This window comes from Cryptomeria japonica, chromosome 4, assembly GCF_030272615.1.
Source record: "Cryptomeria japonica chromosome 4, Sugi_1.0, whole genome shotgun sequence".
Taxonomy (NCBI): domain Eukaryota; kingdom Viridiplantae; phylum Streptophyta; class Pinopsida; order Cupressales; family Cupressaceae; genus Cryptomeria; species Cryptomeria japonica.
In genome coordinates, this window is record NC_081408.1 from 122,294,659 (window position 1) to 122,366,747 (window position 72,089).

The following is a 72,089-nucleotide window of genomic DNA, read 5'->3' on the forward strand; positions in this document are numbered from 1 at the left end:
GGAAACAGAAGGAGATTGCTCCAAGGCTAGCTTCTAAGAGAAATCAAATCCATACACATTAGAAACAGTTGAAGAAGGACTATCAATAAGATTCACATCCACACCTTCAACTAAATTTGGCTGGGAAGAGGAAACATGACAACCATCATGGACAGGCCCCGAAGAGGCAGATGTAGAAGAAAAAGAAAATTCAGGAAATTCCTTTGCAACAATCTCATCAAATAGATCAGAAGAAACTAAAAATAAAATATCTGAAGCAATAAGCTGAATCTTCTCTTCAGAAATGGAAAGAGAAGAAGGAGACCTTGGAATGGGCAAAAAAGAATCACTATCAAAAATCAAACTATGGACAATTTTGGTATCATCCGCCAGACCCACAAAAGAAGAATGAGGAGAAGAATTAACAGAGCAATGATTTTGAAAAAAACTTGCAGAGTAGAACATAAAAGGTTCAGAATGAAATTCAGAAGACCAATAATCCTTGAAAGGACTAGGAAGAAACTTAACCAAGTTTGAAGAAACAAAATAAAACCGATGAATGGAAGACAGAACAAAGAAGAACACGGCCAGAGAGCAGAGAAAAGTAAAATCCATCAGAACCACATCACATACTATATATCCAAAAAAAGGAACGAGAGATGTAACAGAAAAAGGTAAAGGAGCAGAATCCTTAACATTATGATCCTTTAAAGACTGACAATTCTTTTAAAAAGGGAACATTGGCAAAAATCAGATGAAAAATTGAACAAACTTGTAAAGGTGCATCAAAATCACCACAACATTGAGAGGTGAAATGGCCAAGTAACGGGGCACAAGAATGAATAGCGATCGAATCTTGAATCACCACAGGCTGAATCCACGTACCATATTTGGAGCAAATAGTAATCTCAGAGGGAATGGGTTTAGACAGATTTAATAAAAAACAAACCCTAACCAGAAGATGAGGTCATTCAAAGGAACTAAATCATGCTTAATAAAAATGCCCAATTTGTTTGCCAGGATTTCAACCATATACATATCACGATACTCCAAAGGAAGACCCGGGAAAGTTACCCAGAAGGGCATAAACTGTGGCTTCGCCGATTGAATATCAAAATGAGGATACCAAGCATAGGTAAAAATTCCTATTCCAAAACAAAACCACCCTTTAAATATATGCACACAATCCCTATACTTTTCAGAATCGAAAATCACATTGAAATATAGAGAATCTTTATCAAACAAAAATAAATCCTTCATACCATCCCAATTAGACTTTGCCCGTGTTAAAAATTTACCAAAAGAAACCAGAGAAAGAAGCTTACCAATGAGGGCAGTAGAACGCAATAACTTCATAGAGTCCTGAATCATGTAATCGAGGAATATAACCTTATACTGCACAAAAGAATGCAGATTAACCCTCATCGAATTGGAAAATGCAGAGGGAGAGTTATGGGGAAGTGGATTTGGATTGAAGAGAGCTTGTTTAGCAACATGAATGTCATTCGGGGAAGAAAGGAAGTGAGGGTTCGAAACCAAAGTGTTATTTGGCTAGGTGACATAAGATGGGAGGGAAGGATTACAATCCTGGGAGGGAGATCTAGAAGAAGCTAATGGGGAAAAACCATCAAAACGCGGGGAGCCATCACAGATGTTGAATGGCGGTTGAGGCGAAACATATCTACTTCCTAGGTTTTTTAGAACCAAAAAAGGAATGAAAATGCTTAAAAGGAGTCTTTGGGTGATGAACAGGATGAGGACCCAGAATGCCTTGAAATATTAATGCCTTGGGAACATAAGATTTATAATAAGAACACGAAGGTTTTGGAACAGAATTACCTATAAATTTGCAAAAAATATGACGAAGCCGGCAAGAATTTGTCATAAGGCAAGTCACGCCAGCGACCATCCTTGACAACCCATTGAGGAGAATGATCAGAAGTTTGTAATTGAGCCAAATCATGATCGTCAAATGGCACATCTGCCCATCGCATCTGCTTGTTCGCCATTCCTAGGGGCTTCTTCGAATATCCCTGGATGCCATCACCATCTGCCATCCTCTGTGTGTCCTTGTGATTTGTATTGGCTGCCTAGTTTTCGTTGCTTAAACAATCCATGGCCATTCTAAAGCCATTTATTTGAGGTATTATGTCAAATAGTTTGTGTGTCTTGTCTATTCTTTCACATTTTTCATAACCCGATTCTAATGCTTCCACTTTGGCATAGGTTGGGAGACGCTGGCAAGGTGTCCTTTATCGGGCAAGTGAAGAAGAAAAAATAGGCCCTCGAGGCAAAGCAAAGATGGAGAAGGTCTCAGGATCAACCCCGACTGTTGTCACAAACCATGCCCCTTTTAACACGTCGCGGCCCTAAATTTTCCAAGATGAAATCTTTTTTCTCCGGCAAGAAAGTGATATATCATCCAATCTTTCATCTACAAAATCCGTTATCTGTTCCTGCTTAGCGCTTGTTAGCTCTCTGCTTTGTGCCCTGCAATACTTGCTAACGATGTAGTTGCACCTTCAATCTCTACTATGTGCTCCGCCTGGCAGCTGTCCTTAATACTGTCATAGAGTGCAAAAAAAAAAAAAAAGTCCATTAGCTACACAGTATCTTAGTTAAATAATGATCTTAAAATAAGGATTTTTGTGGAGCTAATTACTACTACAACAACTAAGGATTGTAGCTTCCAACCATGGTTGTGGCATGTTTGTAGCCTAGACCACAATGTGCATATATTTTATAGGTGTACTAACATATTCCTTGAAACCAAGATTAAATCTCACCAACAATAAGGAAGAATGCTAATAAAGTGGTAGAATATCTATTCTATAGCGAGATAGATAGAATCATAAAGGATGAAGATAATTAAACCACTTTTGATATTTCTCAACATGTTCTTTTTTATGCACATGTATGAAATTCCTAATAGGAATGCTCCTCTTTATTTTTTTAATATCTAGTGTCTCCTAGTTATATTAGTAATTATATAAAATAAATGTGATGATTAGTTTTAAAAGCGCACTAATTATATGAAAGTAATAGTGCATGTGTGTGTGTGTGTGTGTGTGTGTGTGTGTGTGTGAGAGAGAGAGAGAGAGAGAGAGAGAGAGAGAGAGAGAGAGAGAGAGAGAGAGAGAGAGAGAGAGAGAGAGAGAGAATAGAATTTAGTACATGCATGAAATATATTTTTGTCAAGATAATATAAGATGGAGTTTCATGTCATATGATTTATTTCATTATCCCAATATTGTAAGTGTTGTGATGTTTTGTTTTAGATAGAAGTTCATTAAAGGAAAAGAGAAGGGTGTAGTAAATCCAAGTAGCCCATCCAAATTGAGGTGAACTACAATCCAATTAGCATAGATTCTTGAATGTATATTTAAATATATTTATTATAGTTAATGGATCAATGTTATTAAATTGCATCGTCTACATCGAACCTATAGCATCTACCATGTAACTTCTAGTTTGCTAAAGAAATTATAGAATAGATTTCTTTCCTACCCACGTAATTTATTTTCTTCCACGAGGGCTTCACTTAATGAACCTGAGTTAGGGGAATACTAAAGAATCCCCCTCTTTTCAAAAAATATTTCCCTAAACTCCTTTTTTGTCACCCCCTCCCAATACACAACGTGAATTAAAAGCCCCCCATTTTTACCAAATATTGTATTTTTTTCATATCCCAAATTAAAAAACCCCCCTATTTTCAGTGATAGGCAATATTGTACCCTCATTTTTGGGATATTAAACCCCCCAATATGAATGCACATGATATAATATTGCATAGTTAGTGAAGCCCCCGTGTTTTCTTCTTTGCAAGGTTTGAATAATGTCCTATAATACACAACTCTAGGATTTCAATACCTCTGAATCTATTGTCATACATTCAATACTAACACCATGCTAGGGAGATACATCTTTGGGTTGAGATGTAAATGAAGTACATCATGACTTAGGAAGTCACTTGGTATTGGATAAATGTATCCATTGAGTTGCATATGTCCATTAGCTACACCATGTTTAGTGGGAATTGATGCAACTCATCAGTGACATGTGATGAATTATGGAACCAAATTCTCTTACATCACTATGATCCAATCAAAAAATGTCACATACCTCAAATTATTAGTGTCTTGATTGTATAAAATTTGATTCATTAGCTCTTTACATTAATCAACAATCAAGATTGATCTCAATTGAGATCAATAGATACAATTGATCTGGAAACCCCATAGATCCAATGTAGTGAGGAAGGTCAAGAAACATGACTTCATTGAAGGTACCCAATTCCATTATTCAACATATTCAATGTAATATTTCTTAGCTTTGTGTTTTTATTAATGGCCCAAATCTACCTATAACCAATATCAATGAATTGAGTAAGCTTAAGGTAGTGTGATCTACCAATCAATCATAATTCACTATATCATACCATGTTGACATATTATATACATTTGGCCTCACTTTCTTAACCCATTAAACATCCTCCACAAACCATGGAAGAGATTGATCTAGCCACAAAACTATGATGTTATAAAATCTATAGATGGATAAGATGCCAAATGATATAACCAGCAAATCATCAAAAGTTCATATCATTGTGCCATAGGATCTCACTGCAACCATTTAGTGTTGTTGCCTTGACTTTGAACTATGATTAAATCTTGATCACAACCAATTGGGTAGATCACCATGCTCCCAAAATTAATGGTTATAATGAATTGATTGGTGGCCCAAGTGTCTAATGATTTGATCTAGTGAAGTGCCTATTTTCACTAAATTCTATAGATGTTTAACATGCCAAATGGTATGGATCAACCAATCAACAAAAGTCAAATGGGGTACACACAACACATCATTGAAGGAGTTATCCCCAATGGCAATAGATCATTTCCCAATCACATCCATGTATGTATGATTGCCCATCAAAATCAACGGCATGTGGCAAGGCTCAATGTAGAAAACATAGACTGCGAAGATGCCATATGATGAGAAGCCCCTGAATCTAGAAGCCATCTCCTTGAATCATGACTTGTAATAGCACAAAGATCTTGTCCCTTTCCTTTATCCTTATCCTTAGAAGAAGAATCCAATGTAAACATTCTAGAAGGTAGGTTGATTTTGTTCTTCTCAAGAAGATTCTTCAACTCATCAATATCCTTCTTATAACAATAATGTTCATCATGTCCTGACTTCTTGCAATATCCACAAAAAATATTGTCCTTATATGATTTCCTCTTAGGTGAGAATGGTGAATCACCTTGTTGTGGAGAGGAAGATTGTGCTCCATCTTGTTGTGGTTTTGACTTAGGTTGCTTTTGATTCTTGCCTTTTTCTTGATTGCTTTGATTCCCTTTGTTAGCCACCAAAGCTTGTGACTTTGAAGATTTGAGAATCCCCATCTTGGTCAACTTAGACTGCTCAAGTATCAACATCTCCGTAAATGAATCAAATGAGGGAGAAGTGTATGAGGAACCTTGAGCTAACCTATGGGTGTGAAAGCTAGATACAACCACTGCATACTCTGAAGGAAGCTTTTCCAACAAGTTATAAATCAATTGAGCATCCTTTTTGTCAATTCCACAATCCTTTAGCTTTGTTCTTAGCTCAATTGCTTTTGTGACCTAATCCCGGATTGTATCAAAATCCTTGGGATCCAAAGTTGTGAGTTCACTATCAAGCTTGTAGCCCTTAATCTCATCAACTTGACCATACAATTTCTGAAAAATATCCCAAGCCTCTTTAATTGTTGTACACTTCTCAATGTGAAAAATGAGGTCATCTTATACGTACTTTTTAAGAGTTCCAAGTGCCATAGCATTCTTATCGAGTCATTCAAGTTGAGCATTAGGATCAGATTAGGATCAGGTGGTGCTGTAATAGTTCCATTTACATAATGAATGAGTCATTTTTCCATTAGTTTATTCCAAGACTTAATCATCCATGAAGCATAATTATGAGGAGTTAAAAGTGGAAATTTAGGAGAACCCATAGCACCAAAATGAAAAAACACAAGATAGAGAGAGAGGCACAATCACGCAAGACACCCCCCCAAAATACTCAATCAAGAAAACCCCCCCCCAAAAAAAATAAAAATAAAAAATGGTGATTTGACACTTTATACTTAGTGCGTATATAATGGACCACTTGCAAAACAAAACAAAGTGGACTTTTGATTTTAATTTACAACTTCTCAAAATGAGTTATAAGAGACTTCAACAAATACTGCTAGTGATCTAAACTGAGATCCAAGCGAAATACAAGTACCAAATATGCCAAGAATGGCCAAATACTGAAAGTACAATTTCTACTTAAAATCACTGCAAACAAATGACATATTATGAAAGTAGACAAAAAAATATGCACTTAAAAAAAAAAATGGTACCTGAAAAGGAGGTCGTATGACCCCAAACGAAGCCTCTGAAGTTGCAAAATCGGGGATTAGACATGTATAGTCATGAACATTTGAAAAATTCATCCATCAAAATCAAAAAATTCTTCCACCACTATGAAGAGCACGAAATTCGAGCCCATTTCAAAAAAAATTGCACAAAAAAAAGAGCAAAAATGAGCAAGATATGACCTTCCAAAGTTGAACTGCAAAACTGAAAAGCTCAATGAGAGGGGTTTAAAAAAACTCAAAATACTGCTGACGTGGCACTGATGTCAACAAATGACGGGCTTAAAATTGATGCCCGTCTGACCGTCAAATTTTTTTTTGCCTCCTTGCCCATTCGATGTCTGTACAGTATGGACTGGGTGATGTGGCAATCTGTGACTGGCCAAAAAGATGACATGGTAGAGGTTGATGTGGCAGGCGCAGTGTTGCTAACGTGGCTGTACGCAATGTTGCTGACATGACTGGTCCACATGGTGGAGGGGCCCGACATGTGGCGTGGTCGACGGTGGTGGGGCCAGGGCCCGAAGGCGGTGGGGTCGAGGTCCAAAGCGACAGAGGATCGACGGGGCCCTGGCCGGAGGGGTTGTCGTGGGGGCTAGGCCAAGGGGCCAACGGACAGCTGGCGGCTTGGAGCAGAGGCCGAGGTTGCTGCACGGCACGGTGGCAGGAAAGGCACAAAACCTGCACTACAGAGTACAATCAGCGGAACCTGCAGAAAGGGTACAGAGATCACCGGGGGGGGGGGGGGTCTACGGACCCCCCAAAAATTTGAATTTTTGTTTTTCAACAGAATATTTTCGAAAATTTTGCGATTTTTTTTTTTCAAATTTTTTTTTAAAATTGTTTTTTTTTGAAATCCGCACGATTATAGCCAAAATAGGCAAAAAATAAATTCTCACCAAATATAGTCGACTTTATAGTCAAAATTTATGAAAACGGCCTCCTAGACTTAATCGTGATGTCCAAATCGTTGTATGACGCCCCCAAAAAATGAAGATCCCCAAATCCGAAAATTGAAGCCTCCAAAATGTCTCCAAAATACTTTATAGGCTCTAATACCATGTGAGATTTTGTCAAGATCAAGGGCTCAATGAAAAGTACAATAGAGAGACAAAATAGATGATAAAAATAAACTATATTCTATCAAGAGAAAATATTGATCAATTGGACCATCAAAAGTTACATACAATGAATATGAGCCTGCTTATATACGCAAGGCTATATGGATATGTGAGCACATAAACATGACATGTGACTCAATAAGAAACAAGGGTAGGTAGGAGAAACAATAAAATATTCCACATGAGGTGGATCACCCACTGAAGGTGGAATGTAACAACTAGATAAGTCCACAAAATATGGAAATTCTCCTACACACACTATCCCAATGTGGCACAAACACCCAAGTGTCTCATACCCAAACTACTATGAAATGCATTTCCTAAGTAAACTTAAGTAAGGTGTAATATTATCCATGATGAATAATTATTTACACCAACATAGATCACCATGCTTCTGAAATCAATGGTTGCAATCAATTGATAGATGACCAAAGTGTCAAATGATTTGATCCAATAAAATGTCTGCTTTTTATAAGTTAAAATTTTTCTAACCTTCCTCTAGTGTTTGACGATTTCTCCAAAGTTAGACCATGTTGTAGTCTTTTACATTGTTTGGTTAGATGATTTCCAAGATGAGAAAATTGTTGAATAGGTTTCAAATCTTCACGTCATTCTCCTCAAACACAAGGGAAATGGTCAATCTCGACACAAAAATGTCATCCATACGAAAACAAAAATCTACAAAACACGATGAATTTGCACAATATTCACTATCCCAATCCTCATAATCCACCTCCACAATGCTATTAAAAACCAAAAAAATTGACAAAAAAAACCATCATGTTATACAGATTTGTGTTTGAATAGTCGAAGCTAAAGACAAGCACCAATTTTAAATTATTTAATATAAATTAAAAAAATATTGCATAGTTCCTTCACTCTTTTGCGCCACCCTCTCTCTCGAACGCTTTCCTCGTGGAAGGATTTATGTGACGGTTTGCAAATGCAGTTTTATTTGACTTCTTAACTGCTTTAGTTGGATTAAAATAATTTGAAATTTGCAATTTATATATTCTTGTCTACTAATAACCAAACAGCTTAATTATCGGTCGTGTGTAATTATCAATTTTAATTTATTTTTATTGTAATTAATGACGACGATGGCAAGTTCTTCTCTAATCGTTCCTATCATTAAGGTATATTTTAATTCCTCTTAGTTTTAATTTCAATTATTATAAATTTTATTGGTCATTTTACTTTCAACTTTAGTCAAAGTATATCTAATGGAACATTTTCAATATTCATAAGTCAATTAGTATGGTTAATAGATTTGATTTGGTCAACGTGATCTACTAATTATATTATTGTTGATCTAATAATGTTAATAATTCTATCATTATCTGTATTGATGTCAATTTCTTATTTAAGTGGTCTACTTTTATATTATTGTTGATCTAATAATATTAATAATTCTATCATTATCTATATTGATTTCAATTCCTTGTTTAAATAATTAAAATTTGTGACATATAATTTAAGAGTCCATATTATTAATTCATCATGATTTTCATATTTGTAAAGGGTGAAATATAACTTCTCCAATTCATATATAAAAATAATATTTAAAAATTTGAGGTTTTTTAAACATTTATTATGATTTTCACTTTTCAATCTTTTTCTTTGATAGAAATGCTTATATATTTTAGTAATTATTTTTCAACTCTTGATTATTATTAATATGGATCATATCAAACATGCTATTTTGTTAATAATGTCATATTAATTAGTTGATAATTATTTAAAATATTTTTAATATAAGTAAGTTATTATTTTGATGAATATTTTTCATGGTAATTATATATTTTTAATTTTTTATAATTAGTTATAAGACAAGAGGATATATAAAAATACAAGAATTATTATTATTTAATTTTATTATATAATATAAATATAATCATTTATGTTGAATTTTGTGACACAAGCTCCTGCAAGATCAAATGAGAAACAAAAACACCTTCCACACAAGAGAGCTGCACAAAAGAATGCTATATTACTCAAAAGCAAAGTATAGAGAATGAGTTATAATTGTACAATGAGGTGCTTATAAAGAAAGCACAGAGCTAAATTTAGGAGAACTAAAGTGCAAGCATGAGGAGCTAAATCAAGCTCAACTCTAGCTAATTTGGATACATAAAATCTAAACTAGGTGCACAACTAGCACAACTAAAATAAGCACTTCTAGGTGAACTTAAGCAAAAAAAGCATAACTAGTTGTAAAAAAGAAACTGACAACTAAATATGCTCTAACATCCCCCCTTAAGTGAAACTTAGGGTGAGTATAAAAACTATGAATGCAGAAATGGGTCTCAGCAACAAAAGGCTTGATTAGGTACCCATGTACAAACCAATGAAGTCTCTCTAAGTGGAGAAAAGGAGAAAAACCACGTGGGAAAAACCCCTCTCCAAAAGCAAGAGATGTAATGCATGAAAAATAAACATGAACTGCTAAAAAGGGAAGGAAGGCCTCAAACAGACCCCCCTGAGGATAACTTCCTTCACCCCAAGCATCGATCACAACTCAAGATAATGTGGGGACACCAAGGGTTTAGTGAAGATTTCTGCAATCTACTCCTCTGTAAGTATGTAATCCAAGCTAAGAAGACCATCCTGAATCAACTGTCGAATAAAGTGCATGTGGATCTCAATGTGCTTAGTCTACTAATGCTACACTAGGTTGCGTGAAATGTGAAAGACACTCTGATTGTCACACCAAAGAATAGTGGGACCATCAAGAGGAAAACCATACTCTGTCAATAATTGACAAAGCCATAAAACCTCCTGGCTAGCAAGAACCGTTGATTGGTACTTAGCCTCAATAGATGATAATGCTATAGTAGTTTGCTTCTTGCAAGACCATGCAATGGGATCGGAACTAAGACAAAAAAAAGCCAAAAGTAGACTTCCAATCATTAACATCACCAACCCAATCTGAGTCAGTGAAGCCAACAATCCCATAGTCTCTTGATGTATAATGAATGCCAAAGTGCAACATACCCTGTATGTACCTCAAGATATTTTTGGCCTAGCCTTGCAATGACTCTCATGTGGATCATGAGAGAAATGAGAGACTATACCAACCGTAAAGAAAATATCATGACGAATGTGTGTTAGGTACAAAAGATTGCCAACCAATTGCCTGTACAATGTAGCATCAAATGAAGGAGTAGAACAACTGGAAGACAACACAACCCTTGACTGAAATGGTGTGGGGGTAGGCTTGCAATCAAGCATGCCAAATCTCTAAAGCATATCAAGAGCATACTTCTGTTGACAAATGGAAACACCACCTGAAGACTAAGTAACCTGAAGACCAAGGAAGAAATGCAGAAGACCAAGATACGTCATGTCGAACTACTCCATCAATGCTCTTTGAATGGTCTAAATCAAATCATCCACATACTGTAAGACAATTTTCAATAGTTGAAAAAGTTGCTAAGTATTGCCAAAAAAGGCAATTTTTCAGATTTGCCAAAAAAATGCCCAAAATGGAAATAATTGGATTTTTCTAAAAATTGCCAAAAAAGGTAATTTTCAGATTTGTACATAAAAGGAAGTTTTCTTTCAATTTTGAAAAAGGGTGGATTGAGAAGGAAGCAAAATTAATGAAATTTCTTGGAGTTTTTTTTATGTGTTTTATTCTAGAAATACATATTATTTAGCTTTTTTTTTGTTGTGAATTGTGGCTACATCATTGGGTATCGAAGCAGGTGTTGGAAACATGGTTGTCGTTACACCAAAATATTGACCAATTAATGGTCGATACAACTACGTGACACATAGAATCTATGAGAGGCGGTTAAGCCATGTCACAAACCCGTCGCTTGCGCTGCACAACACAAGAAGACCAAGGGCACACACTTGCAACAATCCCCCCAGCATAAGCAGGGGGGGTGTTTGAACCCATGACCAAGCTCTGATACTAGTTGTTGGAAATACGGTTGTTGTTGCACAAAAAGATCAACCTATTAATGCCCAATACAATCGCGTGACACATAGAATCCACAAGAGGTGGTTAAGCCATGTCGTAAACCCGTCGCTTGCACTAAACAACACAAGGAGACCAAGGGCACACACCTTGCAACAACGGGAAGATGGCTGGGAGACGAAGAGGAAGATGAATTATTTCTCAAATGCATAAAGACATGCAAAATCTATAGAGACAAGTAGTAGAGCTTGCAAATATGATTGCAAATTAGGGAATAAGGGGAAATAAGTCTAATGAAGAAACATGACAAATAGGTGCAAATAAACATGCAAATTATGAAGAAGAACAATAGTTAGAGCGCCTAACCTTTGAAAAAAGGATACTTAGAGTATTAGAAGGGAAAAATGAAAATGATGAAATTAAAATTGAAGTTTATGATTATGCACGTAGTCTCAAACCAGAGGAGCTGGTAGATTGGTTAAACAGTATGGAGAGATTGTTTGAGTGGAAGTCTATTATAGAGGAAATGAAGGTAAAATTTGCATGCACGAAGTTAAAAGGGACATGCAATGATCTGGTGGGATCATTTATAGAAAGAATGAACAAAATAAGGAAAATCAAAAATCAAAACCTAGAAAAAGATGGAGAAAAGGCCGAGAGAGAAATTTCTACCCATGGATTATGTGCAAACCCTTTTTCGTAGATTTCATAACTTGAAACACAATCTATCTACTGTTGAAGATTATATAAATGAGTTTTACAAATTATCTATTCATGTGGAGCACCAAGAAACTGATGAACATATGGTTGCCAAGTATGTGAATGGTCTAAAATTCTCTATTCAAGATGAATTGAGCATGCATAAATTGAAGAAGCATACCAATTATCTTTAAAGGCAAAATAAAAGTGTAATAGACAACATTTACAAAGGAATAGAGGAGGGAAAAGAGGTCTAGAATATCCATTATAGGGTGATTTAAATTATAGTCAAGGAGAATCATCTTGGGGAATAGAAAAATTGGGAGATACCCAACATGATGTGTAAAATTAACAAAGAGGAAAAGGGTTTTAGATAGGTGGAGGTTATAATGATGGTAGAGGGTGGAAGAACCCACTAAAGCCTTTTGTTTTCTTTAATTGTGGTGAAGAGGGCCATAGGGAATTTGAATTCTTAAATAATAACATTAAAGAACAAAAAAAAGGAGAACACCATGGACTAACTTAGCTCAAGCCAAGAATTCAAAAGAAGGGATTGAATCTTTGGTTTCACCAAATATGGGAGAGAATCTAATGATGAGACAAGCAATGGTTATTATAGTGAAGGAGCAAAAATAGACAAGAGGTTGTGAAGATTCTTGGTTTTGAACAAATATTTTTCAAACTAGATGCACTTCAGGTGGTAAGGTATGTCAAGTTATTGTTGATAGTGGCAGTTGTGAGAATATGGTTTCCAAAGAGATGGTAGATAAATTAAACTTACATTGTGAAAATCATCCCCATCCTTATCATATTGCATGGTTTAGAAAAGGAAATTAAGTTGTTGTTGATAAGAGGTGCTTGATCAAGTTCTCTATGTAGGAAAAACTTATAAAGATGAAGTATGGCATGATGTCATTCCAATGGATGTGTGTCATATGTTATTGGGAGGACCATGGCAATATGATTGGAAGGTAATGCATGATGGTAGAAAGAATACATATAGTTTTTGGAAGGATAGTTCCAAAGTGATCTTATTGCCCCCTAAGGATGAAAATAAAGTTGAAAGTTTGATTTCTACAAAAGAAATAATCAAAGAAATGAAGGCAACAAAGTTTTGTTATGCAATGATGATGCTAAAAGAAGAAAGTGAAGAAATACCAGAAGCAGTTCTTTTGGAGGATGTTAAAGTTTTGAATTATAAAATGCAACTAGAAATGAAGATGAGGATGTTGTAGTGGTAGGTAGGACAAAAGAAAAGATTACACATATTTTGGACAAGAAGAAAATGTACACACAACAAGGTCATTACAGTACTTGTATTTGGTACAGTGGAAAGGACTTAACACATGGATTATAAAGTGAGAATTTAAGAATTTGGATCGTGATAAGTTGTACAAGTTTTAGAAGAGTAATTAATAGGAGCTGAGTTTTTTCAACCAAAGGAGAATGATACAAGGACTTTCAGAAGCCATACTTTTTCCTAGCAATTGGAGCAAGCTTGAGATTTTTCAAAATTGAATTTTTAAATTAATTTGAAACTCTTACATGTAATTAGATTAGCAAGTTGAAAAATACTATTTCTTTAGTTAGTTTTAAATAATTGGCAACTTCTATAAACCATGTAGATAAGCATGCAAAATTACCCAAAAAGGGGCAAGTTGAAAAAGTTGCTAGATATTGCCAAAAAAGACAATTTTCAGATTTGCCAAAGAAATTGAAAAAATGGTATTTTTGGATTTTGCTAAAAATTGCCAAAAAAGGTAATTTTCAGATTTGTACTTAAAAGGAAGTTTACTTTCAATTTTGAAGAAGGATGGATTGAGAAGGAAGCAAAATTAACGAAATTTCTTGGAGTTTTTTTTTTGTGTTTTATTCTGAAAATAAATATTAGTTTATTTTATTTGTTGTAAATTGTGGCTACATCAAGTCATAATAGAAGAAGTGAAGGTTAGAAGAGGAGATGCCAACATGGGTATCAATAGTTGTGTCCCTCTTTGGTTTTGAAGAGACACATTGTTGAGAATTTCTGTGCAACTAGCTAATAACATAACATTCGAATACAATATGTGAGCTAGGCTACATAGAACTTCCGCACCTTGTGAATCATTGAATTAACAACCTCCTATTCAATTTTCAATAAGAGTGATAACTTATCCTCAACCAAACTTGTGTCTTGTGCTTAAGAATTGTTGAAAAGTAGCTAATTCCTTGCTTAGCTTTTGAATTTGAGCCTCAAGAACCTAAAACACATAGTGGCCTATCTTAAGAGAATCATGAGGTGATTGTGACTCATAAAGCATTGGTAAAGAAGGAATGCTATTGAAAGAATATCATGTTCTGAAACTTCCTAGGGTGAACATGTGAACAAATTAAGGCTCAACACCAGTGCTATCCAAAGCATGTGAAGCCATAATTTGATAACTTCTTCTAACAAGAATTATAGATTCAAATCACTTCGTCATGAAACTCATAATCAAGTACAAGTCTCATAATACATGTATGCTCCTAGAAAGTGATAGGTAGAATAAAGTGATGGTCCAAGACATATATGTTGATGATATATTAGATGAAAGTGTTTTATAGTTTTATTTTTTAAACTAGACACAATGTTTTTAAATGTTAAATAAGATACTCAATGAAACCATGCAATTAATTAACTAGCTAATCAAATACAACAAGATATGTAAGAAAAATAGAATGATTGCAAATGTAAGATAAGTTGAGCTTACCAAATGATGCATGGAAAAAGGGATCCTAAACTAAAATATGCATTAACCTAGGTTAATTCTTTCCATTCAATATTAGGTAGATATGAATGGGATTGGCTATTGTCCTTAAGGAAGAGCCAAGCTATTATAGGATTCACACTCTTTATTTGTGTGTTGTATGTGATAGGGATTGTTAAGTGTGTGTAACAAATTGAGCCAGTGATAACTAAATTAAACTATTTTGACAAAATACATATGATCCATAGAAATCAAATATAGAAATGAGATGTAGAGAATAACTTGGTATTGAAAGCTAAAGTTGATTGAGCCTTGGGATTCCAACACTAAGTTCTAGTGTCTTCATGTTGTCCAAATGAGAATCAAGGTTGGGAATAGTCTAAGCAGAAGTCTAGACACCTATCATCAAAAATTGGGGCAAAATAGGATGACAATAATGATGGGCTCTAGCAAGGATAGAGTTTCTACAATTCAAAGTTCAATGATGTCTATTACAATCCACTTTGTCTATTTGTGTCACTATCACATTCTGAATCTCTCAAATTTGCATTTGTACACAAGAAAGAGGGGCAAAGGTTTTATTGTATAGCAGGTGTCTTGGTCAAAATCTATGCTGGTGTTCCCAATTCCACAACAACAACAACGATGATGATGATAAAGAGTGTGTACTCTAGGAGAGAAGACACAAAATAAATAACATAAATCATAAATATTACCTTAGGTATAAAACTTGTGCTTTCATCTCACACAAGTGATGTAGTGCTCTTTTGAAGTTTTACAAGTGTTAGTACATATCATGATATTAACAATAAATAAGAAATAATACTTGATTGTAGATTGTTGTATGCGTGATAATTGATCTCTTGATAATTGCGTTAGGCTTCTTAGCTTGATTGATCATTCCAATAGTTCATCAGGTAGGCTTTGCAAATAAGGAAGGGAGTCACATTTATATACAACTAACACCTTTTCAATATAAATATTTGGGTTTAGGTTGACAACAAGGTCATGCCCATCAAGAGCTTGAGGTTGACATTTGGACTTAGAAATTTGGCACAAATTGAGTGTGACACTAGCGTTGGGCGCTAGAGCCCTACCCTAATTGGTGGTTCAAGGGACCAAGCACTAGGAAATTTCACTTAGTCGACCAGTTTGAACCCGAATTAGGCACGCTTCATGCATAATCAAACACATCCACCAAAATAGGTGCTAAATCTAGTATGAAATTTTAAGTGACAACAATTTACAATGCTACAAAGCTTTCAAGATAAAATTTCAAGGTGATAGCTTCATTCAGGTAACAAAAATGCAAGTTGAAAATCACCCCACATTATTCAATCTACACAAGTTTCATGTAGGACGATCTTAAAAGTTTGCATGCATGCATTCTATCTATATACTCACCCTCTTCTCATCGACACTCACAATTATAGAAAATACCTTAGTTAAACCTTTTTTATGCTTTAAACAAAATTTAGAATAAAAGACACCTATTTTTTTTTTTGGGTGTACATTTTTCAATCTATGGGTTCAATTAGGTCTAATGCTAGTTTCACTTACCTTCTTTTTTATTTACTCGATTATGATTATAACCACATTGCAATCTCTTTTTAGTTGTGGGGTTTGTAATCTCTATTTGGTTGTGAGGTTTACATAATATCTCTTTACTTTGTAATAATGAGGGGTTTATTATGTCTATTTAGTTTCTAATGGCACCTCTTATCTTAATTTACAAATTAACATTACAAATGATTGACAATCTCTTTCTATTTGTGTGATTTGTAATGTCTCTTTAGTTTATGATAATGTTTGGGGTTACAATTATTTATTCTAAAGTCTCATGCGTACACCAAAGTGTCATGTTGACAATTTTGTTAGAATATATAGATGTCATAAACTCCCTTTCCAATTTAATAATACCACATATTATATACACACCCCCTTACTTTACTAATTCATATATTTTAGCCACATCAAAGTTTTCTATATTAAAGCTTTTATAGATATAAAACATGTTATTGACTATATTATAATGTATTAAACATTTTCATGGTATAATTTGTCTAGGTAATGACTTTTGAAAGGTACTGCACAAGTTTGAGTAAGACCTAATCGTTTTCATGCATACTTGATATCTATTTATTTAGCCTCTTCTTAATCAACACCCATAGTCATATCAAGTACCTAATTTGAACCTTTTTTAGAGTTTAGACAAACTTTATAGTAAATAAATCTTTTTTTAGTGTATGCTTTCCCACCTACATAAACTTTGTTTAGGTATGATAAATTAACTTCATTTACCTTCTTTATTGATTTACTAATAAATGTGGATAACACATGAAATATTTTACTAAAATAAATACAAATATATTATACTGAAATGAATAATAAATAAACCTGGGATGACCCTGTAGCATGACAGTAAGTCACAAGCCTTGTTGATAGGGTGGTCATGAGTTCAAAACTCGTGCCTTTCATCCCACAAGTGCCTTCGACAAGGCACACACTAGCAACATGGCAATACATACAATAATGTGGAGGGAATCGCTAGCAGAAACGGTGTGCGATGGACGAGAGTTATAAGGAGAGGGCATTACCATCATGGAGAGATGAGGAGATAATTGTGTGAGGTGGTGGAGAGATAAGGTGACACTCGCATGCGGTGACAGAGAGATAAGGTTTTGCTTACACAAGGCAAAGGAGATATAAGGTGAACTACCATGTGCATGCAACAGAGTGATAAGGTGGAGATACCATGCATGCACAATGACAAAAAACATCTTTGAGGATGAGGTCCCTAAAAATGTGACCTCACTGGTTCATAGCTCTAGTCAAAAGTGTTAACGACTTCGACCCCTTACCGATGAAAAATAAAATTAATAAACCTAAAAAAAAAAATTGTACACAAATTTCTAATCTTAAAATTAAAGATGAAAGCGACTAAAATCTTGAACTTATCTATATAATGTGTTGTAGTTCTCAACTTGCATTATGTCTCCCTAACTTTTTTGACTTGATTGTGTGTCCTTTAGATTATTTTTTTCTTGTATATTTTATTCTTTTAATATATATATATATATATATATATATATATATATATATATATATATATAATTAAAATAAACTTCTAAAACAAGACTAAAGAATGAACATATAAATTCATTAATATAAATTCATTGTCTTCTAGCCAGAAATGGTATTTGTGTTTTGTAGGATATAACTTACCCCCATATAGTGAAATGAATTTGCCTTTGGCTTTTTCCTTTCCCATAAGCATCTGCAAAATTCTCATACCCACAATATAAAAATCTAAATGCTGGCTGATTCCTTTCTCTCATAGAACTAATGAAATCTTTTTTTGGATTTACTAAAAAAAACTAATGAAATCTTTTTCTATTGGATTTACTAAAAAAAACTAATGAAATCTTTGTGAACATATAAAGCAATTTTTATTTTTTAACTTATCTAGGGAACACATCATATGTTCCAATTGAAAACTTTGTGAAAAAAACTTATCTAGGTAACACATCATATGTTCCAATTGAAAAAAACAATAAATATAATATAATGAACGGTTATGGGTGTATAATCTTATGCGCTTAAGAACTGGAGAATAGCCGTTTTAAAAATCTATATGATCCAGTTGTTAACTTTTAAAATTATTAATAAAAAACTCCCTCCGAATATAAATTATCATAAATCAGAAAAACATCGCCACGTGTCCCCTCCTCTGTAACGAACTTAATATTTTCCCGGCATTTTTTCCGCGTAAACTACGCGTTAACAGGCCAACCGCCGGCAAAAAATATCCGCCGGAAACGCCCGTCTTCACGGCCCAACGGCGAGAGATGCAACTAAGTTTTTGAAAACACAATTTTTCTGTCAACCGAAAACTTCGGGCAAAAGATTTGGATGTTGTGTTGTACAGCCAAGTGCATTTTTATTTGTTGGGAGTGTTGGGCCCGCGAAATGGGGAATTTGTTGAGAGCGATGGAAATGACATGGGCATTCAAATTCCCTCGTACATTTTGGGTTACACAGTTTGAAACAGTTCCGAAAAATAATAAACATTGAAAATATGAGCACTTTTGCATGGAATAATAATAGTACATAGCAATCGTTAGTGTTACACCTCGGGTGCTCGCTGCTGGGTTTCTTGTCCCACAAGTATTCCTGTGGAGTCAAGTTTCCGAGCATTGAAAACCAATGGAGTTTTCTGTAGAGCTGCAGGGATTTCATATTATCATTTGAGCATGCTCTCTGCACATTTGATATATGGTTTTTTGGTCAGATTTTTGTTTGTTTTGTTAACTCTTGATGTACTCCGTACTGGTTCGTTTCTGAGAGGCAGAGATATCGGATGATTTGATGTGGATTAGGCTCGGATTTGTCTTGTTTTGATTTGGGTTAGTTTTCATTTTATTAGATTTTAATACCCGGAAGTAGTAAGTGGAGGTTTTTGATGTTGGTTAGGATTGATTTTATCAGACTTCGACTCCCAAATGCAGTAAGCGGAGGTTTTTGATACGGGTTAGGATTTAGTTCATTAGATTTCAAGAACCAAATGGAGTGAGTAGTTCTGATGCGGAATAGGATTCATTTCATTAGATTTCAAGGCCTATAAACAATTAGCAGAGATGTGCCACATGCCCATTTGAGGATATTTGATTGGGAGATATTGCAATTGCTGTGCTGGTTCAAGGTAAATCAATCAGGTATGCCTGAACTTTTTTAGTTTTTTCCTTTTGAAGTTGCTTTGATTTGGCTTAGGGTTTGTTGCCATTGGTTTTTGTTCTTTAGCCGCTTTATGTTATTGTTCCATTTGAATTACGAAACGAAATGATTTAAATTATGCACACAAGGCCTTATGGTCTAAGGAACAATAAGCGTTACATCTGCATCAGACTGAAGTTTCAGATACTATCGCTTCCTTTTGAATGCCAATCTTCTTTAATCAATCAAGATGAAATTTTTCCCAAACTTTTACTTCATACCTCTTCACAAGATATCCATATATCTGAGTGAAATGTCATATGAGTTATGATGTTCTATGATCAAATGTTTCACTCGTTATACTGCTTCCATTATATAGAATATACAGATCATCAATCTTCATTTATCCACGACTGAAGCCCTTTTTACCTGTGTCACATCTGATTTCGTGTCAACTAGGGGAGTTACATTTTGTGCCTTGTTAAAGCATGCTGTGTTGTTCATACACATTGCACGTTCTTAGCCAATCTGTTAAATTAAATCAGTGACAATGTTTCGGGATTGTTAAAAGGAATATATATTTTTGCTTTTGAATCATCTAAAAATTGAGAAAAAGCTCACTTCATCAATGTGATTGAAGGGTGTCCTGTCTAATTTTGTCATTTTTGAGTGCTCAATTGGGGATGGTGTTCCATATTTATAAAGAGGATCTTTTGATTTTGGTGCATGATTTTAGTCATCATCTGCTCTATGTGCTTTCTATACTCTTACACGCCACTCTTGATCAATAGATTTGCTATGCTAAATAAAAAATTATTGCAGTGTTTATGCTATGCTGGGTTTGCTGGATGTAACAGATGTTTGAGTCAGTTTTCATTCTTGACCTTTTTATTTAAATTGATTTTCTGATGTATATCGTCATAGCTTTGGCCATAGTTATTTGTTTTTGAGTTCCTTTTCATTACAGGTTATTCAAAAGTTTGAGCTCTGCTTAATATGCTGCTATTTGCAGCCATGTGTTATCCTTTGATTTTCGTTTAATGAGACTTAGAGTTGGTGAATAACTGTTTCTGTATGTCCTTTTAGGTAAATTGGCTCTTCTTATTACTGTAAAGCTCGTTTAAAGGAATTGGGGAGTGTGTTGTGTGAAAATGGAGGCCGGATCGGGCATGTTGGCAGGTTCTCATAAAAGGAATGAGTTTGTTTTAATTCGACATCAAGACATTGAGGTATGCATTCACACAACATGTACATTTAATTTATTTTATAACTTCTTGAGAAAGATAGCTATATGATGACCGCCAGAACTCTTTGTCATGATTTGATTGATAATTACTTATTTAATGGATAATTCCAAACATCTGTTTTTGATTTGATTCTCTTTGCCATGAATTTGATTCATCATACAAATTGTCAGAGAAATGGATATGAAATGTAGCCAAAAGCCTTTCTAGGAATTCTTTTTCTAAATCATCATAATCTCCAGCTTACATATTCTATTCATATAGGAATAATTAGTATCACAAGGTTTGATTAGAACAGAGAGCACAAATATAAACAAAAAGGAGAAAAAAGATTAAACATATTATTTTTATTATGAGAAGAATTTAAGTTTACATGCATGTAGAACTGATCTATGTAAGCCCACCTAGATAGGCTTTACATTTTTTTAATAAAAAATGAAAAACAGTTACAAGAAAGAAAACCAAAAAATAGTTTATAACTTGCATATGGGATAATAATTTCACATATTTATGAAAATTATAGATTAGATATCATTTTTTTCCCATAGACTATTTTTTAGCCTTGTAGACGATAAAACTACTTCTTTTTCTTCTTAGACTTATCATTTCTTTCTCACTATACTGATTGGACCCAAGTCTTCTAAATTTTTTTTTGATGATGTAGAAGTTCGCTGACCAATTCAAGTACAGCGTTTGCATTGGCAAACCCATGAATCTGAATAAAAGTAAATTCAACTGACCATTAAGTACTAATTCCATGAACCATTCCTGTGATAGCTAAGCTGGGTTATAATTCGTGTATAAGTCATATTTGATTTGAATTATTTGGTTTCTCTATAATTTGTGGTATTCCTACGCACATCAAAGGTGATAATTTAGCAGCTTGATTTTACTTATCCATATATGAAATACCCATACAATTGGTGTTGTAGCATCATTCAACTCTGAATTAAAAATTTACAATTGCTGACTCAATTGTAATAGCTAGATGCTCTACGTGGATTTTGATCATTCCAATTGTGAATTTATTATTAATTTTGAGCCTAATTTTTTGATAAAAAATATGGATAAACTGAATAGCTAGTCAGGTAATGATCTCTGGCTTTAGTACATTGAAGACAAAGCAAGCCAAATTAACTCTTAAACTGAAATATGGACAAAAATTATTGCTCATCCTGGTTTCCTTCCAGCTGGTTTCTCTTACCAGAAGGACATTTTTTCTTAAGTTTCTCCTCAAGTTCTTCCCCACAGTTGGCATTGTTTGCCTTAGTCTGTACATACCTCTGGGGACATGACAATCCAACTTCCTATACTCCATCCCTTGCAGCATCAGGTCTATTCTAAAACTCATAGTTATGAAAGTTTCATCAAGGTCTGATATGGCTTTGGTCACCATCTTCAATCCATATTCCCCTGCAATTTACTTCCCTTTGTCTTTTTCACTTAGAAGGGCCCCTGTCCTCTTTCTGCATATTCTTTCAAACTGTTTCTCCCAGCAGCATGAAACCTTGGCATAAGACATCCTTGTGTTCCTTGTCGCATTGCTTCTTCCTTGAGATTGGCATTATGGATAGATCTACAAGGGGTTGTTTGGTCTCTCCATAAGGGTATCCTCCTTATCTTTTAGCTTTCTCTTGTTGCTTATAGCAATTATTATTGTCGTCAATTGGCTCAATTCATAATTATCTTGATCATCCTGGGCCTCCTGTTAATATACACTCTACTGTCTTGTTTTAGCACTGGAAGAGAAGTCTCCACATCAGTTTAGACATCACCATCATTGCACAGAAGTGAAGGAAAGACAGTTGTTTCTTTGAGTGGATTCTCTGCTTGGAAAGGCAGTTGTTTCTTTGAGTGGATTCTCTGCTTGCAAGTCCTTATTTGAAACATCTCAACGTGTTGCCCCCATATCGGCCTTATTCAAACTTTCTGCAAGAATTGATTCTTCTTCTATTATTGTGCTAGTTGTCATTTAATGCACACACAATCTCACTCCATGCCTCAGGGAAATTAGACGTCTCCATTAGAGACAAGTACAAGAACTCGAAAGGTCTGATTGGCAGTGGTAAAAGATAAACTGTACAGGAAGACATAGGCATATCACATAAAAAAGATTCACATGCAAGATCAAAGAGGTCCATATGAGAACCTTAAAAAAGATATAAAATTGGCAGACCTGCTTGTAAACAATAGAACTTGTTTTATGCCCGCTTAAGGAAGGATACAAATGAGGCTCCTAAAAATACAACAACAATTTTGTTTCCGAAGGCACAAGGTGGTCACAAAGGAATCATAGGAAACAAGGCCGAAAGGTCTCGAAAGAAAAGTGCATAAAATCTGCAATTAATAATGCAAAGGCAAAATGTCATCAAAGATGTTTGCAAAACATGTCAAGAAGCGAGAAAAAACTGGAAATTGATCAACTCATATAACCAACTGCCAAGAGAGAGAAAGCAGCCAAAAGGAGCTTGATGCGTCACAAGTTCAATAAAAAACCAGTAAGATGTTTAAAAATTAAAAAGAAACATTGCATATACATCTTCATAATCTTGAATCTTCTAAATAAGGCATCCATAGAAAGGATGAAGCCAGTTTGATAAGATGTTTTGTATGGAGAACATCTTTTTGGTGATGGAAGAGAAAAACCAAGTACTGCAAAAAGGATTGCAACTCCAACTCAAACTTATCCTGCACTCAAGGACCTAAAATTTGAAATGCTGATTATTAGATCAGGTCAGGCGCTCTTTCTCGTATGAAAAGGGATAGGTCATTTATGTGCTGATTGGATGACTGCGGGACAAAGAGATCTGATCAGGTTGTTTATGCACTCGATCGACCGGGGAGAAAGAATAAATCTAATTCACACGATGTCAGGGCTATAGATTGCGGGGGGGAGGGCCGCTATTTTAGTGCCGTTGGCGGGAGGATATAATCCACAACCCCTACTCCCCCTTGCCCTCTCTCTAGAACGCAGCAGGAGTAACCCCCCCCACCTTCTGTACTTGCCTGATCAACGAAAGCTTCCTTCCGAAGATTGGTCCAACGAGTGATCTACCCACGAGTGATGGCGATAACCCGGTGGAGAACACAAGGACCAAAGCACATGCTTGACTGCACACATGAGCCCCTCGGTGGGTAGTACAACCATCCCAGTCAAAGCTTAGCCACCCCACATCTACAATTCTTACACAAGATTGCCATATTGAATAAAAGTAACAAAAGCTTTTGAAGGTGTAGCCAATTAAAGCTTGTCATTAAAAGCTATGTTATTGGGTTTGCTCGTTTCTGGGGACATACCTGTCCCAAACTGGTCTGGGTATAGGTCCCAGGTCTGGTTCCTCTCGGGTACTCCTAGGATTCATACCTGAGACAAATCCACATGTTTGGGGATGAACCTTGGGCATATTTAAAACAAACTTGGGTGAATCCTGAACAAAAAACTTGTATTTGAAAAAAGCAGATTCTAGGACTTGATTTTTCTAATTGCAGTTAAGCTCTGTCAATTTTCTTCTTATTAATGTTTTTTTTATAAAGTGCAGTTAATCTCTGTAAATTTTCTTCTCTTAAATGTTGACAAGAGGGATTTGTCTAGGTACAAACTTGTTTTGAACATGTGGATTCTGAGCAACATCAATGACACACGTTCTGCCAAGAATTTGTATCCTGCATATTCTGCTTGAATTGATCTTTGACAGTTTGCATATAAGGCTTTAGATTCTACTGTTCACTCTGATGATGCCACTTTAAACTGTCAGAAGACTTAAAGATTTGGCAATATACTCAAACGGCAGCTATACTTAGGCCTCTATGTGGGAAATGTAGCAGCAAATAGAGCAGATACTGCTCTACATATGTCTCGTCTTTGGTTCTTTAGCTTTTCCTTGATACTATTTGTTATGGGCGGTTCACATTAAATATACTCAAACAGCAGGTGTACTTAGGCCTCTATGTGGGAAATGTAGCAGCAAATAGAGCACATAATGCTCTGCATATGTCTCATCTCTGGTTCTTTAGCTTTTCCTTGACACTATTTGTTATGGGTGGTTCACATAGTTATCTGGAGTTTTTTAATCCTTTGTAATCTCTGAATACTGAGTAGTCCTTGTGCATAAAATGTTCATATGTAGCCACTGATGGCTTATTGTAACCTCTGGATGCTGCATTTTTGTAAAAGTATTTCTGTTCTCTCCCTAAAATATGTTTCTTATTTTTATTTTGCTAGGTAAGCTGAGGGGATTATTGGGGCCTTCTCCCTTGACTAAAAAATCTTGAACCAATCTAAAAGGAAAAAATCTCAATATGATATGGCAATTCCTGCTTAATGAGGCTAGGAGAAACAAAGCAAAACAAAACTACAAATGGCTGCTTACCCAAGAGGCTAATAAAAATCAGAGAGTTGCAAATAGAACTTGCTCAGAATCCTCCATATTTCCTGCTAAGATTAGGAAAACAAACTAAGAGCAGGTTGTGATCGACTTCCTTCCCTTACATGAAAGGAGAGCTTTCATATTCCACTGGGAACCTATATTGGTAGACTCGTTGGCCTCCATTCAAAATCTTTTAGCTTTTAATTTCCTTCTCTTTTGTTTCTTATTAGAAGACAGAATGGAAATGATATCTTGGTATGCAAGAGAGGAGACATCGCCTTTTACAAGCACGAGTGGAGGAGCTTGATTCTGTTTTTTTTCTTTTCTGCCATCTCTACCTCAATCTTAACACCATCATCCCCAATCAAATCCTTAAAGCCCTCCTCAAAATGAAATCTGCAAAACAGAAGCCTATCTCCATTTGCAATCTCCTCCATTGCCTTTTCATTTCTAGACTTCTGCTCTTTCTTTCCTCTAGCCCACAATTCACTTTTGATTTCAGGCTCCCAGCTTGCAAAATATTGAGATCTTTGGTAGACATGAAAGCATCCTCAAATCCATTAGAGTCCAATTGCACAAGGTCCACAACTTTATCTTCACTTGATAAAACCATCTTGCCAATGAGCTCATTTACTGGAAAATCAATAATAATTTGATCCTTAATATCTATAACAATTGTCTTGTAGTGCTTCGAAAGAGGAGGAGAAGAAACCTATGATTTGTTTGTGTGGGCTGCCATGGGCGCCATTATTCCTTGAGACAAAGTTTGAATCAAGATTTCCAATCTTCAAAATACATTTTTGTTGTAGAACTACCTTAGGGTCAAAAGTATTGGGAGAGAGACATTCATTTCTCTTATGCTGTATTTGATCATACTGAAAACAATGAAAAGACATCACTGGTAATTGACATTGCCACTACTACCTAACCCTAATAAACTACTTTCTATGCCCTAATCTCATTTGTTTACTTAAAAGCTTAAATTATGTATGCAGTCTATGTCTTTTAAAGTAGTTCACACATTCCATACATCTGGATTTTTTATTTTGTCTCGCAGTGACCTACAACTCTCCCTTTGTACCCTCCCTACACCTTTTTTTTTTGGAAAACATCCCCATCCCATCTCCATCTCCTGCTGATCCTGCCTCATATGCTTGAACCAAATTCAGAAAAGGTGAAAGAATTCAGGTATCTGCCTGAGGCTGTTGCCATACATTCTATTTGGACTCCTCTCTATAAAGCTCGATTAACTGCATTAAATATCTAGCTTGACAGTATTATTCAAAGAGGATATAAATGGGGTTTTGGCTCTCAAAGTGAAACTCATGATTTTGTCTGGAAACATAGCTGCTTTTTTGGAAGAGCTGCTTGAAAGTTCAACTAACCAGCCCTTGGATGATGGATTGTCTGTGCAGTGGATTGTAAAGCTGTCCAGGCATAGACTTCATATGAAGAATGCATTTCTAGACTTCATCTATGTGTTCTGCTGTGACGGTATTACTGCTTGGTGCAATCATTTTAGCCACTGTTCTCAAGTCCAATTGTTCTGTATCTTCCTTTGTTCACTATTTGATAGAGTGTGTTTTTTTTCACACTTTCTGGTTTTTCCCTAATCAATGGCGGCCAGGAAAACGTTTTGATCTCCTTTGAAAATGCTGCTAATGTCTTGCCTTCTATTGTTTGATGATGCTGTCTGTGGAATGTATGGTATGGCTGTACAGACATTGACATTCATATTTGTAGGATGTTTTCCTTGGTCTCAAATATCATTTATTTGTTCCGAGGAGGATGCAAATGCTACGAGGTACTACCACTCTGTGCAATCCTTTTGGCTACTGGTCATATGTTCAAATCTGCTGTCTCTCCCTTGTTATGAATTATTATTTGATAGGATGTGCTTTATCCAACATTTTAGTTTGTCTTCTAATCATTGGTAATGAGGAAAACATTATATCCTTGAGAAAAGAAGAAATAATTTATATTAATGCTTTTAATATCTGTTGTTCTTTTTGCCATTTGATGAAATGCATTTTCTCACAATTACTGATGTCTCTTTGTTCTTTGCAGCCTAAGCCTCTTCAGAACATGGGTGGCCATATTTGCCAGATATGTTTAGATGATGTTGGCATAACAGTAGATGGAGAGCTTTTTGTGGCTTGCAATGAGTGTGCATATCCAGTATGCAGGCCATGCTATGAATATGAGCGCAAAGAGGGAAGTAAGTCATGTCCACAATGCAAGACTCGATACAAGCGGCACAAAGGTCAGTAGATGTTTTGGCGTATTATTTAGAAAACTAGAAAAAAATTGGCATTCTTCTTACAGGCATCTTATTGGCAGATTGAGAATATTTATTTCTATTTCTATTTGGAATTAATCTAGAAGCTCACAATAGTTTTGTTCTTATATTTTTTTTCCAGGTAGTCCCCGAGTGGCTGGTGATGATGAAGAAGAGGGTGCAGATGATTTGGATGACGAGTTCAGCCACACTCACTGTAATAGGAATGAGAAACAACATATTGCAGAGGCAATGTTGCATTGGCAAATGGCCTATGGGCGTGGGGAAGATGTTGGCCCGTCTGACTCTTCAAGTGAGAAACTTTATCAGGTTCCTTTTGCCAATGGAAAAGAGGTAGGGAAGGTCTCTCCTGAGTTATCATGGATGGGTTTTCATTGTGGAAACTCAAGTTCAATTCCCCATAGGGACATCTAAAGTGGAATTTTAAGTTGTAACTCTTGGTCTTCCATAGTTGACTTCTAAATAAAAATTGAATGTCTACATAGTGACTCTAGGTCTTCCATAGGTGATTTCTAGTGTGTTTTCTCATAAGGAGCTTGTATTGGTCTTATGTTGATGCTCATATGAGCAAGATATTTGTAATCGATAAGAGATTCAAAAAATATTTGACATTAGCTCTGTCTTGCTAGTCATCTCTAAATATATTTCATCTCTGGGCAGGTTTCAGGTGAGTTACCTGAAGTAACTCCAGAGCGTCATACAATGACTGCTCCACCCACTGGCAGTGGCAGTGGAAAACGTGTGCATCCACTACCTTTTGTTGATCCTTCACAAACGGGTACTTAAATAAATTTTTGGTAGAACTTTCAAATTTTTTAATGATGTTTTATTTTACAGTTTTTTTGGACTACAATTGCTAAAAGTAGATTTATTTTTGCTTTTAACTGTTCCAGTGAGGGTTGTGGACCCCACAAAAGACTCAAATTCCTATCGAGTTGGACGTGTTGCATGGAAAGATAGAGTAGAAAGCTGGAAGGCAAAACAGGATAAAAATGTAATCCAAGTGACCAACGGAACTCAGTATTCATCTGAAGGAAAAGATGGATATGTAGATGATAGTGTTCCTGATGGGGACGACATTCAAATGTAAGATAGTAAAATCATATTATCTAGTTTCTTGCTAACTTCATGACTCCAAAGAAGTGCTTTTTTAACCAAATGAATGTCAACTATTAGTAACCATTTTCAAATGATGCATGCCTTTATAGCTGCTAAAGATCTTTAAGTTTCCTTTTTTATTTAAAAGAACCTTTCTGTTTATTTCTACTTTGATTGCTGCCTTTTGATTGCATATATATATATATATATATATATAGGTGATGGAAGCTGTTTGGCACAATTATTTGCAGTGGGTTAGACCATATTGGGTGAAAGACATTAGTAGCACTGAATATAATTAATTAAAATTCAATCCCAAGGTTTCATACTTGTATCGTAAGTACAATGTTTTAGATTCTCAAATGAAAATGAAATAGATTTTCCTTCTCCTGAACAAGTTTTGGCTAATGAACTGCTATCATGTCTATTTGTTTTCAATTGAAAATATATTATTTACAAAAGTTTTCCTTAATGCAAAAGGTTATTGCAAGAAATTATCACAGGACAAAATGACAGATTCTTATTTGTAGTTTAGAACTGATGCAATTTTTTTTGCATAGCTAAATGGAATCCATCAGGTTTATGTCGCTTTAGATTACAAGTCATCACATTCAGTAACATGGAGAATAATCTTTCAGAGTTCAACCCAAATAGAGATGTTGTGTAGCTCCTCTTCTAATTAGTAAACTTAATTTTGATGGTACTGGTTCTCACAAGCCTGGACGGTAGACAGGCAGTGATTGAAGGTATTATTCAAACCTCTTGAGGAACTTTTGATCATTGTATACAAGAAATTTTTGGATAAACACCAATAATCACGTTGAGGCTTTTGGATCTATATTGAAGAATGAAACTTTCACAAAGCCTTGACATGCTCATTTGTTAATAATTTTTGCCTCTTCCCAACCAGCACAGAGCAATCACTCATGTTTTTCATTGGAAACTCTTTGATATTTTGGAAGACATTTCCTGAATGCATGAATTTGAACTTCTGTGATATTTTAGAAAAACATTTCTGGATGCAATGTTATGAAGACTGAATTTGGTCATACAATATCTACAGTGCCTTACACCAAGTCTAGCATCATCCAAGCTACAAGTTAACCCAACCTTCCCACTTTTACCACCCTTTCTATTCCAAATGACATGCGAATACTTACTTTTAGTGAAAATATTTTTTTCCCTGAGCCCTTGTTCCAAGTGCACTCCATATTCTAAGATATCTTCCATGATCTTCTTAGCCATACTTCGATCCACTTAGATGCATAATTTATGTCCAAATCCCATTAAATCTTGTACCCTGATCCCTTTCCTATATCCTTCTATCATATCTCCGTAAATGATTCACTCTTATATTTTGTCTTCTTTGCGTAGCTCTAGCCCCATGTGCAATCAGGGCCCAGGGGTTTTATTTTCCCAGTTTTTTGTTTGAGAGCAAGAACTGCAAATGCTGTCAATAATGCAGAAGACAACATTACCCCTCACTTACAGCCCTCATCTAGATATGGACATTTCACTCTTCCCTTTGTATGAATGCTTTGTCATGATGTTATGCTCATGTCTTCCACCATTTTCAAACATTGTTCATTCAGGTTATGGCAATGTCACATTGTTACCTCTTCTCGAACTATGTTAGTATTAGTTCTGATTGTAATATGGAAGGCATTGCTAGATCGGCAGGAAGAAGAAAATTAATAATGTAAATGCAACGATCAATTAGCAAAGGAAGCATCTTCCAGCTCCCAAGAAAGCTTTGCCTTCAGACCCATTCCTGGACATAATTGCCCATCTATGCTGCTGCAGCCATCCTTTTTACACCAACAGAACCCTCTATCCCAATCCAACCCTCAAGATGCTGATGATATGGAGACTTTTCTTGAAGTCATTTCTAAATATAAGAAAGTACTTGTTACAACAATAACCTCTCAATAGGCCCAATTTATGTGCTAGCATAACCAGATAATCACAAGGATGAAATTTTGTTACTTATGGAAATATGTGACAAATGGGAGCAGTCAATGGAATCCTCTGAAGTTGATGTAGATATGATATATCACTCAAAATGGGCACAAAAAGCAATGGCAGCCAGTATAAGCTTCCAGCATTTCTTGTGTCCCCAGACACCTAGAAAGTGCCTGCAAACTTCTCTCCTAACAACCAGAAGATGCTAGATGGTGCATCTGCAGCAGTTGAGAAAATGATAACACATCTTGATTTCTCCATGAAGAATAATGATTCATCACTTATTTCTATCGGTCTTCTGTTCTGTATGTTGTTTATGCTATGCATGCTTATCATTGTGTACTGGTTAATAGCTTTATAATTGTAAACTCAGAGTCTCATGCTATGCTATTCTTTTGTAATGCTGAAATGTTCTCAGAACAGAATCTTGAGCTTTTCCATAGCTAACCATGTACATTCTTGTTTTATGGCAGAAATGTCCTTGACTCCATAAAAATGGAATCCATCAAGTAGTTGTTGATAAAACTTTTAACTTATTTTGATGCTGTACTTTTTCCAGGCTAGAGGAAGCACGGCAACCTCTCTCAAGGAAGATTCCTATCTCTTCTTCCAAGATTAATCCATACAGGATGATTATTGTTATACGACTTGTGGTCTTGTGTTTTTTCTTCCGCTACCGGATATTGAATCCTGTTCGCAATGCTTATATACTCTGGTTCATTTCAGTTATCTGTGAGATTTGGTTTGCCATATCATGGATTCTTGATCAGTTTCCTAAATGGTTACCTATCAGCAGGGAAACATATTTGGAAAGACTTTGTTTGAGGTGAGGCTATCATGCGAAGAATATATTTGCCCACTAAGTTGCTAGTCCTGTTCAATTTTCTTTAGGATTTCCAGTGTAAGAAAAATTCATATGCTTTGTTGAAAACAGCAGTCATGTTCCGGTGAAGTTCATATAGAAGTGCTAAACCTACAGATGCTTATTTTGACAGATATGATAGAGAAGGGGAGATATCTCAGTTAGCCGGCATTGATATATTTGTGAGCACAGTTGACCCTCTAAAGGAGCCTCCTTTAGTCACGGCAAATACTGTTTTGTCGATTCTTTCTGTGGATTATCCAGTGGATAAAGTGTCATGCTATGTCTCTGATGATGGGGCTGCAATGTTGACTTTTGAGGCTCTTTCTGAAACTTCAGAATTTGCAAGGAAATGGGTGCCATTTTGTAAAAAATTTGATATTGAACCTCGGGCTCCAGAATGGTACTTTTCTCAAAAGATAGATTATTTAAAGGATAAAGTGCATCCCAACTTTGTAAAAGAGCGCAGAGCTATGAAGGTAATTGGACACCATAATGTTAAATCAAAGCCGGGTAAGGTGCTTAAATGCTGGCTTTTTTTCCAGTGCACAATGATGCTGACTTTATGTTTACTAATCGTTTCCAGAGAGAATATGAAGAATTCAAGGTTCGAGTTAATGCACTTGTTGCAAAAGCTCAGAAGGTTCCTGAAGAAGGCTGGATTATGCAAGATGGGACTCCTTGGCCTGGAAATAATACTCGAGATCATCCTGGGATGATACAGGTAGTTCATTCTCTTATCTGAAGAGTCTTGTAATCACATTTTCTGTTGGTTTCCATGATATTTTTAATCTTGCCTTTGTCAGCAGATTTGTATAAAGTGGAGCATATTGGCCAGCATTTCTAGTTTTCCCATCTAATTTGAATTTTTTGTGTGCTTTTTCCTTAAAGGTATTCTTAGGTCACAGTGGTGGGCTTGATACTGATGGCAATGAATTACCTCGACTTGTTTATGTTTCTCGTGAGAAAAGACCTGGCTTTGAACATCACAAGAAAGCTGGGGCAATGAATTCTTTGGTATGTGATATTCTAAGATAAGTGCGCAAACTGCATTTCTCCTTTTTTGTGTCTGTTATTATCTGCCAAACTGGTAAATTTTGTCTCTTGTTATCTGTGTGCAGGTCCGTGTTTCTGCAGTTCTAACAAATGGGCCTTTTTTGCTGAATCTGGACTGTGATCACTACATAAACAACAGCAAGGCTATTCGTGAGGCCATGTGTTTTTTGATGGATCCTAACCTTGGGAAGAAAGTTTGTTATGTTCAGTTCCCCCAAAGGTTTGATGGTATTGATAGACATGATCGATATGCAAATCACAATACGGTGTTCTTTGATGTGAGTGTTCATCATATTGTGCTGGTTTCTCTTTTAAATTCTTGTTTAGTTCATCAGACAGCTCTATGGTGTGTAGAAATTAAATTTGCGTTGTGTTGTTTGCAGATAAACTTGAAGGGTTTAGATGGAATCCAGGGGCCTGTTTATGTGGGAACAGGATGTTTTTTCAACAGAAAAGCACTCTATGGCTTGGAACCTCCTCACAAAAGCAAGGTCTTTGAATCATTATGTTGTGGACCTAGAAAGAAAAGCAAAAAATTAAACAAGCAAGATGATGAGAAAAAGGTGGATAGGCAGATTGATTCCACTGTTCCCATATTTACCCTGGATGATATAGAGGAGGGGATGGAAGGTAACTTTACTACATCTCATTGAGCAACTGATTATCTGATTTGTTACACTCTTCCCTCCCCTCCAATAGCTTTATATCCCTACTTGTCTGTTTGTCTACTCATGCAGGGTATGATGATGAAAAATCCTTGCTACTGGATCATATGAGCTTGGAGAAAAAGTTTGGCCAATCATCTGTTTTCCTTGATTCTACTCGAATGGAGAATGGTGGCGTGCCACAGTCTGCAACTCCTGCAGATTTATTGAAAGAGGCCATCCATGTTATCAGCTGTGGATACGAAGACAAGACAGATTGGGGAAAGGAGGTACTGCTAAATTGGAAAGCCTACATCAATAATTGTTTTTTAGGGTGATAACGTCGCTCAACTTCTTATTTAGTTTCTAAATAGTCAGGTTTTTATTTCATATGCAGCTTGGATGGATATATGGTTCAGTCACAGAAGACATTTTAACTGGGTTTAAAATGCATTCTCGGGGGTGGCGATCAATTTATTGTATGCCTCAACGTCCTGCATTCAAAGGATCTGCTCCAATCAATCTTTCAGATCGTCTGAACCAAGTGCTTCGGTGGGCCCTTGGTTCCGTCGAAATTCTTCTCAGCAGGCATTGCCCAATTTGGTATGGTTATAGTGGAAGATTGAAATGGCTGGAAAGGCTGGCATATATAAACACAACTGTTTATCCTCTCACTTCTATTGCTCTGGTTGCATACTGTACTCTCCCTGCAGTTTGTTTGCTCACAAATAAATTCATTATCCCTGAGGTAGATTTTAAATATTTTAAATGGCATCCTGCAATTTCTTTGTTCTAGTTTCTTATAGACATTTTTGGACTGTTTGATTCTTATGGTCTTATTGTTGACATGCAGATCAGCACATTTGCGAGTTTGTGGTTCATTTCACTCTTCCTTTCAATTTTTGCAACGGGAATACTGGAAATGCGTTGGAGTGGGGTTGGCATTGATGAATGGTGGAGGAATGAACAATTTTGGGTTATTGGAGGTGTTTCTGCTCATCTTTTGGCAGTGTTTCAAGGGTTGCTAAAAGTCCTTGCTGGTGTTAATACAAACTTCACTGTTACTTCAAAATCTGGAGATGAAGAAGGTGACTTTGCAGAGTTGTACATGTTTAAATGGAGCATTCTTCTCATTCCTCCAACTACCTTGCTTATAATCAACATTGTAGGTGTAGTTGCTGGTCTGTCTTATGCTATCAGCACGGGTTATCAATCATGGGGTCCTCTTTTTGGGAAATTGTTTTTTGCTTTTTGGGTGATTGTACATCTTTATCCTTTCCTGAAGGGTTTGATGGGTCGCCAGAACCGTACACCGACTATTGTTATTGTGTGGTCACTTCTTCTTGCATCTATTTTCTCTTTGCTATGGATTCGGATAGATCCCTTCACCACTAAGATAAAAGGACCAAACATACAGCAGTGTGGCATCAATTGCTAAGTAGCTGTAAGCCTGTATGTATTGGTCAAGAATGTAAAGCACTTTCCCTTCTTTGGAGATCTTTTTATGTGCATTCTTGATCTAGATCCCTTTGGTAACTAGGGTAAAGAGCCTGACTTCTAATTGTGCAGCATCAATTGCTACATATAGCTTACATAGCAGAATGTATCGATCAAGAGTGTTTATTTGCAAATTGATTTGCTTTGCTTCAGGGAGTTATTCCTTCAATGTAATCCATTGGCGATATTTACATCCAATTTTTTTTAATGATCAAGGACCAAGGGAGCTCTATAGTTATTCGGTTATTTCAGCCTGTCAGATTTTTTTCATCTCATCATAAGGCGAAGGGATGACATTGTTTTGTGGAGAGAATTTTTGAATTTTTTGTTGATGCTCTGGGTCATTTTTCTTGATGGTTATCCTCATCATGCAGTGATCCGAGTAAGATTGATTAAAGAGACGAGACATTTTCAAAATATATGGAGCTATTGATTATTGACTATTGGTGTCGCTTGAATTACAAGCATCTGATCAGTTGTTTTGTGCTGTTCTGATTATAGTTTGTGGACAGTAGTTCAATTCAGAAATTATGATTCCATTTTTTCTCCTTAAGTGAAGAAAATCTGCCCACTTACAACAAGTCTCGGTTATTTGAGGCTATATATAATATATGCATCGTGCAAAGTGTTATTTAGTTTGCATGCCATTTGTTGTCTCTTCTCGGGAGGATTCTTTGTAACAATAATTAGCCTAATTTGTTATTGTTACTCTTTGTCAAAATTATAATTACATGAATCATTGTCACGTGTCCTATAATTATTGACGAATTTTAGCCCTACTTAAATTGGGTAATGCGACATAGAAGTTTATATCACAACGAAGAACTGAAATTGATCAGTATGTATGATATTTGTACCATTTACTCTTTATTCTTTTACTGTTTGCGTTTGCTTCTAGTGTTGTTCGTTTACATTACCTGTAAAACTTGATAGTTTTTTGATTCTGTTTCTTCTATTCATTATAATAGTTGGTGCATCATCTTTGAAATTCTGGTTTGGATAGTTGCATCTTCTCATTTTCAACTGAAGTGCTTGAAAGCTGCTTGCAACTCCATTTATTGATTGTTCGCTTGATTAATCGCTCTATAATTGTCTTATAGATAGTCTCCTTCATTGCTTACCACTTAGGCGAACAGATTTGTCATTCCCTGGGGTATGCTCTGGGTGCATTTACCATGGATGTGCTCCTTAGGTGGGTACACTTTACAAAGAAACAAAAGTAAGAACATTCTGGAATGTTTTACAAGCAGGACTAAAGCATCTTAACTATTTACGTATAGGTAAAAGATTATCTCATGTTAATATAGATAGATATGTTCATGCTTGTACGTTTATAAGCCAAATGATTTTTCTATAATAAGCTTCGTGTTATTTTGTTACTATCACTGTATAATGTTCCGTGATTAGAAGAAGAGGTTATACCTTACATGCGAATATGGAATACAATGGTAAGAGAAGATGAATCTGCAAGAGGCCAATATAACTTTTCACATATAGAAAATTAGCGCTGTATCAAAATGAGGTGAAGAGTTACGTCGATAGCAAGATATGGTTTGGGTATTATATTGGAGGGCAGAAATAAATGTTTTTTTGCCTTTGTTACTATGAGGTAGGTTGTTTCTGGGATATTTGATTGTCAAAGTTTCTAATGTGCTTCCATGCAAGAGTCTATCATCTGTATCTTGGAAATGTTAGTTTTAAGTGCTAATAACTATGAGCAAAGTATTGAGATAGTTGCACATTACATCATTGGAAAATAAGGGAGACGTGTAATATTGGGGAAAACCTTTTTTCCTTTGTTGATCTTGAGCTTAGTTATCTTCCTTCGCTTGAAATTCATAAAGACTAACTATATTTGGTATTTTATGTAGTTTGCTCTGTATAGTTATTTTGCTTGAATGTTCCTGTCAATTTTTATTTTCCCAGTTCAAAGGTTGCTGTTAGAGATTATAACTGTAACTGCAATGATTGTAGACACAGACCAAAAAGATAAATGTTGCTTAATACATGAAATTTATTCAAGGAGCCTAGTATTCTTGGTGGAAGTTGAAACAGCTTTTCAGTATCTTTCTATTACCATAAGTAATACTTTTTAATGTATGTCATAAATATGTCGATATTAAGGTGGTTATAAATCTTCAACAATGGGTCAGCAAAGAAATAGGGGTCATAGTTTGTTGGATGGACTTTTGTTTGTTTCTGAACGGTTCAACTTGGGTTCCATAGACTGCTTGATGTTATGAATGTCATCAATACTTTTGAACATTCACTCATTCATTTAAAACAAGTTCAAATTTTTGAGTATTGATGCATTTGCAATTATCACAAGTCAAAGGGACTCATAAACTGCATAAAAGCTTGGCCAAACAGCAAAGCAGTGGAAAGAGGAGCAGATTTTCTATTTTAGAGATGGAAATGAATAGAAAATGTTGCAAGACAACAAGTTGAAGAAGAAAGGCAAGAAAAAGTAAGATATAATGAAATCTTCTTTCTTAATGAATTGATTAGAGTTCTTTCTTAATGAAATCCTCCCTCTTAACGAATTGACATGAATTCTTTCTTAATGAGGAAAACTAAGATGTAAGATGGCCTTCACAGCTGTCAGCTTGATCATTCAATAATATATGAAGAAAAAAATATATTGGGCTAACATTCTCTATACACATGTCAAGTGCTCACATCTACTTAAACCTTAAGAAAATCCAAAAAACATCAGTGAGTGTTTATCAAGCTGATCCGATCACACCTGAGTGAGAACCCGCGGTATTGTAAATTATGTTTACATGAATAGGAAAGCATAGAATTGAAGCAAGCCAAAAAGTGATCTATTCAATTCGAAAACCCAACATATATCAGTCCAAGGGATTCCAAGGGTCACCAACAACTCCTTGAGAATCGAAACCCAACAGTCACATCTTGTTTATTTACATAATAAAATCTAAAACTATGAAATTTTCAAAAAACTATATAAAATTTTGTCCTAACTTTAACTAGGCATAACTTTTGCACAGGACTCGAAATTATGAGCCATTTAACTCATTGGAAAGGTCTCCAAGAGTTGGAGGCGAAGTCTTGAAAGAACTTGCCTACGACAATGTTCTAAATGACGGGCCAAACTTTCAAGGGCTAAAAATGCCCCGAAGGCCTTAAAAAATGCCAATTATTAATGTATAGAAAAACTAAAAAAAAATATTAAAATATTTTCCCACTGTTTTAGATTTGCTTATGATCATTACTTTCCCCTTGGAAAGCAATGGGCTCCATTGCATCAACACTCTGAATGAGATGAGGAAAACGTTCTTGAATCTGCTCCCTGGTAAACCACTTTCCTTGTTGAGCAATTTGCCCTACTCGAACCACTTTGTACAAGTAAATCTGTTGTTGTTTGAGTGTTTTGACCATGGTGTCCACAATCTGATCGCATTGGAATGGGGTAGTTGCATTTGGACTCAATTCTGTAGTGGAGATTGTTTTTGCCACATCTGCAACATCTAATAGTGGAAGAAAATATGGCTTCAAGAGTTCCACATTGAAGACTGGATGAAGACCCAGAAATGGCATTATCACCAACTTGCTTGATGATGGTGTATGACCCATAACGCAGAGGACGAAGCTTCCTATTGGCACCCTGCAATCGTTCCTTCTGTATATGCAACTACACCTTGTCCCCGACTTGGAAATTATGAGGAGTATGATGCTCATCATGTCTCTCCTTATATTTCTTATTTGTGTGCTCCAAGATTTCATGAACTTGTTGCTGCAGATGATGAATTCTATCAATGAACTGGGCTGCCTTATCTTCCTCCTTACCAACACGTGGAACCAGATCAGGTTGAATAAGTGGTATGGCAACATCCATGGGTGCAAGTGGCTGATAACCAAGACAAACTTCAAATGGGTTGTGGCTAGTTGAACTGTGAATTGCCCTGTTGTAGCTATGTTGTTGGCAAATGCACACTCCAATGAGAAATTGTAGGTGATTGAAGATATTGTCATTGATGTAACTTTACAATCCTATGGCACCGGCACTGGCAGACTCTACATCGACATACAGTTCATTGGCAACGAAAAAGATGTTCACCGGCACCCTGACTGACAAGATTTTGTCTATTGTATTTTGTATTTATTTGTAAATTCTTTTTGTAAGCCGACAAGGCGAATTGTAATAAGGCTCATATATAAGTATGAGATCTTATAGAACATCTGATATACGAATATGCGAGATGGATAATATGTGTGAATATTAAAGTGAGCTTAAACCGGTACTGAACCTGGCATAGCAAATGTTGATCTGAAGCAGTACATGATATTGGATTTACTTAATCCATTTTTGTAAGTCAGTGAGATTTCTCTTTTGTATTTAAGCAGTGAGCTTTAGGCAATTGGCCTTCCTGCATGTGCAGGCTCCTATTGTATCAATAATATTCACTTATTGGCCAGTGAGCGAATATTGTGGGTCACAAATCCCACTAAGGTTTTTCCCACACTGGGTTTCCTCATTAAAAATATTGTGTTATGGTGTGCTTTCTATGTTGTGGTTGTTCTTATTTACTGCATTAATTCTTGTTTACCGGTATACTGTTTTGAGATACAATTCATTTAATAAGTTAAGAAAATCCATTAACCGACAAGATACTGATTCACCCCCCCTCTTAGTATCTTTGGGAATCCGAACAATTAGTATCAGAGCGTGGTCCTCTATTTTCAAAAGCCTAATAGCTTGAAGAAGATTCTGACACCGGTACAGATGGATAATCTGAGAAAGCAACTAGAAACATCTCTTGCAGCTTATGATGCAGAAAAGTTGAAAAATATGAAACTTGAAGATGATCTGAAGGCTGCATAGGAAATCATTCAAGGACTTCAGGAGAATCTTACTATTGCTAGGAACAAAAGAAGAGAACTTCATGAGAAGATACAAAATGATGATGATGAAAAAGAGACTCTTAATGATCTGGTAAGCAAACTGAAACAAGAGAATATGTCTTTGAGAAATGAGATGCAAGACATGACCATGAGATTTTGTAAAGACATTGAAAATAGAAAGAAGAATGAAGATGATTTGGCTAGAAGAATCAATGATGCTGCAAATGAAAATATAAGACTCAGTCATGAAAATGATATGTTAAAAACATATATGATTCACTTGGAACATGATAAAACTGAACTCACGAGACAGAAGGATTTCTTGGAAAATGAGTTGGCTACTGCAAATCAACACAAGGAGAAATTCAAAAAAAGTTCAGAAGAATTTGATGACATGTTGAAAAATCAGAAACCTAATGGAGACACTAATGGACTTGGCTTTGAAGTTGGTGAAATCTCCGACACTGCAAACACACATGATCACAACAAACCGGTAAGACAACCTAATGCTTATAAATTTAATGGAAAATGCTTTAACTATAAAAGTATGGTCATAGAGCAAATCATTGTAGATCTAGAAACTATTAGAACACCAATGCACCCACCGGTCAATGTTCTAAATGCAATAAAGTTGGTCACAACTCAAAAAATTGCAAAATGAATGTAAGATGTTATGTTTGTGGAAGATTTGGACACTTATCTAATCAATGCAAAACACATACTGGCATAGGATATGGAAAAGCAATTCAAAAAAATAATGTGACTTAATATGCTTGTAACAAGATTGGACATATTGCAAAATTTTGTAGAAGTAAGGCATCATCGACAAATAACAAAGGACCCAGCCTGAAAGGTAAAGAAAAGGTTGAAGAAGTAAAGCAAGAATTTTCAAAACAATGGATTAGAAAGTCAGATCAGAATGTTGATGTGAATACTCCTCCACCGTCAGAACAAAGTACCACTCCACCAACAAGAGATTCTTCATCTAATTGAGAAATAATCCTTTGGGGATATGACAACAAATAAAAAACATGCTAGTTTACCCTCAGTTGATGATAAGAAGATGAAATGTTTCTTTATCGGGAGATGAGTTAAGTTTTCACTTAATCAACAGACATTAAATTTGGCAGTTGAAGGAAATGACACTATAAAGCAAATGTTTTGGCTCTTTTTTCATTCACCGAGCATTCAAATTTCTTGAGAGCGTGAAAATCCCGAGCGAAGGCATCCATAGCGAGAAGTGAAGCAAATCATTCAAGCACTCATACTTAAAGGCAGATTAAGGTATTTATAACAATGGCTTCCTCCTCTGCACCTAAATTCATTGCAAACCCTACTGTAGTTGAAGTTGTTAAGCGCCCTAGGCCCGTATTTAAAATCATTCCCGAAATTGCGAAGAAAGATGATACCCTAGGAGCATTCTAAAAAATACTGAAAGGAGTTGCTTATGCTGAGGATCCTAGAATCTACATACATTGTCATATAGATGAACTAGGAGATGATGAGATTAAGAACATGTACAGGACGGTTATATGTGATGAAAATGGAAATGTTAAACTGGAACACAAGATAATTGAAACCCTAGGTTTTGTGGAAATTCTTAGTATCCCTGATTTTTCGGAGGATGTTATAAGGATTGTGCTAAGCAGAGTACATGGAGAGTTCTTTTGGTTAGATTCAATTCATAAGATAACCAAAGAAGCAGTTAGAGCAGTGACATGCTTACCTTCCACTAGTAGCAGGCCTGACAAGACTAGAAAGATTCCAAATGACACTGTAATAACCCTAACCAACACAACCTTTGATAAGAGATCCCTAAGAGTAAATGATGTTAAGGATATCAATGTAAGGTTCATAAGAATGATTCTTGGATACAAGGTTATACATGCCAACAGATTAAACTCTGTTTCTAGCTTATGTATCAAAAGTGCCTATGACATGGTAAACAACAATGCAAAAATTAATATTTGTGAATGGTTGAAAGATGAACTGATAGACAATCTAGGGAAGATAAAAGATGATAAGAAAGGTACATTCAGATTTGGCAACCTGCTTGTATGTTTAATGTTATATATTACCAAGCAAGTTCCTGGTATTGGAAGAAAGGATTTTGGTTTTGACATACCGGTAGGAAAACAACTTTTGGACATACTCAACAACATGGGAGATGACAGAGAAAAGAATATAAATGAACATTTTCAAACACTAAAGGCTAGAATGAAAACTAGGATAAGGCTATCTCAAGCTATTGTTGACAAATATCAAAAGGAGATATGCTTTGTAATTAAGAAAGATGAAATCTGGATGGAGACAGTGGTCCCAAGGACTATTTGGGTTACTGAAATGGGATATGAGGTAGATGAGAATATAATTGAAACTTATGCAAAATCCCTCTTAGAAGCCCCTAAAGAACCGACATAAAAAGTATTTGGAAATGTTGAAACAATTGAAAGTGGTATTCAATCTCAGAAAAGAATAAAGAAAACTGAGTAGATAGTTAGGAAAGGAACAAGGCAGGCTAAAGGTATCAAAGAGGATGTATTAAATAAAACTGGTATTAAGGAGAGTGACTTAGAAGGACTACAAACAGAAACACATCTTTCACTAGTTGCTACCTCCTCTGACAATGAGATACCAACATAATTTAAAAGGGTAGAGAGAAAAAGAAAACCCTCACCGACATCTGCTCCTACACCAAAAAGAACAAGATGGAAACAATAGGCAGTTAAGCCTCCGGCAAGGAAGTTGACCCCAAAGAAGAGGAAACAAAAACAAGTTGTTCCTCCAATTGACAAACTTTTGAGTGAGATAACTAAAGATGGCAAATTGACTAACATCAGCAAGTTGTATAACACACTATCAAATGATGAAAAAGAAAGTATAAAAAATAGTGTTATTTTACATCTTGATATTTATAAGAAACCCAATGACTTGTACAGGAGATTAGAATCTAGAAGGGTAGCAATTGTGGAAGTAGATAAAAAGATCAAAATAGAAAAACTACTTGCAGTTCACCCAGTGAACTCAACTCGAGAGATTGATGAGTTAATCAGTGAGGCTAAGCACACAGTATTCTCAACTAGTCACTGACATGTAGCACTGATGGCAGGAAAAGTAAATGAAATATCAGAAGAAACTGTAGACAAGTGGGATATATTCTTTGTTGAAAAAGAGAAACAAGAAGAGCTTAAGAGACCAAATACTTTTAAAGCCTATCAAAAAGAAAAGGATAAGGATAAGGGGAAAGGCAAGGTAGGTGGACCTCCGAGCATAAAGATAACAAACAACTTACCCCCACCTCCTTCTGATACTCCACCGGCAACATAGAGTATGAAGACAACACATGAGGACACAAATCCGGATTCTGAGGTGTTGCATACAATGAATATCGACACACAAGAAGTAAACATTGTGGTTGATAAGGAATCAAGTGAGAAAAGAGATGTGGCAACTGAGCCACCGGTAGAAGACACAACAGTTGAGACAAATGTCAAATCGATACAGTTGAAGACATTTAATTTGGGAATGAGCAATGAACTGAAACATCAAATGATCCCCTAGATACAGGAAAGGCAGATACCATAGGTGTACATACTGATGTATCTACTGGGCAACTGGCAATTGGCAACCAATGAGACTAAAAAACCTACTAAGTCACTGACAGTAGATAGTACAGAGGCACCATCAGAGAAACCATCATTAGAGAGCATAGAGAAACCGACATAGACACACACAGAGAAATAGGTAGAGCAATAGGCTCCTTCACAGGTACATACACAGATAGTGTCACTAGCTACATCTGATAAACCTAAACCTTTGGTAGTGGAAATGTAGACACAAACAGACCCTCTAGAGAAAGAGGAAAGCAAAGCTATTACTACCACCGACGGATTACAAATTGTGAAGGTAGTTGGACAGTCATCCGAAACCTCTATGATTGAATTTAGACCAACCAATGTGACAAAGGTATTACTAGATTCTATCAAGAAAATAACAGACTGTAATGCACTAGCATATAAGGCTATAGATGACACTTTACCAATTTTGAAATTGATAGCACCTAAGTGTAATATAGAGAATAAAGATTCGTTGAGCCAATTAGACACATTGTCTAAGTACATAACCGACAACCTACTAACAATTGATCAAATCAATGAGGAGGCATTCAAAGAGAAAATGAATAAAGAAAAGGAAATTTTTTTTGAGGAGACAGTAAAGAAAAATAAGGAACATATGGATGCCTTATTACCGGTACTAGGCAAGACAATTCAAACATTTTGATAAAAGATATAGATAAAGAGATCAACATAGCTCAAAAGGAAATCAATGATATTGCTGACAAATTGATAGGTTCATCGGATTCAATATCAGTAGTAGAACAGGAAATTACTGAATTTGAAGAGAAAATAGAAAAACTTGAAAAAGATAAGGAAAGGTTAAAATTTAAGGCAAAAGAACTAAAGTGCGGACTAAGTCCTAAACTGGATATCCTCATCTCTTTGAGAAAAGAGATTTCTGAGGCTCTTATTCTAGGACTTAAGACACCGGGAGAGCAAATGCACTTTCTCACCGGTACAATTCAGAGGACTGAAGCAGCACTAAAGGATAATGAGAGAGACTACAACGGTCTAAATGTTGCCTTAGCAGATTTATATCAGATCATAACCAACCGGTTACAGGGATCATGACGGGAACTACACTCAATTGACATTGAATGACAACCTTCGTCATTGATGCCAAAGGGGGAGTAGTCGAGGATGAGAAAAAGAAATAAGATAAGAAAAATGTATGACAAAAGAGATCATCTGCTCAGGGGGAGCACACAATTTTGACAGTTTTGGTAAGACAGTTTTGGATAACAGTTTTGGATACACTTTTGGCTTTTTCTCATGAGTGTTGCCATCAATGCCAAAGGGGGAGATTGTTGGCAAATGTACACTCCAATGAGAAATTGTAGGTGATTGAAGGTATTGTCATTGATGACAACCTTACAATCCTATGGCACCGACAGACATCGACATCGACAGACTCTACATCGACATACAGTTCACCGATAGCGAAAAGATGTTCATCGACATCCTAGCCGACAAGATTTTGTCTATTGTATTTTGTATTTATTTATAAAATCTTTTTGTAAGCCGACAAGGCGAATTGTAATAAGGCTCATATATAAGTATGAGATCTTATAGAACATCTGATATAGGAATATGCGAGATGGATAATATGTGCAAATATTAAGGCAGATTGTGGAATAAGGTTTATGATTGTTGCATGAGCTTAAACCGGTACTGAACCTGGCATAGCAGATGTTGATCCGAAGCAGTACATGCTATTGGATTCACTTAATCCATTTTTGTAAGTCAGTGAGACTTCTCTTTTGTATTTAAGCAGTGAGCTTTAGGCAGTTGGCCTTCCTGCATGTGCAGACCCCTATTGTATCAGTAATATTCACTTATTGGCCAGTGAGCGAATATTGTGGGTCACAAATCCCACTGAGGTTTTTCCCACTCCGGGTTTCCTCGTTAAAAATATTGTGTTATGGTATGTTTTCTATGTTGTGGTTGTTATTCTTATTTATTGCATTAATTCTTGTTTACCGGTATACTATTTTGAGATACAATTCATTTAATAAGTTAAGAAAATCCATTAACCAACAAGATACTGATTCACCCCCCCTCTCAGTATCTTTGGGAATCCTAACAACCAACACATGGAACTAGATCGGGTTGAATAAGTGGTATGGAGACATCCATGGGTGAAAGTGGTTGATAACCAAGACAAACCTCAAATGGGTTGTGGCCAGTTGAACTATGAATTGCCCTGTTGTAGTTATGTTGAACATATGGAAGACTTTCATCCCATGTGCGGGGATGTTTTGAGTGGTACATTCATAGGATGTGTATGATCATCCAATTCACTACCTTTGTTTGGCCATCTGTTTAAGGGTAGAAAAAAATAGACTTTGTTAATTTTGTGTCCATCTTTTCCCATAGTGTAGACCAGAACTTACTAAGAAACCTGCTATCCCTATCCGAGATAATGGTATTCGACAGACCAAAATGAACCCAAATGTATTCAAAGAAGAGTTTTGCAGTGTCCTCTGTAGAAATTGTTTTTTTACATGCCACTATTACTGCCATTTTTGAGAACCTATCTACCACAACATACACACAATCATGGTCTCTTTTGGTAGTAGGAAGACCAGACATAAAGTCCATAGAAACTGAGCACCAAGGTTTTTTAGGAACAGGAAGTGGTGAATACAACCCAAGTTTACGATTGACAGGCTTAGCAATAGCACATGCAGTACAAGCTTGAATATATGAAATAACATCATTTCGCAATTTTGGCCAATAGATATACCTCTGAAGTATAGGAGTATTCTTACCTATACCTAAATGACCAACAACCTTACTATAGTGAGCTTTCCATATCAACTTTTTGCGTTTGTTGGGGACACAGATTTGGACAAGGTGACAAAGAATTCCATCCTACAAATAGAAGTCACTCATTTGATGTCCCTTCACCAATTGATTATAAACATTTGCAAATTCAACATCGTTCTCATACAAGCAAGCCCAGACTTTAGTTTGATGACCACATGAGTTCAAAACCATACTTATGGCTGCAATTGGAGGCCTGCTCAAACAATCTGCTACTTTGTTAGTGCTTCCCTTCTTGTGGCAAATATTGAGGTGAAATTGTTGAAGATATGTTGACCATCGTTGATGTCGATCATTCTGCAACTTCCCTTGTGTTTGCAAAAATTGAAGAGGTTTGTGATCTGTGTGGATGATAGTCTCCTTACCCAAAATGTAATGTTTCCACTACTTACAGGCTTGAGCAATAGCATACAGTTCCTTGTCATAAGTGGCATACCGATGCACTGTATCAGAAAAAAAGTCTAACTGTGATATGCAACTGGATGACCATGTTGCATGAGGACTGCCCCTAGAGCATATTCTAATGCATCTGTTTGTATTTCAAATGACGGTTGCAGGTTAGGAAGAGATAAAACTAGTGTAGAACATAACCTTCGTTTTAGCCCCTCGAATGCTTCTTGTTGAGCACTTGTCCATTTAAACTTTGCTTGTGTTCCCCCCTCTCAAGGAACAATTTAAAGGCCAAGACAAATGGGAAAATCCCAACATAAATTTGCGATTAAAGTTTGCCAACCCGAGGAAACTTTGTAACTCTGTGAGATTTTTAGGAGACGACCAATCCCTAATCACTTGTATCTTCTTCGGATCAACATGGACACCCTCACTATTAATAACATATCCTAAGTATCTGATACTCTGGATACCGAAGGAGCACTTTTCTTTGTTTGCATAAAGCCCATGATCTTGTAAGGTTGAGAGAATTTTTTCCACACGTTGCAAATGTTCCTCCCAAGTTTTGCTGAAGATGAGTATGTCATCAAGATATACCACTACGAAGGAATCAGTGAATGGTCTAAGTATATCATTCATCATTCTCATGAATGTTGCTGGAGCATTTGTTAGACCAAAAGGCATCACTAGCCATTCAAACAATCCCTCTTTAGATTTGAAAGCTGTCTTCCACACATCGGCTGATTCAATTGGTACTTGATGGTACCCTGCTTTCAAATCAATTTTGGTGAAGAATCAGGCCCCTCTAAGCTGGTCCAAGAGGTCATCTATCCAGGGAAGTGGATACCTATTTTTGACTGAGATTTTATTCAAGGCCCTATAGTCAATACAAAGTCTCCAGGTTCCATCCTTTTTCTTTGCTTGAACAATGGGGCTGCCACAGGGTGATGCACTTGGACGAATATGTCCCTTCTCAATCAATTCTTGTATTTGCCTCTTAATCTCATTATTCTCTAATACTGACCTACGGTAGACTGGTTCATTAGGTAATGGAGTTCCTGGTATCAAATCAATAGCGTGTCTCACTTGGCAGTGTGTAGGTACCCCAGTTGGTAACTTAAACAAATTTTCATATTTCATCAAAATTTGATCCATTGATCTGTTATGCAGTGTTGTGGTGTTTGTGATGGCATGGGAATTATAGACTGATTTCCTTTCTTCTTTAGAATGAATCATCAATAATATGAATGCTCCTGTTTTGGCAACCAACCTCTTACATTGCTTGGCACTAATCAAAGAGGTAGTGTATGCAGGGCTTACCTCTGGTATTCGGTATTTCTGCTCACCTAATCTGATTGTCATGCTGCGAGGCCTGGACTCATAAACACCATGTCGCTAGTACATATATGGTTGTCCCAACAGAAAATCACAAACATCTAAAGGAGCCACATCACAGATTACCTCATCTTTGAAAGGTTTTATGGAGTATGAAAGGCGACACTATTGGTGCACTTGGATATCTCTCCCTTGACTTACCCATCCCATTGAATAGGGTTGCGGGTGGGTTGTTGTTTTTAGATTCAGTCTCTTCATAGTCTCTGCTGATATTAGGTTCTTTTGACTTCTGCTATCAACGATAAAGTGCAGGGTTTTTTCTCCGACCCACATCTGTGAATGGAACAATCTCTCCTCATCCTCCCAGGGCAATATCTTTGTAGTAGCTACTATGGCATATGGATTAGCCTCAATGATCTATTCATGACTTTCTTCTGTGCAAGTTTCAGCCACCTTAGATTCTGCCTTGTCCTCATGCATCTCCATCATTAAGTTTTTTATGGTTTTTCAATCTTTTGTGTTATTAGAGGGACTCTTATGGAATTCACACCATATACTGTTCTCTTGTGTCTTCTTCATACTCCATGTTTTTTTTGTTGGTGAATTGGGAGAGGGTTCCTTAGAGGTTTGTTTCCATGCAGTTTTACCACCTTCACCCTTCCATCTGTTGTTTGCAAAATTATCCCTCCTTCCTTTCTGTTTGAATTTCTCCTCAATTTTGGTAGCAAATTTATATGCACTAGGTAAAGTCTCTATGTTCAGGAATTCCATTTCGGTTTGGATATACCTGTGGAGTCCACTCTAATATTTCAAAACTCGGTGCTTCTCACAATCTTTGATGCCAAGCTTTGCCACTAAGGCATGAAACATATTACTATATTCTTGAATAGTTTGGTCCTTCTCCTGTCGAAGCAATTGCCACTGCATATATTTATGTTCATATGTATCAATAAGAAAATATTCTTCCTTTATGTGCTCCATGAATTCTCCCCACGTGGGTTTTTGATAAAAAAATAAAAGTACTGCCATTTTCTGTTACCTTGGATGCTAACTTTGCTTCCCACGAATCTTTCACATGATTTTCAGCTTTGAGGAGAGCCAAAGTTATCTTCTCTTCATCTGAGAATTGATTGACATAGAAATACCTTTCCAGCTTTGAAACCCAATCATCAACAACATCTGCATTGATCTTTCCTTGAAATGTGGGTATATTGAAATTCATTTGCACCTTGAATGGCATATACCCTGTGAATGGTGGGTTTGTTTGTGACCCATAACTTTCTAGCATTTGCTTGAACTGCTCCATCATTTCTTCACATTGTTTTGTTAGTGCATCTGCAACTATTGCTTTAATGTCATCGTCTGTCTGCAACTTAGCCATCTGCGATCGTGTGCATCTCAAAGGAAGGTAGTCTGAAGGATTCCTTGTTTCCAACCCCAATCTTTGATATGTTGATCGCATGTGATATGACATACAGGAGAGAACTTTCTCTGATACCACTGATCCAAATTATGGATTCAGAGGACAACATCTGAGTGAGAACCTGCGGTATTGTAAATTCTGTTTACATGAACAAGAAAGCATAGAATTGAAGCAAGCCAAAAAGTGATATATTCAATTAAAAAACCCAACATATATCAGTCCAAGGGATTCCAAGGGTCACCAACAACTCCTTGAGAATCGAAACCCAATAGTCACATCTTGTTTATTTACATAATAAAATCTAAAACTATATAAAATTTTGTCCTAACTTTAACTAGGCATAACTTTATGCACTGGACTCGAAATTACGAGCCGTTTAACTCGTTGGAAAGGTCTCCAAGAGTTGGAGGTGAAGTCCTGAAAGAAAATGCCTACAACAATGTTCTAAAGGATAGGCCAAACTTTCAAGGGCTAAAAATGCCCCGAAGGCCTTCAAAAATTCTAATTACTAATGTATAGAAAAACTAAAAAAAATATAAAAAATATTTTTCCATTGTTTCAGATTTGCTTCTGATCACAAGCGCAACAACTTGTGTTGTTTGACTACTGAATAAGATTTAAAAACATAAAGATTAACATCATTCAACATACCATCAATTTTTATATACATACTGTATGCGGGGAAAACGGTGCAATGAAATGAAAATTACAAAATTCAATGACTTGCCCACACACCAATGGGACTCTTGGTGCAAGTTATGGAGCTATATGGAATAACTCAATTTCCCAAGGGATGTTCCATTGTTCTCTATCTCACAAGACCCCTCAAGCCAATGCCTTTTCTCTCAAATCACTGGGTAAAGTGACTTAGGGATGACAATCATGAGAATGAGGGATGCTTTTGATCAATGTTAGTACGAATGCATCCTATCTATGCATGATTTAACAAATGAACTAAACTAGTGAGGAAAAGATGAAAAGATTAGTGAAATACTATCCTAACATGATATACTAGTTTACATGATTAACTAAGATGATAGAAATGCTTCTAAATTGCTTATTAGATTTATTTCTATTTCAAAGAGAGACTAAATGCTTGCTAAAAATTAGTATAAGTGTGATGCTAAAGACTTGGATCCTTTTGAAGAAGGAATGAGCTCTATTTATAGGAAAATAGCGCAATGGATGGTCAAGATTGGATGATGTTATCAAGGGTCAGGATTGAAAGTTATCAATCCATGTTTACAATTCTCACCAATGAAATGGTGACAATTGCCAACATAAGATTGATTGAGAGGGGATGTAAGAAGCATTAAATGCTTGAGAAGACCTCATGATTACCTTAGGAGGTAAGGGTTAAGGTTAGGTTAAGATTACCCATTGGATAAAGCTTTTACCCAAAGGATGAACTCTTGTGCAAGGGTTAAAGGGATAACCATGGTCAAAGCAATGAATGCTTGATGAGACCCCTGGGTTAGATGAGGGTTGAGTTAGGCAAAAAGTCTCTAACCATGCCACAAAGGGTTAGTTAACCATTAATGGTTTGAAAGACTTTGGGGATAAATTTGTAAGAGTCCTTCCAAATTTGGGGGTATTCAACAAGTTAGCTTGTTGAAGGCATAAAGGCTTTAATGCCTTTGGAAGACTTTACTCCAAATTTGAGAAGTGACATCCTCAAATTTAGGGAAAGGGGATAATTGAAGGGTTTAGGCTAATTGATTAGGATTAGATAGGTTATAGAAGAATTTAGAAAGGGGGTGTAGGAGGCAAGTGGGAGATGTAGGAAAATGCAAGTTGGTGGGGGATAATAGAATTAATTAAAATAAATTGCTTTATTTCAATTGTGGTTGCAAGTGGAGGATTTAAATAAATTAGATTTATTTATTTGGAGTGAACAATTTAATTAAATGTAAATTTAATTAAAAGTAGAGAGAAGGGATTTAATTAAATAAAATAATTTATTTAATTAAATGACATAAAAGGCTTAGGTGAATTTAATAAACAAATTGAATAATTTATTTAATCAAAATAGAGGAATGTGGATGATTTAATTAAAATAGATTTAACTAAAATAGAGGAATGAGAATAAAATGAACATTAAATATTCATTTAGGAATGTGGTCATTTTTATGCATCTACATTTTGCCCCTCTTTGAAGTGACGTGTGTGCACATGTTGATTCAAAGAAAATTGTTGTGTTGTCAAAATTTGATCAATGTTGAAATGTCGATGTTGTGCCCCAGATTTTGATAAATGATGTTAATAATGCCCCCTTGGGAGATGAATCAAAAAATTGAAAATTTGGTTGATTTGATAATTGTTGTAGATTTGATCGCATTTTAAAATTTTTGTCTATGTTGAATGCACCAATTTGATTCATCTCCCGATAATGACGTTTGTTAGGGTTAGAAGCGAGATCACGAGCAACATACATATCTCATCGCCTAACCCTAATTTTCATTTACCCTATAAAAAGGTGAAAAGTGGTTTTATTTGTATCATTTGTGCTTGTTGACTTTGGAGAAAGTGACATTTGGAGAGAAAGACAAAATACCGGTTCCCCATGCTTCTCATCAATTCGAGCGCGTTAATCGGTACCGGAGGCCTACCATGTATGGTCCACCTGTAAGTCATCGAATTTTGCCTCTTTTTGCTTTTTGATTTGTCATTTTTGAGCACATTTTTCATTTTTTATGTCGGAATCTCATGGGTTAGCACATAGGGTATGCATCGTAGCGCATAGAGTTTTGGAATTAGGGTAGCATCGGGTGGGGGTTTCATAGCATGTAGCAGTTTTAGGCTAGCACATTAGTTAGTTTTAACGCATAGGGATAACAAGATAGCGCGCAGGGGGAAAGGGTAGCGTGTAGGTAAAACTTAGTGCATAGGGTTAGCTGGGTAGCACAGTGGGATTAAAGGGTAGCGTGTAGGTGAAACCTAGCGCATAGGGTAAAGATGGTGGTGCATGGGTAGAATAGGGTAGTGTGTAGGTGAAACCTAGGGCATTGGATTAGCAGGGTGGCACATGGGTAGAATAGGGTAGCACATAAGGTTAGCAGGGTGGCGCATAGATAAAAATTCTTAGCACGTAGGCAGAAAATGTAGTGGAAAGTATGATTTTGGTATTTTGAGAGGAATGAAGATAGGTTGGGGTAAGTAGGTGTCTGCCAAGTTTTCATGGATGGGTGCGGTAGCCAATCTACGTGCCTGTTGTGCGGATATGTGTGTTGTTTTGATAAATTTTTAGATTTGTCATTTGTTGAATTTCCAAGCTGATTGTTTGAATGGTGATCTTGATGTGTCTGTTGTTTTAGATCTTTGATTTGTTTTTGTCATGAATATGATGTCCGATATGAGTTCCAATATGGTGTCTGATATGAGTCTGTCGATATGGATTTTGTTTGTTCGATATGGAATCTTGATATGGATTTTGATAGATTAAAACTTGATTTGATTTGCGTTGTTTCAAGTTGATATGAATGGTGATGTTTGATATGAAACTTGATTTGATTTTTAGTGTTTCAAGTTGATATGAATCTGATGTTGATATGGATTTGATATGAAAGTTGATTTGATTTTCAGTGTTTCAAGTTGATATGAATCTGATGCTGATATGGATTTGATATGAAACTTGATTTTACTTTCAGTGTTTTTGATATGTTGATATGGATTTGATTTGATGTGGGAGCTGATATGAAACGTGATTTGATATTTAGTGTTTTTGATATGTTGATATGGATTTGATTTGATGTGGGAACTGATATTGGACACGTTTTGTGTGTGGCAGGAGTGGCTTGGGGTTCTTCAGTTGTGAGAGTGATTTCTGAGGCCGTGGTCTTTGATTCCATGATTGACATAGGCAGACAGACATATTATTGAGAGATGTGGATTATCCTCTTTATTAGAGATGCCTCGGTATATCATTAACCAGGGTTTATTGATAGCTTTGGTAGAGAGGTGGGATAGTGACACCAACACCTTTCACTTGGCGACAAGCAAGATTACAGTCACACCAGAGGATTGCTATCGAATTTTGTGGATCCCTGTGGTAGGTGCACTATTGCCGTATGAGCAGACTGAGGGTGGGACAGAGGCGCTTTGCCAGATTATGCATGATGATATGATTTGTGGGTATGAGATCCCTTGGCAGGAGTTTATTGATTTTGAGTAGGCCCCACTACCATTAGTACTAGCAGGTTTTGTAGGTGGCTTCTTGTGTCCTGACCATAGGTCAAAGAGACTAGAAGTGGGATGGAGGTTGGTTCTAGAGGATATGGTGACATAGGGTCACCAGTTTGCATGGGGGTCTGCTATGTTGGCCCATTTATACAGAGATTTGCATCAGGTGGTATACTTGGGGTATGGCAGTTTATCAGCTGGGGTTACTTTGTTACGGGTATGGGCGTGGGAGCACATTCCCGCAGCGAGGCCACTTGTAGACAAGGATAGGCCGGTTGGGCGCACCTATGCATATGGATATACATGGATAGTTGTCCAATGTAAGCTAGGCAAAGTAGAGCATTGGAGGTGGGTGTTAGATGATATTGATATGGTTGTCTGGAGACCATATATGAAGTGCGAGGTGTGGGAGGAGGATGGGCTAGAGATGCCCTATGTGTACATGTCCCAATTCCTGATAGGGTAGATGCCATTTGTGATCGAGAGATTCCTACATAGTCGAGTTCAGCCACAGTATGGTCGACAACAGGGTATAACATAGGGAGCATGTTTATGTGCTCGACGGAGGCAGGATGTGCTAGAGTGGGGTTCGACCATTGATAGTGGTGGAGGAGTACATGCACATAGCTAGCCAAATATGGGACTATGCCTATGGGGTAGTGGATGCAGGGATGACAGAGGAGTTTTCAGCGCTCTTTGTGTCTCATGTTGTAGCCCGGATATTTGATCCAGCAGAGATGATTCCCACTTTTGATGACGACAAGGATGAGCAGCCCGAGAGGCTAGGTAGATGGAGAGAGGAGCTCGAGGAGGTAAGTGAAGGATGGTGGAGGTGATGACAGTGGAGATGGTGGAGGAGGTGGCCGAGGTTGGCGTGGAGATAGAGCAGGGAGAGGAGAGGAGATAGAGGTGGAGTGGGTGGTGATAGAGGTGGAGTGGGTGGTGATAGAGGGATGTAGGGTGAGAGAGGAGTGCAGTGAGTAGTGGAGGAGAGAGGGAGGGGAGGTTTGACAATTGGAGCTAGTGGTGGTGGCCGAGCAGGGGAGGTTATATCAACTATGGGTGGGACAGATGATTTCAAACGGCTTACCCAAAGGAGAAGATCAGATGTTCTACCCCCACCAGTGCCGAGGACAAGGAGAGGGATAGGGGGTACCATGACATAGGTACCCCTCCAGATTCAGATTCCCACTCATCGAGAGGATTCTTAGATCAGATCCTTATAGTTGTCAGTGCAACATTTGTGGACACAGTTACTGGCGCATCAACGTTAGATTACACAACTTACCACAGAGCGTGATACAATGTTGGAGCGCTTAGGTCAAGCGAAGGCTCAAGCAGATAGTCTAGAGAGAGTGGCGAATGGTGGGTTGATGGGAGATACCTTGAGAGAGATGCAGTATACAACCAAGGAGGCTGAGTACTACCGACGTCTATATGAGGAGTTGGTTCCCAGGGATCACAGAGCTCCTAGTTTTACTGCGATGAGATCCAGCCGATCTAGGCAGACTACTTCGAGGACAGAGAGAAGAGGTGTGACCGGGCCGACTCGTTAGGATCCACCTGGAGATCCAGGTGCTGGGACATCTGCCACGAGACTATCACCCTCAGGAGATAGTCATGATGATGCAAATGCTTTTAGATAGATGTATGTGTTTTGATATTTGATGGATATGACTGGATGATGCATGATGTATGAGATGTGAGATCTGTATCTTGATATGATGTGAGATGTATCTTGAAAATGAGATGTATGATAATGATAATGATGTGAGATGTATCTTGAAAATGAGATGTATGATAATGATATGCTATGAGATGTATCTTGAAAATGAGATGTATGATAACGATATGCAACAAATTGTAAAATGATATGCAACTAATTGATCATCCTCATTCTTCTGTTTGTCATTCTTGTATAGTCACATGTTGTTGCTTTCTTTTTGTTTATCATCATTGAGCTTTTTGGATATGTTGAAAATTTATACAAGCATAATGCTATAATTGAACCATAATGACCTGAGAAAAATTTACATAATTTTTGATTTTGCAAGATGGCAAAAGCATTGAGGTATAATTGAACCAAGATGACCTGAGTGTGGCTTGCGTATATACAGACAAGATTAAACCATTTGTATGTGTAAAGTGGAATCATGTCTTTAGTGATATGCTTTGAATCATGTCTCGAGACAAGTATTTGCATAGTACAAGTGATCGCTTCACAGAAATAAAACTAAAAAATATTGGAGTCCCAATTACTTTCTCTATCTCAATGCATCGTTGAGAAATTTTTTAGAGGATCCAATAGTTCAAAAAAAGGTTCAAGTGCAAAAATTAGTCAAAAATTAATGCAAGATGTAAACATTTTATACTTCAGAAAATCATCCATCATGTGTTGTGAATTTGTTAAGTGTATCCATGTTTGGTTCTCTTTTTTGTTGAGTGTTTGTTTTGATATGATTCTCTTGGTATGTTGCAAGTTTTGACTTATTGATAGGACGGAATGTAGATCAGTGTTTCCCCTAGCTAATTTTACCGCTTGACGTGGATATGTACAATGATTACCAAGTCATGGTGGGATATGATGAAATGATATTTGGATAAACAAGGACAGTGACTACGCTAAGTATATCCTAGAAATGCTATTTTGATAAAGTACTAGGCGATGGCCGATGGTGCTTGATTGTGGATATAAAAGTTTGAGAGTAAAGATAGATAGAGGAGCTATCATCTCACAAGTAATGCCTATTGTTAGGTTTTCATCATTTGTTTCTATTGCATCTTTTTGTATTTTTCACTTTTCTATGCATTAGACTGCTTAAGTATAGCATTTCTTCAAATGGATGTTGTTGGTTGGTTCGTCGAGCACATCTCCTTATGAAGTTGTTAGTTGATAGGCGCTTGATCCATAGGATGATATGATGACATAGGGACCCAACCAGTTAGGTTCAAACTTCCCTTTCTTTTCTCAATCCTATTGATTTCTAGGATTTTTTTTAAGTACAAGATCACCGATTTTAAAAATCCTAGGGATGACCTTGTGGTTGTAGCTTAGACACATGCGTTGTTGATATTCTTTGAGGTGAGTATAGACATGTTGTCACTTTTCATCTAGAAGTTCTAGCTCTTGTAGTCTGTTTACTCGATACTCTTCATCTGGAACGAGGCCTTTTAAAGATACTCTGAGTGATGGAATTTCAACCTCAAGGGGTAAAATTGCTTCTGATCCATACACTAATGAATATGGTGTAGCTCCTGTAGGTGTGCGGATGCTAGTTTTGTATGCCCAAAGTGCTGGATTGAGTTGTACGTGCCAATCTTTTCCTACATCATTTACTATTTACTTGAGGATTTTCAGTATTGTTTTGTTGGATGCTTCTACTTGACCATTCCCCTGTGGGTAGTAAGGTGTAGAGAAACGATGTTGGATTTTGAATCATTCACATAGTTCTCACACATCCTGGTTTTTGAAAGGTTGCCCATTATCTGTGATGATGGAACTTGGAATGTCATAGCTGCAGATCAGATAATTAAGAATAAAAGAGGCAATTTGTTTTCCAGTTACTATGGTCATGGGGACCACTTCAATCCATTTGGTAAAATATTCTGTTGCAGTGATAATGAACTTGTGTCCATTTGAAGATGAAGGGTGTATTTTACCAACTAAGTCCAGTCCCCACTAGCAAAAAGGCTAGGATGTCATAAAGGGCTGCAATTCCTGTGCTGGTGCATGTATAAGATTGCCATGGATTTGGCATTTAGGGCATTTCTTTGCAAAATGATAAGAATCCTTTTCCATTGTCGGCTAGTAATATCCCATTCTTAGAAGTTTTTTAGCAGGAGTAGGACCACTTGAATGTGTGCCACAGATACCTTCATGAAGCTCTTGTAAAGCAGAGTAAGATTCATTACGATCAAGGCAATGAAGAAGAGTACCATCTAGACCTCGACGGTACAGAGTATCAGTAGTTAAAGTGTAACGGGCGGCTTGCTAGATAAAATTACATTTTTTTATTTTGAGATAGGTCAATGGGTAGGGTATTGGTTTTGAGATAGTCATATATTGTGCCATATAACGGAGAGTTTGAACCGGTTAAGGCATAGATAACATGAGATGCGGAATTGTTATAGGATGGGGAAAACAGTTGCTCTACCAAAAAGTCATAACGACTCTATTGTTATGGAATTTGTAGCAGTGAAGTGATAGTAGCCATTGCATCGGATGCTCTGTTGTCCAACCTGGGTATTTGGTCGAAGGTGATATGTACAAAATACTATTTGAAATTATCCACCATTCATTTGTATGGTAGCAGTTTGTCATCTTTTGTCTGATAGTCATTGTTGATCTGATTTATGACTAGTTGTGAATCTCCGTAGACTTTCAATTCCGTGATTCTCCATTCCACGACCATTTTGATTCCTGTAACCAGTGCCTCATACTCAACAATATTATTTGTGCATGGAAACATGAGCCTATATGATCTTGGTATGGTGTGTCCTTCAGGAGTGATGAACAAAATGCCGACACCTGAGCCATGTTGAGTGTAGGAACCATCAAAGTATAGGGTCCACTGTTTTGTGGTAATAGCAAGAACATCCCTATCTGGAAATTTGATCTCCATTGGTTGTTTATTTGGTAGTGGTGCATTAGTTAATTGATCTGCAACTACCTGTCCTTTGATAGCTCGACACTCTGTGTAGTGGATATCAAATTCATTGAGAATCATTACCCATTTAGCCAATCTGCCTGTGAGAGCTACTTTGTTGAGTAAGTACTTTAGAGGGTCAATTTTTGCTACTAGCTTTATTGTGTGAGCTAGCATGTAGTGTCAGAACTTTTGAGAAGCGAATACCACTATTAAACAAGCCTTCTCAATGAATGTATAATTGAGGTCATATCCATTCAAATTTATACTGATGTAATAGATAGCTCGTTCCTTGCCTTCTTGATTTTCTTGTGCTAACAATGCCCCCAATGATATGTCTGTTGTTGATTTGTAGAGAATAAGTGGCTTCCCTGCTATTGGTGGCACCAGAATTGGTGGGTTCATTAGATATTGCTTGATTTGATAGAATGATTCCGCACATTTGGCTTCCCATCTGAATGGTACATTCTTATGTAGAAAATGATTGAATGGTAGGATTTTATCTGCTAGTTGGTCGATGAATCACCTAATTTACTGGAGCCATCCTTGCAAGGATCTGAGTTGGCTAATGTTTTTAGGGGGGGCATCTCCATGATGGCTTATACCTTTGCTGGATCTACTTCAATGCCTTTTTCTGATATGATGTAGCCTAATAACTTGCTTGATGTTACCCCGAAGACGCACTTCTTAGGATTGAGCCTGACTTGAAATTTCTCCAACCTGTCAAAAATTGTCTCTAATATGCCTAGATGTTCTGCTCGGGTAAATGACTTAGCTAGTAAATCATCCACATAGTCTTCCATGAAGGTATGCATCATGTCATGAAAGATTGTTGTCATTGCTTGTTGATAAGTTGCCCTAGCATTCTTTAAGCCAAAAGGCATGACATTCCAACAATACGTTCCCCAAGGATAGGTAAACGTTGTGTTATCTTGATCCTCTGGAGCTATCTTTATTTGATTATAGCCAAAAAACCATCCATTAGTGATAGCATTGCATGGCCTACTATGAGGTCTACAATTATGTCGATATTGGGCAAAGGAAAGTCATCCTTTGGACATGCTTTGTTGACATCTCGAAAATCGGTGCATATCCTGATGCTGCCATTTGGTTTTGAAACTCGCACAATATTGGAAATCCATTCAGCATAGTCTATAGGTCGAATAAATCTGATGTCTAATAGTTTTCTTTAGCTTAGCTTTGACCATGAGTGCTACATGTGGATTCATCTTTCTCAATTTTTGTTTAACCAGCTTAGCTCCTGGAACAATGGATAAGTGATGCATGATTGTGTGGATTGATCCTGGGAATATCTGCATATGACCAAGCAAAATTGATTTGCTTTTCTTTGAAAAAATTGATAAACTCTGATTTTTCTTCCTCTGTCAAAGATTTTGCTAGGTGTATATTTTTGGTTGCTTCTGTTTTACCAATGTTGATTGATTGAGTGGGCTCAATCAATATGGGTGATCGCTCCTGATAAAGTTCAGGAAGAGTTTAAGGTCTCTCATCCTTGGGTGGCTTATAAAGGTTTTCACCCGCAGATGCATCCTTTATTTTTACTTTTTTGTGATCTAGTGCTACCATTGACTGGTTTTCAATAGTAGATCCTTTATTTCTTTCATTTTTATGGCTGAGATTAGGAAAGATGAGTGGTAAGGAGTCATTAGGTGGGTCGAGCGCAGCTGCTGTAAGCGTTAGGATGGAGGTATCATCAAGGTTGGCGGGGATATTAAATATGTTAATGATTTTATCAAGGTCCTCGATGGTATCATCTTTCGTGTAGATTTTCTCGTAATGTCGTTGCTCATTTTCCTTGGCGTCATAGATATTTGTGGACCAAATTCAAGTAGTCTAGGCTCCGTGCTTTGTCCTTCTTGAGAAAGGGGTGCATGACTAGCATTTTCAGCAATATCTTCAGTAACATTTGAACAGTTGCCCCATTCATATTCATTTGAATCAGTCTTAGAGGTATTATCACAGATTCTTTTAGTGCTGTGGACTGGTATGTTGTAGGGGGAAAACAGGTCCTTGATGATTGATACTAATTTGACAGTCTTCTCTGATTCTGTATCAGATCCTGCTTCTACTCTTTGCATCTGCTCATATACTGTCTCTCCTTGGGGAGCAATGATGTTGTCAGGGTGTGATTCTTCTTGTTTGAAATAGGTTCCTGAACATGATGTACTTTCGCACAAGGCGCTTTTTCTTTTTGAATGGCTGACTCATGTTGTTTCTCTGTTTCCTGGTATTCATGTTCTTTTCATATTGTTTTTGCTAATTCAAATAGTGCTTCCTACCATGAGTTTTCCTTGTATTTCTTCATTGCCTTCCACTGAGGTTTTTGATATTTATTTGGTGTCTTCTTTGGGGTTAGAGTGTTTTCATATCCCAATCCTGTTTTGTCTTTAGAAAACTGGGAAGGAGGATCCAATGGTTCTGTGACACCTTCCTGAGGCTTGCCAATAGGTCCTTTGCCCTTGTATCCCATTTGTTGCATGATCAGGTAGCCTTTTCCATATAGCTCTGTTGATATAGCTACTTCCATAGTAGCTGCTCTGACTTCTTCTTCATCCTTGTATAGCCAACTAAGGATGTCCTTTTCTTCTGATTCATGAGCTAGTGTGACTAGTTGAATAAATTTGCCATCAAACTTGGTGATGGGTTGTGTTGCTTGATGTATTGATGCTGAAGGTAGCTCATGAGATTTAGGTGATGCTGGCAAGTTGATTAAACACAAGGGTTCCAAAGAGTACTCTCCCATGCCTTGTTCTTTGATTTTCATCTTCTATTTGAAATCCATAGATAAAGATTTAGGTTTTTCTTGCTGAAGATTTGGTGTCGAGGAAGTTTGTTTTTCTCTGTTATGTGGAACCAAACTATCTTGGGCTGCCCCCATAGCATTACAATGTTGAAAAGGGTTATGATCTGCTGATATAGAAATCTCCTGCCCATTGTACGGGAACTTAACACATTGGTGGTAAGTTGAGGGTAATGCTTGCATTTCATGTCTCCAAAGTCGACCCAATAAAATATTGTATGTGAGGTCTATGTCTAAGACTTGGCACATAGTGTCCTTTTGTATCGGTCCCACTTGAATTGGCAAGATCACAGTTCCCTTGGAAGATCTTTCTTCATCATCATATGCCTTGATAGTGATCTTTTTGCATGGATCAATAGATTGCTCAGAGAAACCTAATGCATGGATAAGTTTTAAGGTACAGATATTGAATCCAGCTCCTCCATCTATTAATACTCTTTTAAACTCGATGTTTGTAGACCAAGACTTCAATGTGGAGTGGATTATTATGTGGATGGCTCAATGAAATATTATCATGCTCAGAAAAGGTGAGATTATGAAGCCCTGCCATATGAGCTACCATGGCTTGGAATTTTTCAATATCCAAATCTTGAGGTACATTTGTTTCCATAGTGCCTGTTCCAAGATGTCCTTGTGTTTTGGTGAAAGTTTCAACAACTCAAGTATAGATATTTGAGTAGGAGTTTTGCACAGTTGACTGACCAGATCATATTGAATTTTGGGTATGGTGTTTGCTGCTGATGTATGCCCCTTCAAGACATATTTTTGAGCTCTGGTGGTTACATTGATCGATTCGTGTTCACGTTTGTCCTTGATTGTAATGACACTTACTTGATTGTCATATTTTGATATATGGTTGATGATGTTATTGTATATGTGATTGATATGAGCTTCGCGTGTATCGTTTGATGTTGAAGCTCCATCCTTGTTGTAGTTTGGAAGAGGATTCTTAAAGGCCCCATGGTCACCATTTGTTTTGAGACCATCAACTATTAAATCACCTCTATGAATCATGTCTTGAACAATGTTTTTCAGCCTCATGCAATCATTTGTTTGATGTCCTTTGTTTTGATGAAAATCACAAAAGTGTGAGTCATTCCACCAAGGTGGTTTGACTTGTGGTTCAAAGTTGTTGATTGCTGGTAATAAGATAATTTTGTTTGCCAGGAGCTCTCTGAATGCGGACTCTAATGATTGCCCTAATGGTGTGTAAATGCGTTTAGGAAAGTTGTTGGTGTTACCCCGTGAGTTTGTATTAGGTCCTCGATTTGCATTATTGTTTTGGTTATTGTTGGTGTTGTTCGCATTTGAAAGTTCTAGATTGGTATTTGGTGCATAAGTGTTAGTGCCTTGGTTAGCACCTTTTTGATTCTTAGTAGCCTGAGGATTACTTGATAAGGCCAACACTGGTTGTTTGGACTTCACAACATTAGCTTTTTTTCCTCCTTCATTTCCCGCTTTTTTGTTTCTAGTCCAGAACCTAGATTTGTCTAAGTTATTGTTGTTGTTCTAGTTATTGTAATCAGAGGTGGGTGAATTTGTTCCTTCTTTGAAGAATTTCAACATTCCTTTCTTAACACATGCCTCCTCTACTTGGATGCCATTTTCAATCAATTTAGCAAAAGATGGTATGTATTGTAGCTTGAGTATGTAACTTATCTCGCTATTCAAATTGTCGATGAAAATTTCTATTTTTTTCTTTTCGGGAACATCTCGAGGATATCTCAAAACCATCCATTTCTAACGTTGAAGAAACACCATGAATGTTCCATTATTTTTCTGCTTGGTATTGCAAACATCTAGCATGGTGATGGAATGTTGAATTTTGTAGGAGTATTGAGTGATAAATTTGTTGACTAATTCATCAAAGGATCTGACAGGAGGTGTGATTTGGATAACCATTCCATTGTTTGCCCTCCCAAGATTCTTGGGAATAGCCTCATCAAATAGGTATCATCATGGCCAAATTCCAAGCTCATGGTACAAAATTACTAAACATGATCATGAGGATCACTTCATCATATTTGCCAAATTTGGGAATGTCTGAATTTGGGGGAAAAGGTACCATGTTTAACCTTCTGTCAAAAGGATAAGGACAAATTTCGTTTAATGAATACCATACTGTTGATCCTTGTTGCATGTCTTGTATTTGCTTTTGTAGCATTTGTATTTGCTGTGTGAGAGAAACCAAGGGTGCATTTTCTTGCCGAGGGAAGAGTTTTTCCCTCTCATTGTTTTTAGTTTGGGTAGGTGTGTGTTGTGGTATGTGTGACTCAGGTATGTTTTGCTAAGGGTCACATGTGTCTTCTTCTCTTTGTTGCTCCTGATAAGTATAGTGCCGAGACCTTGTTCTAAAACTATTAGTATCAAAGTCTTCAGGAATCCTAACTCCTTTGCTTGTGAGCATGAGTAGGTATTTTTCTTTGTCAGCTTCTATGAGGCGTTCCATAAGTATTTGAAATGAGACACTTTCTTGACATTCCTGGAGGAGCTCTTCAGTGATCTCTGTGTCTTCTAGATTTGGATATTCGAAGGGATTTGATAATCTTCACCCCATACTGGACTCTGGTTGTGTTTTTCTTTGTTTGTTTCATTGAGAATGAGTGACAATGGACATCTAGTAGAAACTCTTTGTTATAAAGGGAACAAATTCCTCTTCTGTGTCTTGCTCGGGAGTCGGTGGTTCAAATCGAGGTATGTTGTAAGTGATGCAAACTTTTGGGAAGAAAGACGGATTGATCTTCCCTCCATGATTTAAGTGTTGGCTGAATGCTGCTTTTTGGCATAATGCTCTACTCCTCAATGGTTGCTCATCAAATTCATTTGATTTGTTTTGAAGATACAAGCATATATGATAGAGGAATGTTCGATGAGATTTGAAGAGTTGGTGATTGATGTATAGAAACCCATTCCTTTTAGCAAGTTTATGAGAACTAGGTTGTTGTTTCCTTAACTTAGTGTTGTGATGAATACTCTTTCTTCTCAGAATGTGAGGATTAGTCATACACAGGTGATCAATGGTTTCCTTGTTGGCATTCCAATTACAATAAGAGATTGTTGGCATTTTAATAAGGATATTGAGAAGGTTATTGATGATTATGGATATAACTGATTAAGGATGTTTACTGTCTTAACAATATTATTTTGTCATTGATGTCAAGAAATTGATTTTCTGATTCAGTATGATGTTGCCATATCTTAAGAAGTATGATTTGATGAGAATTAAGATGTCAGTAAAAGACACAGAAAGAATGTGATGAATAGGGGAGCAATAAGTTATTCAATGGGCAACTATTACCGAGTTAGACAATGATGAGATCATGATGTTTAGACTGTTTTGATATCCTACATATGTTATTGTTTGTAAGGTTAATACTATACTATGTCACCGAGCAAAGAACCTATTTTTCTCAAAATCTGATTCACTTTAAAATCCTTATGATGTTATTGATAACTCTGTATGCAAAAGAGAGATTAAAGAGGAGGAAAACTTCAGGACAACATATGACAAGGTTTGGTTAACCTTCTACACTTAGAACTTATTGAAAGTTCAGGCGGGTATACCTTTGTGAACTAAATTCACACTTTTAAAAGATAAATCCATAGCAAACTAGTCCAAAAGCCAGTGGATCTAAGCACCTTAAAACTTACTGAAACAAAGGAATGAAAATTGTACTCATGTTCAGTATTGACCTACAAGATACGTAATAGACAACCTTGATCTACACCAGTGCTTTATCCAAGGTCACAGAGTCATCTAAGTTCAAGCAATACCTCCAAAATCAAATATCTCTACATATTCCATCAATTTGGCTTCTGCAAACCCTCATACATGCCTGACATGCATAAGAGTTTATTCATATCAAACTAAATTGTGTTCATCAAAATTCAAAGTGTCCTGCAAAGAATTTACTGGTAGAAATGATTCCGGTGTATTTAATTCCCCTCCTAAAGAGAAAAGCTAAGAAACATGTCTACTAAAAGTTGCCTTACAACCCCTATTCAAATGAAATAACCCTAGATTACTTAGAATGAAACAGTAAACACTTGCGAACATATTGAAAGACAACACAAATTTTAAACTCAACACCAATGGTCTGTATATTGATATTTTCTTCAAAAAAGTATTACAAAAACCGTCAAAATATTCTCCATTAAAACTTGGAAAAGCCCAGATAAATTTCTACAATGTTTTCTTACAATTCGTTGCGATCCTTTCTTACTAGTCCTGGTATCCATTTATAACAATATGGATGCACACATAGCTTTGGACTTTCCTAGGAGAGTTTGTTACAATCATTACTTCTCAAGAAGAAGTTACAAAATCTTTTACAAATGCGGTTACAATTCTCTTTCAACATCCACCGCTTCTTCCTCTTGTTGTTTTGTTGCAACATCTTCTAGTTGCTCCACTTCAAGCACTGCATACTTTCTTGTCCATTCCTGATACACCTCATCAGCAGGCCATGAGAAATTAATTACTTTTGCTTTTATCTTGGCTAATCTTTTCCAAGAATTCCTCATTTTATTGACCTCTGAATTCAGGAAACCATAATGAGATTTGATTTTCTCAATCTCCTCAATTGTTTTAAAAAATATGGAGGCATCTTCTAATTTAACAATTCCTTTTATTCTAAGTGACAGTTTGGCTTCTAACTCCTTAAGCCATATTTGTTTGTCCTTTAATTGGGTTGGGCTGATAAAACCTCCTGGGAGTAATTCAAAAACTTGATCAGTGTACTCTTTCTTGTACAAGTTGATCTTTCTATTTGCATTATCCACTCCTTCTGCCAACTTTACTAAATCCTTTGTCATTTCACTGGTGGATTTTATAATGGGGTCAGCCCCTGCCTCATCATAGGGTACACAAATCAGTTCTATATCCTGCTCTCTGGGTCTCCATTTATCGAAAATAGGCATTAATACAACCTTGTCCCCATTTAGTTCATTCCACATTTCCAAAATCTTACTCATATTATTATACATTAATGAAGACCCTATAGTGTCAGCAACACTTAAAATTGTAGCCTTTACCCTCTCTTCATATTTCTCTGCATATGAGGCTTGAGCCTGTTTTAAATTCTCCAACTCATGAGGAGTGATCTCAACCAATTGAGAACTAGAAGGTGCTGGAGATGGTGGGAACTCAATAATGGGGCTGGTAGGTGGTCTTGCAGGAGAAGAGGAGATCATCAATGTTGAAGACTCACCTTGATGGTACTGTCCTGCGAACTGGCTTTGTAGCTTGGTAATGATGCTGTCTTTACCCCTTACCTCTTCCTTGGCACTGTTATAAGCTTTTAAAACTGTCTCCAGCTTAACTTGGAGGTCTACCTTTTCCTTAGCTTCTCTTTCTCCTACTACAACAATAAACTTTGCAGTCTCTAGCACAGTGCTGGCAGCTTCCACTACCCCAGTGCTCTGCACTCTTTTTACTATCATTCCACCAAGGTAACTTGACCCTGGGCTGTCCTTATTTCTCTTATTTTCATCTCTTTTAAGAGACCACATGACCAGTGCAACATTATCTTTGCTGAAAGTGACTCCCTCCATAGGTTTGGTCTCTTTTCTCACTGCCTCCAATACCAAGGCATTTTCTATGTCCCACTTGGGGAGAATGAGTACCCCAGCCTGTGCCACCATGTCTCTTCCTTGCTCGGGAGTGATGGTCTTAAACTCATCAATCATTTCTTGCTTTATTTCCTCCTCCACCATAGCTAGATCTTTGTGGGGCTACTCACCTTTCCTCTTTTCACACCTTGCATTATATTTATCAATGTTTTGCTTCCACACAAATTGCGTGAATGCTCCTGATGTGACAAAGTTATTGTCAGCCAAGAAATCCTCACTAGCCTACTTGATCTCAGGATCCCACTCCTAGCCTTTGAACTCATTAGTAGTGATGTTCATCTCAGCAGTAAGGGGCTCTTCTGGCATTCCTTCTTCCACTTCATCTTATGTGTATGCTATCTCTTCCAGACTACCTAACGAATAGGGGATTGAGAGGGAGAGTACAAAGGTTCATCAGATTGTATTTCTTTTCCCACTCTTTGTTTCTTTAGGCTATCTTGAATGTCAATGACACCCTGTATCTTCCTCTTCCCTTTTGAGGTAGAGGGCTCCCCTATTGTAGGCATCAACACACTGTAATTGGACTTCTTATGCAACATGTAATCATCGGGAGGAATTGCTCTGGTAGATGCAAACCTACTTAGAACTAGTCTTGCTTTCTCAGGGTTGTTTTTAATTACAACCTCTCTCTTTTCTTTTAGTGTCTGCATCACATCATGAAAACAAAGAATTAAGAACTTTATCTTCTCCTCAAAGGGGTGAAAGCTAGACAAAGGGTCATAGCTAGTGTCAAATTGGTGCACAAAGTCTAAAGCCTTTTTGTAGGCCACCCACTTTTCCTTCCTCAACTCTTGCTCATCTAAATCAAACTCATTCCTAATGAGGTCTTCAGGAAACTGGAATTGATGGGGTCTACCTCTGCATATTGCCCTCTTTCTAAACATGCCATTGAAGAAATCTTCAGGGTCGGCACACCTGGATACTGCAGTTGACAAATGATAAGGTCGAAGAAAATATTCAAATCATTTCTAACCTCCTTTAGTTATTACAAATTGGTGAGCTATGGTGACTGTAGGGAAAATGGTCCCTTTACCTCTGCTTGTCAGCTCTGTCTCTTGCACACTACCAATTTGTCTAAGGACTTTTGCAATTCCCACTTTGAGAGGGACCTGATAGGGCAACAAAAATGGAGTGCCTTTGAAACCATATACTCTGAAAACTATGGAGACAGGGTATAAGTAGATATCACCCCAATTATGGAAAATTTTTATACTCTCAGCAAACTCTTTTGGCCTAATAAATTCCAAAAGAACCTTAGGAGTTCTTGGATTATTTGAACAGATGAGAGTCCTAATCTTAGATGCAAAACACTTATCAAACTTTAAGAAGCTTGCATCTTCTTTGTCCCATGACAACACTGTACTCCATAACTGCACTGGCATCTTTTCTCCATCTTTCTCTTTTACAAGATCCATTCCACTTGCAAAATAGTCACCACCCTTGAATAAAAATAAATGCATGAGGAGGGAATACCATCCAAAAGGCCTATCCACTTTCCCATTCTTTATTCCTATCAATCCTTCATGGATAGGATCAGTGATAAAGGAAGCATAATCAAAGGTCACTACAAGAGAAGGATTCAAAATTTGAGCAATCATTAACATGTAATGAGTGGGCATATTTGCCTCAGCATCCTCTCCTAAAATTTGGCAGAGTGACCAGTACAATCCCTTGGCCCTAAGGGTGAACAAATTTAATGAGAAGGGCTCTTCAGTATTGGGTCCTACAACTGTCAACCCACCTATCTTCACAAAGAATTCTTTAAGAGGCCCATTTCTAAGGTGGTTCCTCTGCACACTGTATACCTGAGCTAGTGATTTGAAATTAATAGGTTCTAGAAAATTCATAAACTCACTAAGCCCAAAAGCATTTTTGAACTCCTCATTATAGATTTCAATGAGGGTTTTCCCGTTTATATCCCTAATACTCCTTGTGACTAGATCATAATTGTGTGCAATCTAAGTTAGGAGATCCACATCCATGAATACTCCTGGAACTACCAATTTTCCCACATCGAACTCCTAGATGCTGTTCATTGGGGCTGAGGAATTTCTCATGCCAAATCCAACCTTGAATAACCCCAACCCAGACAACCCAACCTGTGGGTCTCTTAGCCAGTTACCCTTATCATACAATCCCTCTCCTATTTTCAAACGAGGAGCTCTTGGCATTAGTTCTTTTACCTTTGCTACCACATTAGTTGACAATGTCAACTGTTCAAGGAAATCATCACAGATAGCCCTTTCTTGGTAATTAACCTTTCCTGAGAATTCTCTTTTAGGTGCCATCTTAGACAACTATGCAAGAAATTTAATTACTACCCCCAATTGTTCTACAATAAATCAAAACCTCAATTAAAACACACTGTCAAGTAATTGCCCAGTAGGAGTACAAGAAAACCTATTTTTTTCTTGAAGAAATCCGCTCTGCAACTGAAGAAATTTGCTTTGCATTTGAAGAAACTTGCTTTGCAATTGCTTCTCTCCAACAACTCTTCAAAATGATGCCTTCATTCAATTGATGCAAAATCATATATGGTAGTCAAGCTCTTAATTGCGACATTGATACTGCATGCTTCGACCATCCCTTCAGAATTGAATTCATGAAAGAATTTGAAAATTTCCCTCCAACGGGTCACAACACACCTGTGCATTTTTCTTTCCGCTCTTTCGCCATTTCGCAGAGCATAACATGTGAGCAATTTTGCCAAACGAAATCACGCCAGCCATCCGATCGGATGAAACTTGATCGGTCTTTACACTGTCTTAACGCCTTCGCCTTTCCATCGAGCCCTACCTCCTTTTTGCCATTTCGCGGGCCTTAACCCCTGAGCATTTTCCTTTCACGAAGCTACGCCAAGCGTTAGATGGAACTCTAACCACTTGACCTTTAACTCTTACCTAGATAGTCAACTTTTTCACTAACCATGCCTCACCTTGATGGCTAATAGTTTTTCGCTATTTCACAAGCTTTAACCAGCGTCCAAATTTGGGCCACGAAACAACATGAAGCGTTGGATCAATCTTGAGATGACCATCCTTTAATTGAGACCTTTATGCTTTATCGCTTACCTCACTCTTTCATCGGTTAACAAATACCACGTGGTACTCAGCCATTAGCCTTGGAAAACTCTTTGAGTTTAGTTCAGAATCAGCCACGTGTCTTATTTCCCTTATAACCGCCGATTACACCTTGGCAGGCCCTCAGTCCCTTCTGAAACCATGTGTCAATCGACACGTCACCATCGAGCTTTACGGTGGGAAGAACCTTCTTTTCTCTTTCGCCATTTCGCGAGCCTTAATCCTCGGTTAATTCACAACCATGAAACAACACGAGCCCTTGGATCAAAATGGAGTTGATCCCCTTTTACCTTCATACTTTATCTATTCTTCGGTTCCTAAAAACCTTTCACCATTTCGCAGGTTCTAAAGTACTAGCATCTTACCTTCGCGAACACACGCGGACCATTAGATTATATCTAACTTGCTTGATGCTTAACAACCTACTTAGATCCGGTAGATGTGGGCCCTCTGACTCAGCTCTATCCACCTGGTGTCTAGTCATTCCCAAACTGACATGTCAACCTTTTATTCGCTGAGAGAAAACATCAGATTCCACCTCATCCTTGCCACCTGGATCTGCCAAGTCACTTGATATCCCGTGGCATGACTCACCTTCTTGGATCAACCCTTTAATCCTTAGATCCAATTCGCTGACTACTTTGACTTTCAGCCATGTGTCCTTATCTGAATTGTCATCTCAACCAGCTGGACTACTCACTTGGAATGCCATGTCATTTCGCTGTTTCGTGAAAGCTATCTGTCGAGCATCTCTCTCTTGCGAAACTGTGCTAGCCGTTAGATCTCAAAGACTTGCGCATCTGTTATGCCACTTATGAACCCCTTTTGCCTGGGGGAAAAAACCTTTCGTTGTTTCGCACGACATAACATGTGAGCATCTATCAGCCATGAAACAACGCAAAGCGTCAATTTCTGTTGAACTTGATCACCTTTTAGCCATGGAAAAGTCTTCACCGCTGGGTCCCGCCAAACCTTTTCGCTATTTCGCGAAAGGTATTTTACTTGCTTGTTTTGGCTGTGAATTAACGCCAATTGTTAGATCTTGAGTGAGATGCAGCCTCGTTAAACAAGATCAAATGCACACAGTTGAACATGCTTTTTCCTTTCACTATTTCGCATAGCTTAACACACCCGCAACTTCGCCTAACGAAATGGTGAAAGCTATAGATCCACCTGAGAGCTGCATGACACTTACTGGAACCGACAACATTAGAAGGAAAAAGACTAAGGCATAAAATTTTTACGATTATTTAACGACCGCCTAGGTAAATAATGAGGGGGGACACTTCACACAACCCCAAGACCCATTACTTGAGTGAAAAAAGTAATGCAGGAATCAAAACCAGAGGGTTTTGATCAAACATTGGAATGATTAAAACTAAAATCCCTTGACCTTTAAAGACCTAACATAGATTTGAAGCAGTTAAAAGCATACCTGACTCAAAATTTCAAAAAACCTAGCCAATCATGGGAACAGAAAACCCATTTCTTAAACAGTGATAACAAAACCTAGTAAGTAACCCTAAAGAACCTAGTCGGTAAACCTTAAGGTTATCGCTATCGGTTAATGAAGGTGGAATGTCTACTGAGTGAAGTTTAGTATTTACTAAGTTGCAACCGAGTAATAACAGAATGCATTGGATGAATAAAAGTGTTATTTAATGAAGGAAGCTGATGCACTGGATATGATTAAATGATTGATACATCATGCATGAAGTTTGTTAAGGATCTACGACTTTGAAGATTCAGGAGCTAGATCTACAACATAGATTGAACCACAATACCCTAGCACAAGTTCCAAGAATAGAATGCAAGTTCCTAGGCATAGTAAAATGTTTTCAGATCGAAGGATACATTGAACCTGGTCAAGATTGAAGATTTGATGGCTATGATTGATCATGGGAAATGTGATCAAGGAGATTAAGCGGTTAGCAAATTGTTTATAAATAAGGAACTGTTGATAAACAATGCATGTAGGAAAGTGTAAGCATAGGGATGCTACATAGTGATTACCGATCATAGAAGCTTGAAGACCTGTTTGAATGACAGAGTAGGGAGCCCAGCAAAGGGACAAGATAAGTCCTATGACTTGACAGTATTGAGCAAATAAGAATTTGCTTTAACATTTTAGATGTGAAGTTGCAGATATATTTTTACTGTTGTTTATTTTGTAAGTGACAGAAAATCTCTTAACCGAGTGGACTTAACGGTCTTATTTGTAAATCCTCTAGCAAGGTGACATTCTGATTGAGTGTTTGAAATCCTTTGACAAGGTCACTTCTAACAAAGTGAAGATCCTAATAGATCCAAGGGAAATCCCTTAACCGGGTCACATCTAGCAATTTGTTTGTAATCTTTAACAGGATTTGCTTTTAATTGAGCATACTATAGAAGAGTATATTTCTTAGTGGGTCTGAAATCCCACAGTGGTTTTTCCCTATTTGGGTTTCCATGTTAAATCTGGTGTTATATGTTTTGTGATGCTATCTGTTTATGAGTTTGCATGTTTTACAGCTTTTCTAATAAGGTTACCAAGGTTGAATCTGTTGAATATATTGAAGATTAAGTTTGTATGATTCACCCCCCCTCTCATCTTATTAACAATTGGTATCAGAGCTTTGGACTCCAGAAGTAAAGTTTAAAGGCACTTGAGGAAAAGATCCAAAGATGTATAAGA

At 36.8% G+C, this 72,089-nt stretch overlaps 1 protein-coding gene across 3 annotated transcripts; it reads left to right on the forward strand.

Moving 5' to 3' along the window:
• Positions 1-18,779: 18,779 nt before the first annotated feature.
• Positions 18,780-35,229, forward strand: LOC131074134 (probable cellulose synthase A catalytic subunit 2 [UDP-forming]). 3 transcript variants are annotated; one of them, XM_058010701.2, is made up of 15 exons: positions 18,780-19,558; positions 20,656-20,798; positions 27,248-27,443; positions 27,601-27,812; positions 28,140-28,257; positions 28,373-28,565; positions 31,099-31,365; positions 31,535-31,880; positions 31,988-32,125; positions 32,293-32,418; positions 32,523-32,735; positions 32,841-33,087; positions 33,195-33,391; positions 33,499-33,849; positions 33,955-35,229. In XM_058010701.2, the coding sequence occupies exons 2-15, from the start codon at positions 20,721-20,723 to the stop codon at positions 34,537-34,539; spliced, it is 3,267 nt and encodes a 1,088-aa protein (XP_057866684.2). In that variant the 5' UTR covers positions 18,780-19,558; positions 20,656-20,720; the 3' UTR covers positions 34,540-35,229. The 3 variants fall into 3 exon arrangements, with proteins under 3 accessions (XP_057866684.2, XP_057866683.2, XP_057866685.2); XM_058010700.2 differs by having other exon boundaries at positions 18,781-19,571; XM_058010702.2 differs by lacking the exons at positions 18,780-19,558; positions 20,656-20,798 and adding an exon at positions 21,490-21,538.
• The last annotated feature ends 36,860 nt before the right edge of the window (positions 35,230-72,089 follow it).

Excerpts from the sequence above, each read along its gene's own strand:
- LOC131074134 (XM_058010701.2), top strand. The coding sequence starts at position 20,721 with ATGGAGGCCGGATCGGGCATGTTGGCAGGTTCTCATAAAAGGAATGAG. Across the intron at positions 32,419-32,522 it reads CTGGGGCAATGAATTCTTTG|GTCCGTGTTTCTGCAGTTCT; the intron begins GTATGTGATATT and ends ATCTGTGTGCAG. Across the intron at positions 33,850-33,954 it reads ATAAATTCATTATCCCTGAG|ATCAGCACATTTGCGAGTTT; the intron begins GTAGATTTTAAA and ends GTTGACATGCAG.